Raw genomic sequence first — 72,089 nt, forward strand, 5'->3', positions numbered from 1 at the left:
TAACAGTAGTTGGATTGTGTGATAAGTTAGTTCTGCTGCTCAAGCCTGCCCCCCCTAGGGCAAATGGCAAAGTCTGCCTATGTTTGCCATGTGATGGGTTGGTCTTGCCTGGCGTTGCCAGCCTCTATCACACACTTCGTTTTGGGAAGAGAGTCTGGGATTTCAGTTAGAGTTTTCATTTCTGGGGTTTGCCCCAAACCACTTGCCCCAAGCCTACAGAAACCACGTGCCCCAAGCATACAACCCTGATTGGCCAACCCTTGAAGCTGGTTGAGGAAATAGAATCTCAACACCACTACTGCCAGGGGGAGTTGTTGTGTTCGGTCTGGTTTATTAACCAGGCAAGGGTTGGTCATCTTTAAAGATGTTTAAGTGATGAATTTGAAATGAGAATGGAATGTCTCTTTATGTCATTCTTCAGAATCTTGTACTTACTTCATTAGACTTACTTTTTGTGTGCCTCCAGTGTCTGCATTTGATGTTTTACATCCAGAAAAGCCTAAGACCAGACCCAGAAAAGTACTTTTCCCAATGTAAGTCCATGATGTTCAGTGGTGTAGTGGTGCATTAAAAAAGTTGTTATACTCTATATTCTAATATATAGGAAGAGGTTTATGCGTGTGTGTGTGTGTGTGTGTGTGTGTGTGTGTGTGTGTGTGTGTGTGTGTGTGTGTGTGTGTGTGTGTGTGTGTGTGTGTGTGTGTGTGTGTGTGTGTGTGTGTGTGTGTGTGTGTGTGTGTGTGTGTGTGAGACCATGTGTGCATATATAGCCTGAGTATCTTTGTGGGTGTATTTGTGAGTGTGTTTGTGAGTGTGTACATGTTTGTCTTAGCTGGTGTTGATCCAGAGACTTCAGGGAACAGTTCTTTAACTTCCTCTCAGGGACCAAATGAAGGTAAACATCCATTTGTTTCTATAGTAGGCCTATAGATTCAACACTCTGAGTACTTTACAGTACTGGGCATTAGATAACAATTACATGATGTTATTTATTTATTGTGTCTCCAGTCACAGGGTTGGCAATCAATGTTTTAAATCAGACCAGAACGGACATGTTACAATGTGAGTATAATGTCTGATCAGCCCAAGCAGTGCTGTCAAACTCATTTCAGGTTACCGGGGCAGACAGAGTAGGCAAATGTTTTGTTGTGCACGAAAGAAGCTTAGTTTAACACAAACTCTGCCATCAAAATACCCCTTTGTACCCCTTCTCTGCCATGCCCGTAGAACCCGTAAATGTAATAAAAATTAATTAAAAAACATTTTTTTATCGAAGCGCAACTAAAATAGGCCGGAACTAATGCTCCGTGATCGGTTTCTACACGGACACATTATTGAGCGGACAACTTTAACATTGGAGTCCCTGAACCGGAAGCGGAAGTCCGTCCTCTATTTTGGCCCGTTAGCTTACTGTCTGCACTCCGCGGCTTACAGATGGAGAACTTATTGATCAATTGAAAAAGTTTCAACGGATTTGAGAAGCTGATGGAATACGCGAACACACGAGCAGTGTCCGATCACGCACGATGGGAACTGGACGAGCGCCCACGTTAACAGGTAGGACTCGGAGAAGCCGGCAGTGAAAGACATAGAGAAATTAACGGGCTTTACGGCCGTAAACTACGAATGAGTTAACTGATAAATGTCCACTGGAATCTAGCATGTTGTATCAATGCCAGCTAGTATGTAGTTAGACAATCAAAAAACAGGCAGTCAGTAAGAGGCAAGACTTGCTCTGTGCATGCATGCATGTCCACTAGACTGAGTCTAGAAAAATCTTAAATGTATGCTTGGTATCGATAATGCTGCAACTTAATATTGAAACACCTTTCAATATTATATTATAGAGTATATAGCTACTATGTTATACTATGTGGGTATACAACATTTGTTCTGATAGTTTGTCATGTGTTCTTACAGACTCCTGTCCCCTGTCACTAGATCTGAACACAACAGCGCACAGGCTTGTCCTGTCAAAGGAGAACCGGAATGTGACTTTTCGCCTTGATAAACGACCCATTCGCTTTTACCCTGAACATCCGGAGAGATTTGTGTATGACTGTCAAGTGTTGTGTAGAGAGAGTGTGTCTGAGCGTTGCTACTGGGAAGTAGAATGGCATCATTGGGCAGCTATAGCAGTCTCTTATAAAGACATTGACAGAGAAGGTATTAAGTCAACTTTTGAAAACAGTGACAGGTCTTGGGCATTTGAAGCTTGGGCAAGATGGAGACCTTACCGGTTCAGTCACAATAACATTACTACTGAAGTGTCAGGGCCTCGTTCAACCAGAGTGGGCGTTTACTTAGATCACAAGGCAGGTATACTTTCATTCTACAGTGTTACTAACAACACATTGACCCTCCTCCATACAATTCAAACCACCTTCACACAACCGCTCTATCCTGGGATAGGGCTTCTTTGCTCACATCATGAATCTACAGCAGAGATCTGTAAGATATGGTAGACATGTTTAAAGACAGCGAGCATAAAGTTGTTATGTTGTGCACATGCAAATAGTTTGAATGACATTAAAGAATGTACTAATATTCCCTATAATTCTATTCCCAATATGTGTAATATTGAAATACTACAGCACATCAGATCTGTTGAAGAATGAAGGTCATTTGTCAGTATGCATCCAGATAGTAGCAAATGCAAAGTGTGTGAACATTAAAAATAGATTGTTAGTCTGCGAAGTGTCTATAGCAGTAGTAGTAACAACAGTGTAAGGTAAAAAATGGCTGTTTTGTTTGAACGATTGTCTTTGGATAATTAAAGGAGTTTGCTATAAACAATGTTGTCAGTAATGCCCTCGTCGCTGTGTAGAGTTGGCCATGAGCAAACACAGGTTGAGGCAAGTAGATGCCAACTTGTTCATTCTCTTTGCCCTGAATCTTATTGATTGTACCCAGGGGGCAAAGGAAGGTGTGCTGCATTTGCCCCGACATAAAAAGTTGTCCACCAGAAATATTATCCACCCAGTAGGATCACAACCTATATGGACAACCCGGTCAATTTGTACAACAAAGTCCAATATGGCCGCCTCAATATTAGCCCCTATTAGTTTTAATAATGGGGGGTGAATAGGGCAAATTTTTAAACTGAGGGATATTTCCACGAAACTTCACAGGTTGATCAATGGTATACATATGAACATTTTTTGTATTGCAAGTTTCCATGAAATCCAATATGGCCGCCACAATATGGCCGCCATAATGTAAGGACCCAGAAAATAGGTTTTGCCTCTAACTTCTGAACCAGATGAGCTAGAAACGCAAACTTGGTGTCTATTTCATGGTGTCTGACCATGGGAGACTCAATGGAATAGCTAATTTTATTATTGGGTGTGTCTGGACCTTTATTGTGCATATTTGCAAGATGGTGGATTCCCAAAATAGAGCTTTAACATAATTTCTACCATGATTGTTGACTGCTTTTGCAAATACAAGCAATATGAATCCATTTGCTAAGATTTATGGCACAGAAGGGACTATTCTTGAGTTTGCATGTTGTCAAAATGGCTGTAAACGAGATATTATATTTCCTGTCCGATTCTACTGTATGTAGTTGTAGCAATGACTTCAGATAAAATCAGAGACCAAAACAATGTATCTTAGAAATTATTTTTTTATTAAAAAATAAATAAAAAAAGAGAGAGATTATCTCAATGAAATGAATGCAACTGCCTTTTTGGGTCTTTCACACATAGACATGCACATGCTTTCCAACAACTTCAGCTTCAGGGAAATTATAATGAACACATGATTAAAACAGGCTGCATTATAATGCAAATATTTGCTAGTCACTATCACTGTCATGTGTACCTATCCTGCTGCATCTTCTCTCCAGTCCTTGGCAACGACACCCCAAGTAGCATGCAATTCCCTTCTTCGCACATCAACAGTTTTTCTGGCAGCCTTTGATACAGCTACATGATATTGCCTTGTCCATTGATATAGGCCAGGCTGGCTCTGTAGATGGACAGGGGACTGCCTTCCCATGGCGGCAGCATGATATAGGCATCTATATCATGCTGCCACCCACCTCCTAGACCTTCCAGAGCTGTGGGTGAGAACAGAGCAGGATGCATATCTTCCTATCCATCACATGGTCTCAGCCCTTGGACTCGCACAGTGTCGTGCCCTGCCCTTTATTCACAGAGTGGCAGAGATACCACCAGCTATCCCTTTTTCACTGGAAAGAAGGCATGGTTCAAGACCAGCATGGGTCTAGATCTCCCTGCACTTCAGGAGTTTGGTGAAAATTCCTCTTATTCCCTCTCAGAGGATGTCAAGAATCAGGCTAGAGACCTCACAATAGCTGTATATGCATCAAAAGCTGACCATTCGGAGGACTTTGACCTGGCAAAGCTGAGAGTGTACAAGTTCCTAAATAACCGATCAACCCTGTTGAAGCTGCTGCCACCTACAGAAAATGCCTTTGGCCTGCACCTGAAAAGAGCTGCTCTTGCAGCCATAATAGATAAAACTGCACACATCGCGAAGCCAGACATCCCTTGCTTCACTGAATATGGATGGTCTCTCAGTGATGGGAAGGCAGTCCCCTGTACATCTACAGAGCCAGCCTGGCCTATATCAATGGACAAGGCAATATCATGTAGCTGTATCAAAGGCTGCCAGAAAAACTGTTCATGTGCGAAGAAGGGAATTGCATGCTACTTGGGGTGTCGTTGCCAAGGACTGGAGACAAGATGCAGCCTGCCCTCTCCAGAGACTGGAAGGAGGATTAGTCAACCTCCATACAGCAGGCCAGGAGGCACTACTTGGCTTAAGGACTTTGCATTCGCCAAATAAAAATACTGAAAGAAAATACTATCGTGAAAATAAACAGGACATACTCAGATTACTTACTCTGATTAGTTTTTGCCAGCCCTTCAAAAGACACTAAAATGGCGGATTGCCATGCCCGGAAACCCTAAAACCCTAAAGGATCCTAACCCAAATCATCATCATCATCATGGCATTGCTGCAGCCATTTCAGCTTCTGAACGATGATGACATCACGCTACAGGACAATATACCACATGTCCTACTGATCTCTGATTGGACTTCATGATGACGTAAACATTTAAACCAATCAATATGTTTAAAAGGAAACTCGACCTAACCTGAGTTCATGTGAGGTCAGAAAGGGAGGTGGAAATTCTGTACATGTCATATTCAATACATCTATATTCAATAAATATACTCTGTCTAGTGATTTCGTATTAACGTTACAGCATTCAGAGTAAATGCCTCTAACCTGAATTAATATTCAGTATAACTACTGTGGGTAATATTGATATTGGTACATCTACTCTAATATTCAGTATACAGTTCTACTCCATCCCATTTAAGACATCTGGACTCAAGTTACCTATCTGGATGATTCATTACTGAAACTGCTCTGAGCTGGACCCAAGAGTCCACACTGTAGACTGGTGACTTTTAAGGACGATTTTAAGGAGATTGTTTCACTCTGTGTAAGCTCCATACTCACGTAAATTCCTCTCTGTGACGTTATCCAGCACATCTACTCTGTGTAATATTAATACCATATTCAGTAGACCTACTGCATCGCCATGTTCTACACGGACGCCAGGGCTCCGGACCTCCGGACCCTCGACCTGCAGATCCGCCGACTGGGGGACCAGGTGGACCACCTGGACCACCACCTGGGCCAGATGTGCAGGCTCTTCTCCGGCTACGTCCGCAAGACGCGCTCCGTCGGCAACAGGGGCGATGCGCTGGTGCACGAGATCAGCACGTACGCCGAATACCAGACGCCGCTGAGCCTCCAGCAACGCATCAAGCAGTTCAGTGCGCACCTGGCCAAGGTGCAGGACTGCCGCCACGCGTCCGTGGACCGGCTGGACACCTGCGTGGTGGAGCCGCTCAAGAGCTACGGCGTGTTAATGCAGCGCAACCGAGACGCCCTCCGGCACACGCGCTACGCCCGCGAGAGGGTGGCCAAGCAGGAGGCGCGGCTCCGCGTCAGGCACCTGGAGGCGAGGAGGGCGGAGCTACAGGCGGCCACCGTGGAGGTGGCCCGCGCCGCCCGGGAGCTGAAGGAGTCCATCGAGGAGGTGCGCATCAGGGACGTCAAGCAGATCCTGTGCGACTTCGCCACATCGGAGATGAGCTTCCACGCCAAGGCGCTGGAGCTGTACACGGTGGCCTACCGCAGGCTGCAGGGCCTGGACGAGGAGGAGAGCGACCTGGACGCGTTCCGCGCCTTCCTGAACCCCTACCTGATGAAGGCCGGCAGGCAGGACGAGAAAGGGAACATGAGCGACGAGGAGGACGGCGATTCGGGAACGGGCGAAGACGGCACCACCTCCTACCTGATGAGGTCAAGGAACTGGTTCTCCAGAAAACGTGAACGTGAGCAGCAGGAGGAGGAGGACGACGAGGAAGAAGAGGGGGAAGACAGACGTGTTAGGAACAAATACAGAGGCGTGGAAGAAGACATTGAAGATGAGGAGTAAGTTGTTAATGAGCCCCGGGAACCAACGTTTCCTGAGCCATGTGGCTCTGATGCTAGTATGTCAAATTATGTACAAAGTAAGCCCCCCCCCCCCCCCCCCCATCCTACCCTAGATGCTGAGTTCCAAGCAGGGGGCATTGGGTCCCATAATAATCCCATATAAACATAAAGCGCAATATTGTCACGCTATTATCAAAAGGGTAAGATCATAGAGTATTATTATATATATAATAGAGAACGGATAGCCCCGCCCCCAGCTATTCATTTCAATGCAAGTGCTCAGTGGCGTTTTGAAGCATGCGGAAGTAGCTAATCCAGGTGCATTGTGGGGAAATTGGTAACTGTGCAGTTGCCAGAATGTGTTACGTCACGAACGTCACTCTGCGTCCATTGAGCCCTATTGTAGACCCCAGCGGCGCGCTCTTATGCTCGTTTATGTGTAGTTCCCCCCCCGCCTGCTGTTCCAGCTTTGGCCAGTAGGGAGGCTGCTTCAATATTTACAAGACGTTCTGGGGGCTTGGGTAAGATGCAGGAAAGCCAGCGGCTTATTTCCATCGTGGTCCTTTCACATGTATTGTGTAGATTAGGTGGTTGTGTTTGTGTGTGTGTCGTGCACAAAATGTCCTTGTGGGGAAACGTGTGGGTGTGCCTTCCTATACCTGAAGAATACACGTGGGGTGGAGTGGGGGGCATGGGTAGGGGGATACCTAAGAGCTAAGACAATACCAATACAATGAATATTTAACAACTGTACAACTTGACTAAATGAAATAAAACATCAGGCTGTATCAAAGAAAATCAAAAAGGTATTTCAATTCATTAGACCCCTTGTAGCGCGGTCGTGAACATTACCGACATTAGTAAAATAATTATATTAGATACCTAGGAGTGACATTATCAATCTCTGTCCAAAATGTGCTGGGAGGAGGGGAGTTAATCTTGGGGTTGCTGGTGTACCGAGACGAACAGTCGTAGTCAAAATGGCAGTGAACCAGAGCCCCCGACAAAATCCCCAAAGCCTTTCTGTTCTGAAATGTGGACATTGTACAGAGGAATCTGACTCTCTTATTGAATGTAATATACAACAAAAGTAATTGTTGAATTTGATATTGAAGTTTTCTTTTAAAATGAACACATCTGTGGTACACCATTTACACCATTGATTACATTTTGCTATACATTATATCAAGTGCTATATGTGCTTGTTATTGCAAAACAGTTTCATTTAACTTTAATGACTTATGACTGTCTAATGTTGCTCTGATTATCAGTATTTCTTTGTTGTTTGCTATCTATGCATAGGCACGGACAAATGCCATTATCGTATCCATCTGTGCAGGTGTAAGACCTGTTGTGTTTGTATTGAGTGTTATAGGTATAACTGTGCCCAAATGCCGTTTTCTATGCATTTCGGGGGGTTTGGGGGTCTGAACCCCCATTTTTTCCTGCTGCGCGGCTTGGAGGTCTGCCTGAATTTCATCTCTGGGTGTTCCGGCAAGAACTCCCAGCCCACTTTCACCCCTGATAAGCAGTCAACAAATATACACAGCCCATGTAGGTCACCTACTCCTTGGCTGTGATCCACCACCACAACCCTGAAACCCCGGGGATCTTCTCGGTCTGATGCTTGAGCCGTGAAGCCATTGTCTTTTTAGTTTTTTTGTTGTTTTCTTTTTTTTTACCAAGGTTTAGGGATAACCTGCTGTAAATCAGCCATGAGCTGATCCTGTTAAGCTCTCAAAAGAGACCAGTAGATGAGACGAGAAGAGGCGGGACTAGAAGACACTAAAGCCCCTTTTGGACTGCAGCTTTAGCACCACACTACACAACACTACACCGAACCACACCGCACCACATAAAAATTTCTACATTACACAAAAGTTGACAACCCCTACCGGTAAGAAACAAATTGACCCTTTTAACTGTGATTATAATACAATATATACATTTGTATTAGAACAATCCTAACTAGAAAGATGCAATTGGAAATTACAAGTGTGGTTGCATATTTATTGCCTGGATAGCCAGAACGTCACCACTCCCCCATAGAACTCAACTACCCTAACTGCACCAATCAGGATCAGACTTACTCTATATAATGGTGACGTCACCGAGAATGCTGATGGATTGGTTGTTGATTGGTTGATGTTGACCGTTACTTTTGCTGCTTCCTGATTGGCTATGTTGACCGTAATAATTTTGCTGCTTCCTGATTGGCTATGTTTACGCTATGTTTGTTCCGGACTAGAACAATAGTCTGGTTGCCCTACTGGCAACCACACTAATTATAATACACTATACTAGTAAGACGCCTCAGGGCGACAAGTGACCTCACCCTAAAGGGTGGGGTCGCGCCACAGTGATGTGGACATCAGGGGTGTGGACATCAGGGATCTCCATATATGGGCATAAAAGGGATTTGTTCCCCTGGCATCACCGGGATCTCTCTAACAGGGCATCATTAATATTGATGACAGAGAGACAGCCGCTGATCGGACTGTCCGCTTCCGGACGAAGCAAGCGGACACGGACGGGGACTGAGCGGGAGCTGATGTGTGAGTGGGAGCTGATGTGTGAGGACGGGCTGTGAGCGTGAGCGGGTGCTGATGTTTGAGGATGGACAGACGCTCGCTCGGCGGACGGCTGAGCGTCCGTCCGTCTGTCCGTCCCGTCCGTTTGTCCATCTGAGCGTCCGTCCGGGTAACATGTCATTAGGTTAAACACCCTTTGGATCGACCACTAAAACTTAACCCTCACCCTAACCCTCACCCTAAACCTAAACCTAACCCTAACCCCAAACCTAACCCTAACTCTAAACCTAACCCTAAACCCTAACCCTAACCCTCACCCTCACCCTCACCCTAACCTCAGTAACCTCAGTTCCTGCCGAGTTCGACCTATGGGGCAGTCCCCGTCCATCCGTCCGTCCGTCCGTCCGTCCGTCCGTCCGAGTGTCCGTCCGAGCGTCCGTCCGTCCGTCTGAGCGTCCGTCCGTCCGTCCGTCTGAGCGAGCATCCGTCCATCCTCAAACATCAGCTCCCGCTCACGCTCACAGCCCGTCCTCACACATCAGCTCCCGCTCACACATCAGCTCCCGCTCAGTCCCCGTCCGTGTCCGCTTGCTCCGTCCCGACGCGGACAGTCCGATCAGCGGCTCTTACTGGGGAACTCCATATATGGGCATACAAGGGATTCTGTTAGTGTGACATCACAGTGAAGACAGTGATGTCAGAGCGGCAAACCCATTCTGGTAGAGTGGTTCCCCTGACATCACAGTGACATAAGAGCATGATGACATCATGATGAAACATTTTTACGGTTTATAGTTTTGCCACCTAAAGAATTGTACGCGGACAAGCTGTAAACTGCGACCTTCGCAGTCCTGTGAGCAGGTAGATCTGCTGATTTGAATAGCCAACACATAAATGGATAAAGTGGTTAAAACGATTGTGCCCTATGTTAAATATTTTTGCTGGAGACCCTCTGGAACCCCCTCAGGGACCCTCTGGAGACCCCTCAAGGACCCCACTCTGAAAACCCATGGTGTATGTCATTACAGAGGTTACACTCTAACCACTAGTCAGACGTCTAGTGGTTAGAGTGTATACCCAGACATATATACTGTACACACATACATGCAGAGGTTGTGATTTGCCATCCAATTTGCGTGATTTTAGGCCAAAATCTGTAGGAGCAGTATTCAAAAATGTTTTGCAAAAACCGGCCTGAAGGGGACGCCAGAAGAGGGGCATGTGAGAAATCATGCAGAGGTTGTGATTTGCCATCCAAGTTGCGTGATTTTAGGCCAAAATATGTAGGAGAGGAGTCTTGTGTGTGTGTGTGTGTGTGTGTGTGTGTGTGTGTGTGTGTGTGTGTGTGTGTGTGTGTGTGTGTGTGTGTGTGTGTGTGTGTGTGTGTGTGTGTGTGTGTGTGTGTGTGTGTGTGTGTGTGTGTGTGTGTGTGTGTGTGTGTGTGTGTGTGTGTGCGTGCGTGCGTGCGTGCGCACCGTGCGTGTCTGTATCTCTCTCTCTCTCTCTCTCTCTGTGTCCTCAGATGAACTCCCTCTTCACCCAGTCACAGCCTGTTGGAGTGTTGTTGCCTTTTTACAACCAGCTCTGATTGGTTCAAGGATCCACAATGTCACATCGGGACCGCCTCTCCCTCTGGCCTCATCCAATCGCATCGCACAGGAGTTGTGGTTATACGCCCTGATGCAGAAATGGCTGCGAAGGAGAAGCCAGCTGAGGGGACTGAAGGTGCAGTATTTACCTTGTTTCTGAATTCTCTACCTATGTCTGCTCTTATACAATGTTGTAGCATATACCGTTCATTTGTAATTGAACAAGTTATTAATTCAAACCTTTTTGGGAAATAGCAGATCTACAAATAGCTTGTCTGTCTGTCTGTCTGTCTGTCTGTCTGTCTGTCTGTCTGTCTGTCTGTCTCTCCCTCTCTCTCTCTCTTTGCTTTAGTATTTCCATTTCCCCCCGTCTGTACTTTATATCTTTAAATAGCATACCGGTAGGTAAAATAAAAGGCTTTAAAGGGATATTTCACATTCAAAACAAATGTTGCGTCATTTTATTGTCGACTCAGGCTCATGTGAACAGTCATGACAGTTTCAGAGTTGGTCAATTCAGTATTTCGACATCTGATATTAATTTTATCAAACATGCCCCTTTCTATACAAACTCATTGTAACATCAAACTACATTTTTAACCATGATAGATTCATCAAAAACACCCGTCCTTGGTTCTGGTGACTCATACTCATATTTTTGATTGGTACTTCTGGAAGGAGCTAAGCTCCAAAATCTGTCTTTTTCCGATCCCCAAAAAATCTCCGGTCCAATATCCAATATCCCCCTCTTCTCTGTTGCCTAGAACTGGAAGATTGATTTTGGGGTTTGTATTGTAAAGTACAATGTGTGATGTCATCAAACCAATTTTATCAACTGGCCCTTTGCCTACAGGTTCAGCTATTTTAGTAAATATACTTCAGTCAGGACAAATCATGAATGGATAGAATATTTTCTATTGAATTTAAAATTAGCAATATATTTATTATGTTTTGGCAATGAATTGGTTCTGCTTTTAGATAGGCCTACTCTGAAATGTTGCATCTCCCCAACCATAGGGACTCCAAATTCCCTGCACATAAACAGCAGATCCAAAAAAGGCCGGTGGTAGCTGGGGTGGTGGAGGGGTGAGCAGCAATTCTTTAGCAGACATTTACTAGTTTGAAAGAAATGTATGCTATGTTCCGTTTACATTAACGCAGCATTCAAGAGAATATTGCCTTTTCCAAACTCTCCTGAATGTGATTGCAGCATTTTATGTTGAAAGAATTGCATCTCCAGCATTGTCTTGAATCTTAGTTGAGTGCGGCATCACACATTGAAAAATACCCGATCTACAAGCTCCAAGCTCGATCGGCTATTTTCACCAAAATTGCCCTTTTAGAAATTTTAGCCCCTGACCCTGTAACATTCTCTGCACATCCCTAGTTACCAACGTGGGCTGAGGCGGCCCAATGAACGACCTTCAACAACTGCACAGAGTTTCCCGACAGAACTTGCTCTGTGCATGTCTGACAAGCACAACGCTCATTTGGTAACTGTGTCCATTGGTAGAGGTCTGAGCAGGAGCGGAGGGAGGAGAAAGCCAGCGGATCGATGGAGGAGGAGTAGGAGAGGAGGAGGAGATCTAGCGTGGAGATCTCCACCTCCTCAGATGGGGAGCCCCTGAGCCGTGTTGACTCTGAAGACAGGTTGGTTCCCACCCATCGGCCCAACCATCTCATCTCAGCCTTCGCAGCCCACCCAATCTGACCCCTTAATTTGGCAACCGTTGCGGGAGGTCCGGGTAGAATCGAATTGATTAAGACTTATCGATCAATTTTCCATTCTAAATACATTTCTGAATCCTCCAGACCACCTGCTTCAATAGACATACATGTTGCCACCCTCACCACATAACTGGCGCTCCATCCCTGTTCCAACTGTTCTTCAGTGTCGCATTGGTCATTGCATGCAGTCAGGGGTGTCGCACCAAATTCTGGATGCAAGGATTCACTGCGTTATTTTGTGCTTTAACTATTGAAAAATAGCAGATATACAAGCTCACAGCGTGGCACTGGGTGCCGCGCTGCGAGTTTGTAGATCTGCTATTTTTGAAAAATCGTGAAAATGTTTTGCAAGTCTTTGAATGATGTTTCTATGTCAGTGGTGCTCAAACTTTTTCAAGTGAAGGACCCCCAAAATGATATGTATTTGGCCACAGACGTCCGTCTCAAAATATTTAGTTCCAGGGACCCCCAGAAGCAAAATTTGAGTTACAAATGTTTGCTTAAAAAATACACAGGCCTATATTCAAAGATTTGCACACATTTTCACAACTTTTCAAAAATAGCACTGTGAGCTTGTAGATCTCACCCCTGCATGCAGTAAAACACTGTAGGCCCAGAGACTGTTTAGGAGCACGCACAGGCGCATCAATTAAAAACAACCCTTCATTTTAATTACATTCACCAATGCAACACTGCCGTTCTTCAACCTGCGAGCCAGCGCGACCCTGTCCACGTCCGGCAGAAAAAGGTCGACCGCCGACCTTCCCCCAAACGCAGACACAGAAATAAAAATTAATGGCTGATCCGCAAGCTCGCTACAAGCTCGCGGATCTGCCGTTTATTTCTGCGACGGAGCGGAAAACAGACGCGAAACGGGAGCACCTACTCGGCACTAAAGCTAAGCGGCTAACCGGCTAACCGGTCTAACAGTATAATATTAAATAATATGTCAAAAAATGTCACGTCTGTACTTTTGTGTTCATGCTGGGGTCTTCAGTAGGGGGTTCAGGACCCCACAGAACCCTAGCATCCCTATTCTGAGAGGAACATTAGCCCAAAATGGTAGATGGGCAATTTTCAGCAAAGAGCAGCCCAAGTATAAGTTTTCCAAATACTGAGGGTTTAAGTGGTTAACTGACACATACACATTAACGTGAAACCAACACAACGCTACACATTCACAGTGTAATGTCAAACAAACCTGCTATCTATGAAAAGAGACGAGTGATTAGACGTTATTTTCACTACTTATTAAACATTTGTGCTCTAATTTATGGCATTTCTTAGATATTTCTTAGATTTCTTCATGAAGTTACTGAAAAAGAAATCTTAATATTGTGTGTGTTAAAAACAAGAAAATGTTTCCTTTTTTGGGAATATATATATATATTTTTTTAAATAATATTTGTAATAATAATAATTAAAAAACAAAATGTAAGAAAGCAAAAACAAAGGGACCCATAAAAATGTGTCTGCGACCCCCAAATGGGTCCAGACCCACTGTTTGGGAACAAGTGCTCCGAATAGCATCTAGTTCTCAAACTTTGAAATTTGAAGGTCTCCCCTTAACTTTGACAGTGTACAAATCCAAGGGTCCATTTGGTTCCATTTGTACACTGTCAAAGTTACAGAATTGTAAGGGTCAATTTAGACCCCCATAAAGGAACCTAGAGAGTCCCTGAAATCCACTTTGAGAAACACTGATCTAAAATGTTCTATTTTGCTGGTTCCAGCTGGAGGGTCCCAAGCCGTGTGCGTACCCCTGCCTGTGGGAGCGGTGTCTGCAGTGCTTCAGCTCCAGCTCTGAGCTTGCCGCACACATCAGGAGTGCCCACGTTGACGGGCAGAGAGGCCGGGTCAGTTCACATCGCTGTCGTCCCCTGGCTCCCTCTAGGGGAGACGTCGGGAAACTGCATTCTACACATTAGTGATGTGCGGGTCAGGTCTTTTCATAACCCGCACCGCCCACAGCCTGAGCAACTTGCATTGAAATGAATAGCTGAGGGCGGGGCTATCCGCTCTCTACTCTATGATTAGAACAAACACAGGACAATTCTTTCCACATTTTGTACTTTTCCTCCTTTGTACTGTACATATACAGAATAGTGTTTGTGTGTGTTGGATGACATGTATTATGTAAATTTGTATGCTATGTGTATGCTATGTGTGCCTTACAAATGACCAGAGGTCGGCTAATACTGATTCTGTTTAAATGTGTGGCTTCAGTCCAAATCAATTCACAGCTGAACTGAATCATTTATCACAATCTGCCTCTGAACGTGCGTGCATGTGTGTTTGTGTTTGTGTGTGTGTGTGTGTGTTTGTGTGTTTGTTTGTTTGTGTGTGTGTGTGTGTGTGTGTGTGTGTGTGTGTGCGTGTGTGTGCGCGTGTGTGCGTGCGTGCGTGCGTGCACGCGTGACGTGCATGCGTGTGTGCGTGCGTGCGTGTGCAGGTTCATGTGTGTCTATGGAAGGGCTGTAAGGTGTACAACACTCCTTCCTCCTGTCACAGTTGGCTCCACAGGCACATGTTGATGCACAGCGGAGACAAACCCTTCAAGGTAACACGCACGTCATGACATAATAAAACAAATACTCTTTATTTGGCTATTAATACTTGCACCAGCAGAGTGCGCAAGTACTGTGTTCGGTGTTTGTGTATCTGTGTGTCTGCCCAGTGTAATCCCACTGACTGTCACATACGGGCCGTAGCCATGAAAATGTAGAATTATGAACTATGAAATGAACTAGTTCATTTTAGAAGTTTTGAACTTGAACTAGTTCATGTTGAAAGTGAACTTTACCAACACTGCTCCAGGTGTTAAATAATGATATAGTATGTAAAATGTTGTCATACGGTTTTATCCCTTATTGTAAGATTTGTACACTTACATATACATTTGATATGATTTTATATTTGATATGGTTTTAAATGGTTTTATTCCTTGAATGCATTGTATTTATTGTAAGATTTGTGCAACATTTTTAAACTCCTCAATAACCCTAAATGTCCATGGACCACACTTCGAGAACCAATGAAGTAACCAATGGGAGCTCTTCTTCCACCAGTAACCTATTGGATTTTTTTGTGGCTGACCTGCAGTGCATGGTGGGGAGCTGCAATTCCAGCTTTGCCAGCCAGATGGGGCTGGCGCGCCACGTTCCCGGCCACTTCAGCGCGAAGAGCACGTCCAAGCTGGCCAGTCAGAGCAAAGCGAAGGAGGACTCACCGAGAAAGGCAGGGCTTAAAAAGAGGACAAAGATGAAGAATAGAGAGGAACAGTCTTTACGTACGTATACTCTCTTACTGTCACATAAGGATGTCTTAAACGGCCATCAAAGTATCTCAAAAGTAGCTTACCTTTGCGATTGTATAGAAAAAATATCCATCAATTATTTCCAACCGCAATCTTTTGTAAAATACAGGCGTATCTGTCACAGAGTTGTGAAAAAAAAAAAAAAAACAGACGGCTGGGCGGATTGAACGAGGCTGAAGTCCGGCAGTCCAAAACTGCCGGACTTTTCTTACCTTTTAACATGGGCGTGTAGGGATCATGCACCACATGTTCACAGCTTTCAAACAAAAAAATACGCTTGGAAATCCGTGCATTCGTTCCCAAGTTAGCTTCAGCTGTGTTTACACAGTAAGCAAACGCAAACAGGATCAGGAAGTCGATGATCGGTTAGTCCTGCCTACAGCCGGAAACGGAAATGTGTCCGTTTCCAGTTTTGCACAAATGGGGAAACTTCGGTTTGGCAGGGAATGAGTATTTGAGTATTCATGTATTTGAGTATATCAATGCACTGCTGAGATTTTGCAAAAATGTTGCACACTGTCTTCAAATGCTGGAAAAAAATGTGAAATTCAACGTTTTTCTTTTTTAGGTTTGTCAGCCTTTAAAATATGGTCTCTCTCATTCTTGAACATAAATATAGCCTGATGAAGGTCTAGAAAAAAGTTGTAATTTCCCATTAAAAGATTTGTTTTATTTTATTTTTTATTTATTTTTATTCTTTTAATTCTTTTAGTTTTTGGTATTTTCCTCAACACACCTGTCGCCTTTGTAGGTGTGCAAGAGACTTCCTAGTTCCTAAAAACGTAGTAGAGTAAAAAGTACAATAATATATAGACATATATTATATGTTTTTGAATGTAATGTGAAAGTATCCAAAATAGGTGCAGTACAGATACAAAAAAGTCGCTATTTTCAGCCTTATCTATGGCACAATTTCTGTCTACTCAGTCTGTCTCAGAGGAGGGCTGTGGACAGTTCAGAAACCCTCCTACCAATGACATCATCATTGGGGATCCTCAGTAATTTACTTGAGTGTACATTTTTCAATACTTTTACATATCAGGGGCAAATATTGTACTTTTACTCCACTCCAATTATTTGAAAACTTTAGTTAAAAGTTTCTTATAGTAGATACTGTACTATGTTTTATTACTAAACATTTTATACATTGGCTGTTCAAAAAATAGAAGATCTACAAGCTCACAACGCATTGTGAGCTTAGCCCCCTACCTCTTCATCATAGTTCTAGATTATGCGCTCAGGAAAGCCATAGGTGGACGAGAACAAGAGCTTGGCTTCACGCTAACACCAAGGAGGTCAAGGCGGCATCCCGCAGTAGTTCTGACAGACCTGGACTATGCGGACGACATCAGCCTGCTCTCCGACAGCATGGAACAAGCACAAGAACTCCTGAACAGGGTGGAGATAGAGTGTGCCAAAGTTGGTCTCAGGCTAAATGCTAAGAAAACTGAGGTTATCACCTATAACCTACCTGATCACTCACCTCCGACAACAACAGAAGGAGCTGTGTTGAAGGAAGTCAAGGACTTCAAGTACCTGGGCGCATGGGTCGACTCAACTGAGAAAGACCTTAAAGTAAGGAAGGCACTCGCTTGGAGGGCCCTGAACGGCATGAACAGTGTATGGAACTCTAGCCTCCCCCGCCAAATCAAACTTAGCTTCTTCTTTGCAACAGTGGAGTCTGTTCTCCTCTATGGCAGTGAATGCTGGACCCTGAAGCCAACCCTGCAGAAGTCTCTAGATGGGTGCTACACTAGAATGTTGCGTGCAGTACTCAACATCAACAGGAGTGCACATGTTACCAACAGGAGCCTGTATGAGGGAATACCAAGGGTAAGCGAGAAAATTGCCACCAGAAGAATGAGACTAGCAGGACACTGCCAAAGACACCAGGAGCTTCCAGCCAGCAAATTGGTACTGTGGGAGCCAACACATGGGCACCGGTCGCGAGGACGTCCCACAAAAACATAAGTGGACGTACTCAAGGAAGACGTAGGGACACAGAACACCAATGAGCTGGCCAGATGTATGGAGAACCGAGATGACTGGAAACAACGATGGAGGGCTCGTCTGAGGACGACCTAGAGAGTGGGCTTGTAGACGACGTATGTGTGATGTGTATTCTGTGAACTTATAACTTCAGACTCAGCGTCCCTCCAGGCTATGGGATGAAGTCCCATACTTGGAAGGCCAGTCTGGAGACATGTGGAAACTCAATATATCAGCGGGACTGATGTCATCAAAATGTGGTAGGCCAACCCGGCCTGGCGGAGATAGGCGCCCCCACTGAGCGCCGCTCCGTCTAGTTTGGAGTTTTTGATTTAAGCTCCACCTTTAATTGTATCACACATACACACGCACGCACACACACCTTTGTGTTACTGTACTTCTGACGACATCAACAATTCTGGTCGGCATCGTAAATAACGGTAAATACCTAAAAATAAATAGCTCTACTATTTTCAGGTGGCATTAGCTCCTACTCCATAGTATGACTAAAAGGAGGCCAAAATAGACAATTTTTGGGGGGCTAAGTTACAGGGTCTTAGTAAGGTTTATCTTATTTAATCCTCTCATTAACTGACACACAGTGTTATTTTTATGTCAATAGTCATAAACCTTTTGGGTGAAATGATTAAGAAATATCATATTAGTTTTGTTTTGGATCAGTTTTTTTCCTTCCTCTTTTTTCTGTTTTCTAAAAACAAAACAAAGATCACACCTAGTGTGAAGTGCACAAAAAAAAAGAAAAAAAATCAACCATCCTAAAATGTTGATACAAGTCACAGGTATAGTAATAGAAATGTGTATCTCATCTCATCTCAGTCTGCCTGTCTGTCTGTCTGTCTGTCTGCCTGCCTGTCTGTCTGTCTGCCTGTCTGTCTGCCTGTTTGCCTGCCTGCGTGTCTCTCCAGCGATGAACACCCCTCACGACTTCTTCGACGCTCAGACGATGGACGTGATCGGCGACCGCATCGTGCGTCTCAACCTGGCCACGCACATCGACACCCTGGGACACGGACACCGACACCCTGGGACACGGACACAGCGTCGTCTTCCACAGCACCGTGAGTCTGACAGTGATTTAATTTCAGTTTCACTTTTCATGTAGGTGACAGGCAGGGGCCTTGCTCCAATCATAAGTGGGGGCGGGCCTTGTGCGTGTAAGGCCCGCCCGCCCACTTGACCATGATTGGAGGAAGGCCCCACTCTATCCCGATTGGAGGAAAACCTGTCTCCTCCGCCAAAACTGAAACTGCTTTTTCTCGCAGGGGACAAGGCTGAAGTCAAAATATGGGCCAAACGCTCTATAGTAACTAGTACTATCAGAACATAACACTCTATAGTAACTAGTGCTATCAGAACATAACACTCTATAGTAACTATCAGAACATAACACTCTATAGTAACTATCAGAACATAACACTCTATAGTAACTAGTGCTATCAGAACATAACACTCTATAGTAACTAGTACTATCAGAACATAACACTCTATAGTAACTAGTGCTATCAGAACATAACACTCTATAGTAACTATCAGAACATAACACTCTATAGTTGCGACCGTCAGGTCGCAGTTTAGTATCAAAACCTCCACCGGCCGTCCGTCCGTTGGTCGGTCACACGTCACACGTCACACCTTTGCCCTGCTCATATCTCCGCATCAGTATGACATCACACTGCTGACATCAGTATGACATCACACCGTACACAAATGACCCTTATATAAGACCGGCATTATCTACCGACAGATTAGTAACAAGATGTCAAAATCGTCTAGGAAGGATGGTGTGAGTCATGCTGGCACCCTTCGCGGCAGGAGGAAGCTGGTGTAATCGACCCCTTGGCTTGTCGGGACCCCTGCCTACTAACGGGGTTGCAGGCTATCACCTCAGACTAGAACCCGTACTGGGTGGACGACACCAGCCCATTGACAAGAGAGAGGCCTTGATGTCCCTTTACTCTTTGATGGGGTGGCCAGTTGACTAAGAGTTTCCGTTCGGGCCTTCTCAATATTGTACAGATTTCCACGGGAAATCTGGGGGTGGCTGTTACAAAGACCCTCACTCACCTTCACGTCATGTGGCTAGTCGTTAGGTAGCCATAGTTACACGTTGAAGGTTGAATCTCCAGATATGGAGATAACCAACACATCCCTCCATATATGGAGATAACCGACGGGTTCTCACTAAGTCTGACCTCACAAGCCCCATATTTGGACACGAACAACATATAACTCCATATATAGAGACATAGCTGCTGACATCAGTATGACATCACACTGCTGACATCAGTATGACCCTTATATAAGACCGGCATTATCTACCGACAGATTGTGGAGATAAGCGACCAACGGTCGCTTATCTCCCGATTAGGGAGTCTTACTGGTAACTAGTGCTATTCAGAACATAACACTATAGTAACTAGTGCTCTCAGAACATAGTTTTGTTATTGTTTTAATTAAATGAAATCTCTTACCCTACCTTTAAAGTTATACCATGTAACTTTTTTTATAAAACAAATCTTAAAATTGTCCTAACTCTTAAATCGCTAAAGTTTTAGAACACCCACTCCGTTATTTTCAGCTTCTGAAGCCTTCTCTTGTATATATTTTCTTCTAGCAGTGACAGGGGCGGGATTTCCCGGCAAAATGACGTCATCATACACTACCGGCCAATCACAGCGAGGGTTATACACTGCCGGCCAATCACAGCCAGAGATGGGCAGTATTTGAAATACATGTATTTGAAATACGTATTTGAAATACTTTTTTGTATTTTGTAATTTGTATTTGGCTGGGACGGAAAAAATTGGATGTAATTTGTATCAAAATACTTTCAGGTCTAGTATTTTCTGTATTTGAAATACAAAATACTTTTTATGTAATTTTATTCTCAAATGGACACATTTTAAACATTCACAAAGGTTTAAACTGTAGGGGGAAAGACACATTTTCTTTCAATCTAATTTGCTGTTGGTTTGTGTGTGATACAGCCATAGCACTTGACTTTGGTTTGCTTCAAATGTATTGTGCATTATGATTACAATTTCGAATTACTTGCGCGCAAGTACTGCGTTCATCTGCGTATGTATGTATGTAGGTTGGTAGGTAGCTGTGTGTGTTTAAGCATGTAGCACAATAAGGGACCAGCATTTCTGGCAATGTCATCATTAACAGCCAATGAGGGACCAGCATTCCTGGTGATGTCAGTGATGATATCACTGCCATCGCCAGTGGTGATGCCAGTGGTGAGCGCACCTCATGGCGTGCTCTGCTGGCGTGCAAGCAGGCCATACATGGCCTACTTGTGCACAAGGAGCAAGTTGGCACCTCAACAGAGTGCAGTTTTAGTAATTATAAGGCTGGCAGAGCGGGTTTTGCACTCTATGAAGTACTGGCGCAGAGGCAACTGTGCATTCAGTCTCATGCCATAGTTCCTTTAGAAGATAACGGTAAAGTGGGTTCCAGACGATACGCGGTCACCGCCTCCTAGTAATTCATTTTCAATGAGAGGCGGGCGGCTATTTCTGCCACGCAGCGAAGTTTTGAGGCGGCGAGGCGAGCGGGCGCAGTCCCGTGAAAATCCCCGCGAGCGTGCTCGTTTGTGCATGCGTACATGGGCAGTGAGAGATGGATTGTGTTCATCTTTGTGAAATAACTTGTGGCGTTTACTCACTGAGCAAGTGTGTTTGTGTCTCACCGCGGTGCGGTAACCCAAGCGGCAGCCGTAGCGTTGACCGCTTATCGTGTGGAAGGCACTTCTGGCCTGAGCTCTCACACACTGGCACACAGTGGTAAACATTTAGGCAGCCTGCTCAAGACTAACACCATAGTATGGTCAATTTAAGTGCCTTCCACACGATACGCGGTCACCGCTATGGCTGCCGATTGGGTCAGCGGTTACCGCACGCGGTATTTCACAAAGATGAACACAATCCATCTCTCACCGCCCACATATGCATGCACAAACTAGCACACTCGCGGGGAATTCACGGGACCGCGCCCGCTCGCCTCGCCAGTTAATTTAATACTTGGCAGTCAATCTATAAAAGTACTAATCATTGCATCAATTTTTATAAAAAGTATTTATGTATTTTCAAAATACAAAATACGTATTTGAATCTTAAATACATTTCTCTGGCCTGTATTTATATTTCGTATTTTGATACATTTTTTGACCCAGTATTTGTATTTTGTATCAAAATACTTTTCAATGTATTTTCGCCCATCTCTGATCACAGCGCATCTTGAAGTGGGGTCGCTAGCTATCACAATAGGGCGGCCATATTTGTAGGCGCCCGTGTGTCTCTATCTATACTCGGGTGAAACACTCCGTTTCTCCGGAATGCCTGAACGCACAGGAACCAGGGACCCCTCCAAAGATAGATCTCGGCAAGATGGAGGCAGACGCGGGGGTGACGCGGGGGTGTGAGGCCCTGTCCGCGGCGAAAAACGGCCGAAAGACGCGGACGCTACTGACCACTAGTTGAGCAACTTACACAGTATAGCTTTAAGTAAAAGTATCAAGTACAAACAAAAGTCTGGATTTAAAAAAAGCAAGTGTACTTATGCAGAATGTCCAAGTTTTCAAATGCTTACAGTCTTTTGAAAATAGCAGATCTACAAGCTCACAATGTGAGCTTGTAGATCAGCTATTTTCGGCAAAGAGCTTTGGTGTAGAGGTGAAAAAGAGCAGACTAAGTACAGAGTGAAAGGTCAAGTTTATTAAGTATTGACGGTTCAAGTGGTTTAATATCTGTAAAACAAATTGACATGAATCCAAAATACACTGATGACTGCGCTGTCAAACAATGAAACGAAATGGTATCTCTGATAAGGTTGTGGGGGTCCCTGCTTCATCTCTCTCTCTCAACTAAGGGGTCCTTGGCCTGACAACGTTGAAGACCCCTGTCCTAAATTAATAATAGTGTCACAAAGAAGTTGCGAAAACGGCAGTTCTAACAGAGGTCCAAAAACGTTTTGAGCTGGTAAATTATTTCAAGTAAAGGAATGTTTTAAGTTTGTCAAAGCTTTGCTATGGTACTTGCATCTGCGGGGGAAGTGGTCATGTTTACGCTGAAGTATTTTTATTTATTGCTCCGCCAAACTGCGTCATCCACATGTTGACCTCTGACCTCTGTGGTCGACCTCTCCCTCCTCTGCATTCTTCACTTCCTTGTTTTGGAAGAACCATAATATCCATCCATCACCCCCCCCCCCCCCCCCAACAGTGTTATTCTCTCTCTCCCCCTCTCTCTGTCTCTTTCTCTGTCGGTCTCTCTCTCTGTCTGTCTCTCTCTCTTTCTTGGTCTCTATTGTTAGAGGCACTAGACCAGTGGTTCTCAAACTTTTGACTAGGAAATACTGACATCAAATACTGACAGGTTGACTAGAAAATACTGACATCAAAAGTCCTGTTTTTATGTCAATATGTTAAAAGCAAGTAGCCTGTTTTCTATTCAGTAACAGTAAAACATATTACTTCACTTGGTTTAAAGCTTTACAGAGCAGCACGTTCACATACTGTACATGTGTCAATGTTTTATCATTAAAACATAACAGTAAGGTGAATGTTTCCATTTTCTCTCAAGCAACCCCTGTATAGTACCTCTGCGTACCCCTAGGGGTACACTTACCCCCATTTGAGAAACACTGCACTAGACAACATATGGCATTTGTCCACTAGGTGTCACACTTTTACAACATATAGACATGTTAACATTAAACTCTGTTTCACCTCCTCTCTGTCTGTCTGTCTGTCTGTCTGTCTGTCTGTCTGCTCCTGGGAGGAGAGGTCTCCTCACAGCAAGACACACAGTAATGAACATGAAAGACAGTAGTGTGTGTGTGTGTGTGCGCGCGCGTGTTGGGATCATTTGGGAATGGGAATTAGGCTAATGTTTAGACACATAAAAGTTCAAACAAAGACCTCCGCGGAAATGTACGTAAAAACCAGGACGAGAGCAGTGTTTTGATTGGACAAGGCGGCTACTGTACATCCAGCTGTGTTGACAGCTGTTGACCGCTGTGTCCCTCCCCCTCCCCATTGAACTGAAAAAGAGGTGGGCACTATTTGAGTACTACTTGAATAGAGTAGTACTGCCTGAATACCAGCGTCCACAGTTCCTCTCCTCTCCTCTCCTCTCCTCTCCTCTCCTCTCCTCTCCTCTCCTCTCCGGCCGCTCAGGAATCATCAGAGATAATTTATTTTTGTGTGCGTAAGAACAGAGTTCTTCACGTGTGAGCTCATCCCCCCGGAACCTAAAAATAGAACGAGTTGAACCGAAACCGGAGCATTGACGCAGGAGATGGTATCTGTCCCCTAGTGCTATGCAAAAAAAAAAAAAAAAACACAGGCCGGCTTCTAGTTCCAGACTGTGTGGTACAATTGTATTTTATAGTGTTTAAAAGGATCCCTGGCTAATAAGCCAAATATTCCTTGATGCAGTGGTTTTCAAGCTTTTTCATATCAAGCTCCACGTGCTTCACTGCACATACGTCTGTGGCCCCGGAGGAATGTCAGCTATGTGATGATAACTAATTTATATTAATTGCTGAGGTAGGGGTCATCAATGTGTCCGCACACGGACACGTGTCCGTAGCCAAACTTGTCTTGTCCGTGGCAAGTTTTAGATGTTCTGCTTTACGGCAAAATCTCGATAGTCCAACGTCAGATAGTCCAACGTCCCATTAGTCTGACGGTGGATTAGGTTTAGAGTTAGGGTTAGGTCTAAAGTTAGGGTTAGGGTTAGGCATAGTTTTACTGAGGTTACGGTTAGGATGTTCTTATTTTGATCATAAGACCCAATTACTGAATGTCAGGTTTCCAGGATTTCTATGTTTACTACACTTATTTACTACGACACTATGGCATATTAGTCCAACTAGTACTAGTGGTTCTCAAATGTTTTATTTACAAGGACCCCCTTAACTCTGAGAGTGTACCAATGGAACCGAATGGTCCATTCGGTTCCATTTGAACACTCTCAGAGTTACAGACCCGTTACAAATGGAACCAAATGGACCCGCAAGCCAGCATGGCGATGACCCCTGGACGTAACCTCGCTACACAAGCCTTTCCCACGTGGAAGAAAGCCTGGTATTCGTTCTAAACTGGTGTGATCCGGTTTAGAAAAAAGTAATAATCATGTTCCGGTGGTTGGTTCTGTCGTCGCATTGTCATTTCTCTTCCCCACATAATGCGTTCTCGGTAGTCACGCTACGAGTCCGAACGGATCGGAAACCCGAAAATAGTATTGATCCCAGACTAGGTGAGACATAGGTTTATGTTGTAGATCTGACCCCACTTTGACAACCACTGCTCCAGGCTACCATTCAGTCATTATTGACCTATAGGGACTACAGTAGCTGCCTCGTCCAATCAAAACACTGCCCCTGTCCCTCGTCCAATCAAAACACTGCACTTGTCTGTCATCTCATCAAAACACTTCTCTTGTCCAGGTTTATGTACATTTCCACTGAAGACATTGAGACTTTCCTTTGAACCTTCATGTTTCCAAACGTTTCTACCCAAATAATCCCACAGACGCACACGCACGCACGCACACACGCACGCACGCACAGACGCACGCACGCACGCACAGCACTGCATCTTTCAGCCAGGTGGCACAGTTTGTTCTACAGAGAATAAGGGTCAGTTTGCCTGTCTGTCCGAAGGTCAAAGTCAAGTTTATTATGTCCCATGCAGTCCCAAATTGTTCTACAGCAGATCAATAAATTAAATTAAAAATCACACCTAGTGTGAAGTGAGGGAAGAGGCAGAGGCTAATTTCTACAAGGGCCTTTTGGTGGAAATATCGAGAATAGACGACCTCCAAGCTCACAAGCGGTGTGAGCTTTGGAGGTCGACTATTTTCGGTGCGTGACATCACATTGAACTAAGCATAATCAAGTTAATACTGGAGATGTGGCATACGGCATTGATTTCTACACAGAAAGGGCAATTCTTTCAACATAAGAGAATGCATTCAAGTTCAGGAGAGTTTGGCCAAGGCAATTTTCTTGAATGCTGCCTATATGGCATGGAAAGGGGGGCATTTGCATTTCTTTCACCATAGTAAAAACATTCAGGGTCTGGAGAGGACACTTTTTACAGATAAAAGGGCAGGGGCTCAAGCCCCCTGATGTCTATTTGTGCACGTGCCTGTCTGGCTCCACTGAGTGAAGACCTCTCACCTCCATGCTCGTTTCTAATGTTAATGTACTGTAAATGTAATGTGCTGTGTTCAGAGAAAGGTGTTAATGAGAACTGCCTGTCTGTCTGAGTGTCTGTCTGTCTCTATGCCTGTCTTGCAGTCTTCCAGATGTGTGGGTGTGCGAGACAGAGAAGTCGCAGCTGAAGACCAAAGTGGTCCATCTGTCTCAACTCCCACAAGACACAGGATTCATCCTGGACCCCAACATATACAGGTATGTACGCACGCACGCACAAACGCGTACGCACGCACGCGCACGCACGCACGCACGCACGCACGCACGCACGCACACACACACACACACACACACACACACACACACACACACACACACACGCATGAATGGGTGAATAATGTGCATTGTGACAACCCTTTAGATCAAGGTGATATATAAATGCACTCCCCTTCCTCGAAATCTAGTGGAGTCCAAAGTGTATTTGTCTCTGAGATGTAGTGGAATGGGAAGTACACATACCAAGCAAATACAAATACTTAGTAAAGTACTGCTACAGATACTCAAAGAAATGTACTTAAGTAAATGTGTTTGGTTACTAGTGTCCACCACTGGTTAGGGATGGAGCCCTAAACAAGGGAAGCTCGATAACCCAATAACATATTTATCGAGTACCCGGTATCAATAAGCTTTGGGTTTATCAAGCTTGTTATTGAGCATAGCGGCCCATGATGTCATGTTTAAACAATCAACACAGGAGGCGATTAAGAAAGTATTACAGTACTATTCACAATATAAAGCCATTTAACACTTATTGCAGACTGATGAATGATTGTTTTAATGATATTTAATGATATTTGTTACTTTTGTCAATTGTAATCTTCATAGATTGTGGTCAGCAACAAACTCACAGTCGCAACAACTGGCCAATAAAAAAAAAAGATACCAGTTATGTTCTGAATTTGTTGACATACAGTATCTTTCCACACAATATTAGAAAAGGCTCAATAGTGGGCTTGATAAAAGCCCGGCTCAATAAGCAGGATCGATAAGGTGCTCATTATCAATAAAAATTAACAAGCTCCATCCCTACCACTGGTGCCATGCTGCTGTAGCCTGGCGTTGCTCATACTAATTCCTCACTGCATATCGGATATTAGTCTGGAATCACGAGCAGAATTTTCATTTCCAAGGGGTGGGTTAAAAAAATGGCTCTGGACACGATTGGTTAGACCAGACCAATGCTGGGCCCTGATTGGTCCCCCATATTTTGGGGGAGAGGAAATGGATTCACAATTGAGCGGGGCCAGACCCACATTCGCCAAGGGCAAGTTTTTTTCCCCAGGCGGATTGGTCTGTTTCCAGGCTAATGCTGCTGCACGTCATGGAAAACTAACGTAAAAAAAAGAAGAGAAAACATTGCCGGCTTTATGAGCGGATTGACCGTAAAAGATGAAAACACAATAAATCTTGAAAGCAGAACAAAGTGTGTAAAATAAATAACACACAGTGGCTGTCATCCTGGAGATATAACACTCTCACACGCATGCACACACACACACATAATATAAACAGTCAAAACCCACGTCCGAAGCTGGGCGCCATGCATGGGCGACCGGGCAGGGGCGTCACAATGCGGAGGGGCCTTATGTTATACTTTAGCTATTGAAAAATAGCAGATACAAGCTCACAGCACGGCACAGAGTGCCGCGCTGCAAGCTTGTAGATCTGCTATTTTTGAAAAGTCGTGAAAACGTGTGCAAATCTTTGAATATATGTATTTTTTTAAGCGAACGTTTAACTCAAATGTTGCTTCTGGGGGGTCCCTGCAACTAAAGATTTTGAGATGGGGGTCCGTGGCCAAATACATAGAAACATATGTTTTTCAAAAGAGCTTAGAAAGATTTGGAATGTTCAAGACTTGCACAAATTTTCACAATTAAAAAAAAATAGCAGATCTACAAGCTCGCGGTGCCGCGCTGTGAGCTTGTATCTGTTATTTTTTCAGTACACAGGGCCCAGAATTTGGTGCGACACCCCTGCTCACTCCCTGTCCACCTGAGAGCTCCACAGTCTGTTGATGCTTAAAAATAATAATAATAATAATAATCATTTACTGCCATGAAAAAGAACGATTTTCAAATTCTAGAATCGGAATATAATCTGATTCTGAACCTCCATGATGTTCAACTTCAGCAGCAGTGCAGCACTTGAGATTGGCTGCGCTGAACGGGACTCATTCCATATGCGAAAACAGACGATAATATGGATTTGGGAGCGTAATTACAACGCATGTTTCATTAAAAACAATATACACTGTATATATTAAAGTTGAAGGGTTTAAATATATATGAATACACACAGTATATTTGTTAAAGCAGGGGTCCACTCGGACCATTGCGGGTAATGCATTTCAGACCGCCCCGAATGAGACCCACGGCAGTTGGACGCTACCCGACCCTGTCCCGAAGGACAAGTCAATATTTTGGAACTGAACTGAACCGGTTCAGTTCTCGGTTCGGCTCTCAAGGTAATCAAGTCCTGGCAGTCCCGTGCTACCCTCTACCGCGATTGTAATTTCTCTGTCGAAAAAGCAGAATTTACATTACATTTGCTCGGATTACTTTTACTCAGAGCCTCGGAAAAAAGGAAAAAAATACATTAAAAAACCCTGTCACTTAAAATTAAATCATTGTTTAATCAACGGCATCCAATGTGTTAACGTGTGTTTCATGTTCTCTCTCCTCAGAGCTCCGCCTCATAAGTATATGAAAAGACGGTGAGTTGTAGCCTACATGAAAATATGAAATGAAAATATCAGTGGAGCTAAACTGTCACAATAACACATAATACACATTGAGCCAACAAGGCACAATATAAGCACCCTGACTCTGTTTGACGAGAATGGCACAGAGCTTTTATTTATATATATTATTTATATATATATATATATATATATATATATATATATATATATATATATATATATATTAGGGCTGGGACTTTAACTGATTAATTGCGATTAATTAATTACAGAAACTTCACGCGATTAAAAAAATGTACGCATTTTAATCGCACTTAGTTTTTGCACCACAGAACCTTCAGTTTCGGGCATACCGATCATAGCGATGCACCAACCAAGAAGAGACAACAAACGCAAAGGGAGAAGTAGCCGATCAGAGCGCTTTGCTTGGCCCAGTGGATGATTCACTCGTACAACAAAATGTGTTTTACTTGAAAAAAATGCTTCTCAGGTCAAATATCGATGTGCGATTAAAATGCGATTAATTGCGATTAATTAATCACAGAGCCTGTAATTAATTAGATTAAAAATTGTAATTGCATCCCAGCCCTAATATATATATATATATATATATATATATATATATATATATATATATATACCGGTATTATATATATATATATATATATATATATATATATATATATATATATATATATAGTTTAAAACAAAATGTAGGAGACAAAAAATATGTTTACCATAGAAATGTGTCCGCGAACCACAAATGAGTCCCGACCCTCTGTTTGGGAACAATAACAGTCTATGACATGTCTGCTGTGTGTCCACTTCTGCTTCATGTCTCCCGTCTGTCCCTCAGTCTCTTCTCTCTGGACTTAAAGGTGGTTCTCGTTCGTAGGGGGCACATCTAGACCGGCCGTCCATCCGTCCGTCTGTTAGAAGGAGTGAATACCGGAAGAGGAAAGACTCACAGCCAAGCAGCTCCCTTCTCTCGCCCCTCTCCCTGGCACATTTAGTTTTTGTTTGTTTGTTTGTTTTCCGCAGCTGGGAATACGCACAAAGCTACGGGGTCCTTGCCATGAAAATGTTTAAGAACCACTGGTTTAACAACAATAGGAATGGGACAGTGCGCCTCACAGGTCTGCATGTTATCTATGTATCTATGAAATAAAGTATATTTTAATCATGTCTATTCATGTGCAAATGCATGTATGAAACTATATGTATATTATAAATGATGTATTTTTTTATACCGCGTGTACTTTGTATTCTGACGTGTTATGTTACAATCCAAGGACACAGTACTTTAGTGACAAAAGTATAATTTAAAGAAATTGTGTGTAAGAATCATTTTAGTAGGTGACACCTAGTGGTAGATTTGTGTCCTTACAGGGTTTAATGATATTACAACGCGTCATCAGAAACCGTATTTATGAATGTCAAAATACATGCGTTTCCAGGTGCCATTTTGACAGGAGTGTCGGGGGTAGACTCACAAATAAGAAGAATAATGTTTGAAAATGTTTAGACAGAAATCAATGTTTGATTATGTTTAGAGAGAAATGAATAAATGTATATCGTCATATGCAGATAGATTGGCATATTATGTGTTGTTGTGATTATGTTACCTGTCAAAATAGTTCTCTAGAGTGACTGATACCCATGGGCACAGCACCAAAGGGAGATCAGTGGTGGAAAAAATATACTTTTTTGTTTTTACTCAAGTAAAAGGATCAATACTGAAATGAAGAAATACTCTGTTACGAGCAAAAGCCTGCAATTCATCAAAACATACCTATACAATACTATACACAAAATCATCAATACTAATAGGAGCAGTGACAGTATACCGTATACATGATGACTCAGGGTAGATAAATAAATATCTGTATAATTTTACACATCAGTGTCATCCCAAAAGTTCCATGTGGATGCCTCCCTAAATTTTCCTGTGATAAAGAGTTGATGTTAATTAATTAATGGATTGCACTGGTTCACAATGCCAATGAAGGTATTTGAAGCAGTCTGTTGAATGGTTATAATTACATCTAAACATATGCTTCTCCTTCATTCACGTTTGGTGAATGTAGCCTTTTATGCCCAATGTAGACGTCTATGCCCAATAGTGTGTATGTTCGCGTGCGTGTGCGTGTGCGTGCGTGCGTGCGTGCGTGTGTGTGCGTGCGTGCGTGCGTGTGAGCTGAGGTTTTAGCTGAGTTCAGCATTTTTACATTCCAGTCCCTAATGGTTCCCAGATGTCTCCTTAAAACACATTCTCTCTCTCTCTCTCTCTCTCTCTCTCTCTCTCTCTCTCTCTCTCTCTCTCTCTCTCATATTATTCTCTGTCTGTCTGTCTGTCTGTCTGTCTCTCTCCCTCTCTCTTTCGCTATCTCTCTCTCTTTGCTACAGAGGGCCATGGTGTCCCCCCAGGGACACCATAGCCCATGGGAACATGAATTGCAGTTCCAGAAAATAGTGGAACATTTCGGTCTCAGGCAGTGTTTGTCTTTGTTGTGTCTCAGCTCAGCTGATGGTAGTATGGGGGTGAAGGTGGAGGGGCACGGGTGGTGCTAGGCATCACCAGGTGTACTAATTGTGCAGAGGGACACAGGTTAATTCTGGAAGCTGCAGTAGCATCGAAACATCAGTCATTATTATTATTGAGCTCACATTTCATTTTGTGTGTATTACAGTTTTCCCACGCAAATATAAAAAATTCCGCACAATGTTCACAACCTTAACTTCATGTACAGCTTGACCCGATTTGGCACTTCTTCACACTCCCTTTTCTGCATTAGACTCGTATTTTCCTTCTTTACACTCTGATGTCAATTACACATCACCTTATTGTCTACTTCTATACAATACACTACACACAATGTTCGGTTGTTGAACACACTTCTCACGTAAAATCTCAAATCATCAACCTACAACACACTCGGATGTCAATTACAAATCACCTTGTTGTCGAAACACTACACACACAATGTTCAGTTGTTGCACACACTTCTCACGTAAAATCTCAAAATACCGACCTACAACACACAACTATTCGAAACTCTACACATTCAAGTCTGATGTCAATTATACATCACCTTGTTGTCTAAACACTACACACAAGCTTCAATTGTTGCAGACACTTCAGTAAAATCATCCTACGCACAACTGTTCAAATCTTTACACATTCAAGCCTGGTGAGCAATTTGCATTCAGGACTGCAACATAAAAGTGCCTTGAGCCTCTGTTTTGTTTGGTGAGCAATGGAGAACCTCGAAGAAGAGATGAACCACCAGAGAAGGAGGGGGTAAGAGGAGGAGGACAGGGAGGTGGAGGGAGAGGAAGAGGAGGAGAAAGAGGTGGTGGAGGAGAGAGATAGAGGAGGACGAGGAGGGAAAGGAAGAGGAGCACAAGGAGGAGGAGGAGGGTAAAAAGAAAAATAACTGTCATATCTAATGAGATTCGGGCAACTGCGATAGACCATGTCCTGAACCATGGTTTGACCATGAAGGAGGCTGGCCAGAGGGTCCAGCCATGCTGCCATCATTCGAACCTTCAGGATGAAGAACAGGTACAGTACAGGTAAATCTATTTGCCTTAATACAATACTGCATTTCAATAGAATACAGTGTGCTCACAGTATTTGTATTTTGCAGGACTGAAAGACAACCACGTCGTGGAGGAAAAGGAAAATTTTTAACACCCCAACAGGAAACCCTTGTAAATATGGGTTGTGAGAACAACACCATAACCCTCAAACAAATACAAACTAGGATCCTGGCTGACCAACTTGCATTCAACAACATCCACACCGTCAGCATGTCTACACTGGACCGTGTCCTCCCATTAGAACGGAACTCATACCACGATACGGCGAGAGTTTGTGCTTGTAAGTCCCAGTAATATTACTGAATAATATTAACATTACAGTATCTACTGTGTTGAGTCCATACTGTAACTTACATCCTCTCGTCTATTTTAGTGGATCCAGGAGCATGATACAGCAAATGAACTGTATGAATATATATACAGGGATGAGGCCGGCTTCAACTTGGTCAAGAGGAAGCGCCGTGGAAGAAACATCATTGGCCAGGGGGCCATTGTTGGGGTCCCTGGCCAGCAGGGAGGAAACATCACAAAGTGAGCTGCGATGAACCACCATGGCATCCTGCATCGGCATGTGCACCTAGGGGCCTACAATACTACCTCCTCCTTGCCTTCTTGGATACCTTACATGACCAGTTAGTGGCACCAGATCACATTGACAACCCACAATTATGTTGTAATATGGGACAATTTAAGTTTCCACCTAACAGTTCGAGTCAGTGAGTGGTTCCAGGACCACCTCCATTTTTCCATTCTGTACCTTCCACCTTATTCTCCTTTCCTCAATCCAATTGAGGAGTTTTTGTTCAGCTTGGAGGTGGAAGGTAAATGGTAAATGGTGCATTTATATAGCGCTTTTATCCAAGGCGCTTTACATAGATTGTGCATTACATTCACCCATTCACACACCGGTGGCGGAGGAAACCATGCAAGGCACCAACCTACTCACCGGGAGCAATTAGGGGTTCAGAGTCTTGCTCAAGGACTCTTCGACATTAACTCAGGGGGAGCCCGGATTCGAACTGGGAACCCTTCGGGAACCCTTCGTGCTCTAATAACGGTTTCTCTACCCCTGAGCTATGCCGGTATACGAACAGAACCCACAAACCCAGGTCCCACTGCTCCAGGCCATGGAAGAGGCATGTAGTTATGTCACTGTTGAGGCCTGTCATGGCTTCATCCGCCACTGAAGGCGTTTCTTCCAGCGATGCCTGGACAGGGAGAACATCACCTTTCATGTAGATGAGGCCAGACAGGAACCGGAGGCATGATGACTAAATCTGATATTGTAAATCATGTACAGAAATAAAATATACTGGCTGCATATTTGTGTGCTGTTTTATGTTTGAGTGTTATTTTCTCAGTGACTGAGTCATTTTACAAAAGGACAAATAGCTCATAAGAGTCATTGTCAATCATATGGTGTGTTCCATTTCGACAATTGTGTTTTCAATTTTGCACTTCAGTGTGCTGTAAATGATTGGTAGTGTGCAGCAAATGCTTAGTTGTGTGTACTCAATGAATGGTATGTGTCATTTGAAAATATGGCTTTGTGTACCAAATGAAAACATGACTTCCATTTTGTGAACACATTTAAGTGATTTGATGGCTAAGCGTCATCTTGGGAAGGGAGTGTGAGTTTTACCATTTTGTGTGTGAGGTTTTCAGTTTTGTTTGTGCAGTTTTGAGAAAGCCGTTATTGTATTGAGAAACATGTGTTAACAATTGTGGAAAAACTGTAGTACTCATACACATAAAGTAATTAGCATCAGGGAGAGAACGACCCATACAAGGAGATGTGCATGTGTGTCGTGTTTGCACCACTCACTTAGCACAGGTGCGTTTTTTGTTCTCCGGGTCCATTTGGTTCCATTTGTTCACTCTCAGAGTTACATAATATGTCTGTCTCTTTTAGTGTGGTTGCTTAACCCTGGATTTTAACATTATCGAAACGAAGCGGATAAACGCGCCAAACTTTTTTTGAGGCTTCTTTAGGACCTAACGGTGGATTTTAGCCTCGGGTACCAAACTTTATTTTGAAGTTTACCCATAGAATTATCCTTATCAAGTTGGGCTCGACTTTCTATACAGGAGGAAAATACCCAGGAAAAAAATCTGCTTTAAGTAGGATGTGAGGGGTCTAACTAGGGGTTTGTCATGATTCTGAATCCATTGCAAGCATTGTTGTTCTGTGAGCTGCAGGCACACTTAAAATTTTGTAGGAATTTCTTTATTTTTTTACACTTCAGCTAAGCTTCTCCTGCAGATTTTTTATTTGTATTAATTTTATTATTTTACTTTAGTTTATCTTGTATTATTCTATCTCCTGCTGATAGCTGATGTTTTTACTGCTGCTTTTATTTACTTGTGTGTGCAGCACTTTGGAAACCCTGTGTTTGTAAAATGTACTATATAAATACATTGGATTGGATTGGATATTATGAATAGTACTGTAATAATTTCTTGGTCACCTCTTGATTGTTTAAACATGACGCCATGGGCCGCTATATATGCTCGATAACAAGCTTGATAAGCCCAAAGCTTATTGATACCAGATAGTCGGATACTGTGATATTTGTTATCGAGTTTCGAGCTCCATCCCTAGTGGTGATGTCACTGGCATTGCCAGTGGTGATGCCAGTCGTGAGCGCACCTCATGGCACACTGCTGGCGCACAAGTAGGCCATAAAGGACCTACTTGTGCACAAGACGCAATTTGGCACCTTAACAGAGTGCAGTTCTAGTTAAATATTTGCAACAGGAAATAACTAAGCTCAGAGCTAGAGAACACCAAGTGTTTTCTCCAGCTGAGCCACAGCTGTCCTCTCAGTCCCCACATATGAAGACGGATGGTCTGTGACCATTGTCCAGTCTGTGATGGGTGGAGGGGTGTTGACGCATGTCAAGTTCCAGAGGAAGTGGAGGTGGTCTTCAATGTGTGAGCTGACGCAGCTTTTATACACTGAAGACCACCTATATCCAGAAAAGACCACCATCTTCAGACTCTGGCTCAGCCCCTAGCCCTAGCACTCACCATTTCAGACTTTACCACACCCCCTAGCACTTCACTCTCCTTGTATCCCTTCTTGATGCTAGGTTACTATGCATATGAATCTTGGTTATTTGTTCTTACAGTTTTTGAGCGGTGCTCCTGGAACAGGACATCTGGCTTTGTCCGGTCAAATACCAATGAGAAAACGAGTAAAAAAAGAATGTCGAGGCTTAAGTAAACTGAAGCGTGGCTACAACGTCCGGCCCACATCCTGGCATAAATTTATTGTTCGGTCCGGAAGGAGTGTTAAAAGATGTCCAGGCTCAAAGTTTGTCATATGCCAGGGTCCCATTGGCCAAGCTTTGCAATAGCAATATATAATGTCCAATCAGACAGGAGAGACACCATGATATGTAATATAAATGGCAAGACAGAATTAATCAAGAACAGAACTTTCTAGTATAAACCCATGAATGTGCAAATGGCTTCCCACATGAAGAAGAACACATTTCTGGTGGCTTGTGTCAGTGCAACCACACTTTCAATTTCCCAGAATTGCACCTTTTTAGTTAGTGTGGTTGCCAGTAGGGAAACCAGACAATTGTTCTAGTCCGGAACAAACATAGTGTATAGCCAATCAGGAAGCAGCATAATTATTACGGTCAACATAGCCAATCAGGAATCAGCAAAATTATTACAGTCAACATAGCCAATGAGGAAGCAGCAGCATTCTCGGTGACGTCACTGATTGGTGTAGTTGAGTTCTATGGGGGTTCTAAGGGGGAAGTACTGGCTATCCAGGCAATAAATATGCAACCACACTTGCAATTTCCAATTGCATCTTTTCTAGTTGCATTGTACCATGTTGTTGATATCATGTTGACATGGGTCCACTGATGGGTGCTAGTTTGGAGTCACACTGAACTCCACATTTGGGCAAGTCTGATGTCGTATTTGATTACGTGAGATTTGAGAAACCCCCTTTCAAAAGTAACTGCACTGATTGTGAGGACATTAGTGAAACAATTTCACACATCCTCCAACAACGAGTCTATAGAACGGATAGGAAGGCGGAACATTTACAACCTCATCTCATTGAGTTTAAGAAGTGTAGCCACAACAGCTTCACATCCATCAGAACCTCTCCACCCACCAAAACTGGACAACTCTTGTCACTGTCCAAATTATGTGGGGTCTGTGAGGACAGCTGTGGCTCAACTGGAGAAGACTCAGTCAAGAGATGAAGAAGCTGTGTGATGTTGAGCTGAGGAGGATCCAGCAATATGTAGTGGACGTTACTTTGGACCCTGATACAGCAAATCCCTGGCTCATCCTGTCTAAGGATTGTAAACAAGTGAGATGTGGGAATGAGAAGAGGAATCTCCCAGACAACAAAGAGAGATTCTCTGATTGTGTTTGTGTCTTAGGAAAACAAACATTCTCCTCAGGAAGGTTTTACTATGAGGTTCAAGTTAGAGGGAAGACTTCCTGGGATTTAGGAGTGGCCAGAGAATCTATAAACAGGAAGGGACAAATCACACTAAAACCCAACAACGGTTTCTGGACTATAGTGTTGAGGAATGGAAACGAGTACAAGGCTGCTGCTGACCCTCGTGTCCTCCTCCCAGCAACAGAGAAGCTCCAGAAAGTGGGAGTGTTTGTGGATTATGAGGAGGGTCTGGTCTCCTTTTATGATGTGGAGGCAAGAGTTCATCTCTACTCTTTCACTGGCTGTACCTTCACTGAGAAACTGTATATATTCTTCAATCCAGATAACAACCGTAACGGTACAAACTCTGCTCCTCTCATCATCTCTCCTGTCAATCGCACCGAAAAAGGACAAGGACTCTCAACCAAGTCTGATTCGATCACACCAATCAAAGATCCGAACACACCAAGAGATTCAATCACACCAATCAAAGATCCGAACACACCAAGAGATTCAATCACACCAATCAGAGATCCGATCACACAAATCAAAGATCCAATCAGAACAGAGTCGAATGAGGTGATACTCATCAAGTCTGTACAACAGTTAGGTCAAGGGTTATGGCAAGATGTAAGAATCGTGGATATAACTATGGATTCTGAAACAGCAAATCCCTGGCTCATCCTGTCCAAAGATGGAAAACAAGTGAGATGCGGAAACGGGAAGAAGGATCTCCAGGACAATAAAGAGAGATTCTCTGATTGTGTTTGTGTCCTAGGAAAACAAAGCTTCTCCTCAGGAAGGTTTTACTATGAGGTTCAAGTTAGAGGAAAGACTTCCTGGGATGTAGGAGTGGCCAGAGAGTCCATCAAGAGGAAGGGACAAATCATACTAGACCCTGACAATGGTTACTGGGCTATAATGTTGAGGAATGGAAATAAGTACACAGCTCTTACTGACCCCCGTGTCCTACTCCCTGTAAGAGGGAAGGTCCAGAAAGTGGGAGTGTTTGTGGATTATGAGGAGGGTCTGGTCTCCTTTTATGATGTGGAGGCCAAAGTTCATCTCTACGCTTTCAGTGGATGCACCTTCACTGAGAGGCTCTACCCATTCTTCAGTCCAGATGTCAACCGTAATGGTACAAACTCTGCTCCTCTCATCATCACTCCTGTCAATCTCACCAATGAAGGACACAGACTCTCAACGGAGTCCATGCAAGAAGGAGGTAAAACATTACAGCAACATATCAAACATCAACCAATCAAAGATTTGATCACAACTGAGTCCAGCGAGCCGACACGCATCAAGTCTGTACAAATGTTAGGCCAAAGGTTATGGCAGAAGATGAAACATCAACCAGTCAGAGATCCGATCACACCAATCAAAGATCCGTTCAATACCGAGTACAATGAGCCAACGCTCGAGTCTGTACAACAGTTAGGTCAAGGATTGTGGCAAAATGTAAGAATCGTGGATATAACTCTGGATTCTGAAACAGCGAATCCCTGGCTCATCTTGTCCAAAGATGGAAAACAAGTGATAAGTGGAAACGTGAAGAAGGATCTCCCGGACAATAAAGAGAGATTCTCTGATTGTGTTTGTGTATTAGGAAAACAAGGCTTCTCCTCAGGAAGGTTTTACTATGAGGTTCAAGTTAGAGGGAAGACTTCCTGGGATTTAGGAGTGGCCAGAGAGTCCATCAACAGGAAAGGACAAATCACACTAGACCCTGACAATGGTTACTGGGCTATAATGTTGAGGAATGGAAATAGGTACAAGGCTCTTACTGACCCTTGTGTCCTCCTCCCAGTAAGAGGGAAGGTCCAGAAAGTGGGAGTGTTTGTGGATTATGAGGAGGGTCTGGTCTCCTTTTATGATGTGGAGGCCAAAGTTCATCTCTACTCTTTCACTGGCTGCAACTTCACTGAGAAACTCTACCCATACTTCAGTCCAGATGTCAACCGTAATGGTACAAACTGTGCTCCTCTCATCATCTCTCCTGTCAATCCCACCAAGGAAGGACACGGACTCTCAAATGAGTCCATGCAAAAAGGAGATAAAACGTTACAGCAAAAGATGAAAGATCAACCAATCAGAGATTCGATCAGAACCGAGTCCAATGAGCCAACGCGCATCGAGTCTGTACAACAACAAGCAGGTCAAAGGTTATGGCAAATGTTAAGGACTGTGGATATTACTCTGGACTCTGATACAGCAAATCCCTATCTCATCCTGTCCGAGGATGGAAAACAAGTGAGCTGTGGAAACGTGAAGAAGGATCTCCCGGACAATAAAGAGAGATTCTCTGATTGTGTTTGTGTATTAGGAAAACAAGGCTTCTCCTCAGGAAAGTTTTACTATGAGGTTCAGGTTGGAGGGAAGACATCCTGGGATGTAGGAGTGGCCAGCGAGTCCATCGACAGGAAGGGACAAATTACACTAAACCCCAACAATGGTTTCTGGGCTATAGTGTTGAGGAATGGAAATGAGTACAAGGCTCTTGCTGACCCTTGTGTCCCCCTCCGTGTAAGAGGGGAGGTCCAGAAAGTGGGAGTGTTTGTGGATTATGAGGAGAGTCTGGTCTCCTTTTATGATGTGGAAGCCAGAGTTCATCTCTACTCTTTCATTGGCTGGACCTTCACTGAGAAACTCTACCCATACTTCAGTCCAGACGTCAACCATAATGGTACAAACTCTGCACCTCTCATTATCTCTCCTGTCAATCCTACAAATGAAGGGCGCAGATGCTCAACAGATTCCTTGCAAGAAGCACATCAAATCTTACCGCAAAAGATCTCAGTGCAAGAAGCACATCAAATCTTACCAAAAAAGATCAAACATAGATCAAACAGAGATTGGATCAGAACCAAGATCAATGAGGGGACTTTCATCAAGCATGTAAGACAAGAAGTTCTAAGGTTATGGCAAAAGATGAAACATCGACCAATCAGACATCCGATCAGACCAATCAGAGATCCGATCAGAACCGAGTCCAATGAGGCGACGCTCATCGAGTCTGTACAACAAACAGATCAAAAAGAGATGAAACATCGATCAGTCAGAGATCCGATCAGAACCAAGATCAATGAGTGGACTTTCAACAAGTATGTACAAGTTTTAAGATTATGGCAACAGATGAAACATCGACCAGTCAGAGATCCGACCAGAACCGAGTCCAATGAGGCGACGCGAATCAAGTCGGTACAACAACCATTTAAAAGGTTATGGCAAAAGATGAAACGTCGAGCAATGAGAGATCCGATCAGACCAATCAGAGATCCGATCAGACCAATCAGAGATACGATCAGACCAATCAGAGATACGATCACACCAATCAGAGATACGATCACACCAATCAGAGATACGATCACACCAATCAGGTCTCCGATCACACCAAGAGATACGATCACACCAATCAGAGATACGATCACACCAATCAGATCTCCGATCACACCAATCAGATCTCCGATCACACCAATCAGATCTCCGATCACACCAATCAGATCTCCGATCACACCAATCAGATCTCCGATCACACCAATCAGATCTCCGATCACACCAAGAGATACGATCACACCAATCAGATCTCCGATCACACCAATCAGATCTCCGATCACACCAAGAGATACGATCACACCAATCAGATCTCCGATCACACCAATCAGATCTCCGATCACACCAATCAGATCTCCGATTATCACACCAATCAGATCTCCGATTATCACACCAATCAGATCTCCGATCACACGAATCAGATCTCCGATCACACCAATCAGATCTCCGATCACACCAAGAGTTCCAATCACACCAATCAGAGATACCATCACACCAATCAGATCTCCGATCACACCAATCAGATCTCCGATCACACCAATCAGATCTCCGATCACACCAATCAGATCTCCGATCACACCAAGAGATACGATATCACCAATCAGAGATACGATCACACCAATCAGATCTCCGATCACACCAATCAGATCTCCGATCACACCAAGAGATACGATCACACCAATCAGAGATACGATCACACCAATCAGATCTCCGATCACACCAATCAGATCTCCGATCACACCAATCAGATCTCCGGTCACACCAAGAGATACGATCACACCAATCAGATCTCCGATCACACCAATCAGATCTCCGATCACACCAATCAGATCTCCGATCACACCAATCAGATCTCCGATCACACCAATCAGATCTCCGATCACACCAATCAGATCTCCGATCACACCAAGAGATCCAATCACACCAAGAGATCCAATCACACCAAGAGATCCAATCACACCAATCAGAGAAACGATCACACCAATCAGAGATCCGATCACACCAATCAGAGATACGATCACACCAATCAGAGATACGATCACACCAATCAGATCTCCGATCACACCAATCAGATCTCCGATCACACCAAGAGATCCAATCACACCAATCAGAGATACAATCACACCAATCAGAGATACAATAACACCAATAAGAGATCAGATCAGAACAGAGTCCATTGAGGCGACACTCATCAAGTCTGTACAACAAGCAGGTCAAATGTTACGGCAAAAGGTAAGAACTGTGGATATAACTCTGGACTCTGATACAGCAAATCCCTGGCTCATCCTGTCCGAGGATGGAAGACAAGTGAGTTGTGGAAACGTGAAGAAGGATCTCCCAGACAACAAAGAGAGATTCTCTGATTGTGTTTGTGTATTAGGAAAACAAAGCTTCTTAGGAAGGTTTTACTATGAGGTTCAGGTTGGAGGGAAGACTTCCTGGGATTTAGGAGTGGCCAGAGAGTCCATCAACAGGAAGGGACAAATCACACTTAAACCTAACAATGGATACTGGGCTATAGTGTTGAGGAATGGAAATGAGTACAAGGCTCTTGCTGACCCTCGTGTCCTCCTACCCGTAAGAGGGAAGGTCCAGAAAGTGGGAGTGTTTGTGGATTATGAGGAGGGTCTGGTCTCCTTTTATGATGTGGAGGCAAGAGTTCATCTCTACTCTTTCACTGACTGTGCCTTCAATGAGAAACTCTACCCATACTTCAGTCCAGATATCAATCGTACAGGTAAAAATTCTGCTCCTCTGATAATCTGTCCTGTTAATCCCACCAATGAAGGACACAGACTCTCAACTGAGTCCGTGCAAGAAGCAGGTAAAACGTTACAGGAAAAGATCGAACATCGATCACACAGCAATTTGATCAGACCAATCGGAGATTCAATCAGAACTGAGTCCAATGAGGCGATGCTCATAGAGCCTTTACAACATCCAGGTCAAAGGTTATGGCAAAAGGTGAGAACCGTGAATATTACTCTGGACTCTAATACAGCAAATCCCTATCTCATCTTGTCCGAGGATGGAAAACAAGTGATATGTGGAAATGTGAAGAGAAATCTCCCAGACAACAAAGAGAGATTCTCTGATTGTGTTTGTGTCTTAGGAAAACAAAGTTTCTCCTCAGGAAGCTTTTACTATGAGGTTCAGGTTGGAGGGAAGACATCCTGGGATTTAGGAGTGGCCAGGGAGTCCATCAACAGGAAGGGACTAATCAAACTAAACCCCTACAATGGTTACTGGGCTATAGTGTTGAGGAATGGAAATGAGTACAAGGCTCTTGCTGACCCTCGTGTCCTCCTACCCGTAAGAGGGAAGGTCCAGAAAGTGGGAGTGTTTGTGGATTATGAGGAGGGTCTGGTCTCCTTTTATGATGTGGAGGCCAGAGCTCATATCTACTCTTTCACTGACTGCGCCTTCAATGAGAAACTCTACCCATACTTCAGTCCAGATGTCAACCGCAATGATAGAAACTCAGCTCCTCTCATCCTCACCAGTGTCAATCACACCATCCTCTCTCCTGTCAATCACCCCTGTGAAGGACAAGGGCTCCCAACCAAGTCCATGCAGAATGAACGTAAAACGTTATGGCAAAAGATCAAGCATCGACCAATCAGCAATCCGATCAGAGCAGAGGTGACACTCATCGAGTTATTAGGACAAGTACGTCAAAGGTTATGGCGAATGATAACGTTGAAATGATGACCCTCCAGAAAAGAGGTGGAGCAAAGTAACACCAATGATAAGATAACGATGTAATTTAGATAGGACGTTATTCAGACTTTTGCTAGGTTGACCATTTACCTGGAATCCTATAGTTTCAATGTGCAGATTATTTTTTGATAGTATATTGTTAGACCGATGTTAGTTTACCTATGATCCTAGATTACTGAGGCCCTACCCTGTCGATCTGAATTTTATGTAAGTGTTTACCTTGGTTATTGTCACTCTTGATAAGAGCAAGATAGAAAGGCATCGCATTCAATCATTCAATCACAACACCATCATTAATTGGCAAAACAAAAACAATAATACTACATAGACTATACAATACTTAAACCCTCAACAGTGCCTGCATAGTTCCATTCTGCATACCCATCGGCAAAACAAAATGAAAAACAGCGAACTCTGCTGTTTGTGTCCAGCTCTGAAGCTGTCTTGAGAGATTAGCATAGTGCAAGACAAGATGCAAGAGAACGCAAATTATGAACACCAAATCCGGGTTGTGGATTACTGATGATTTAAATCGAAATCTAATTGTCTAATCTAATCTAATTGTGACCTTGTAGATTTGCTATTTTCAAATGGCTGAAAAGTATCTATGAATGTATTCATTAGTCAGGAACACTCACTTCAAAGTAGATTTAACCATTTATTGCAACAAATGGAATACAGTTAGACTTGGCGTTAAAGGGCTCCGCGTTCGGAGATGTTCCCTGAATTTTGTACACGCATGCTTGCTAAGCAAAATCATTGAACTTTAAGAAAAACCCCCATAGGGATACAATAGTAGTACAATAGCAATACATTGACAAATCAGCTTGAATCAGCAGACATAAGCATAGCCAGACTAGTAGTTAAGCAGCAGCAGATCCGAAGCTTCGGATGAAAGACAAGCAGAGCTATAGTGAATGAAAACCATATTTAAAGGAGACTCCCTTACTGAGCGAGAACTTTGATTGGATTAGAAAGAGTGATGTAATAATCAGCAGATCTGTGATTGAGGTGTTGGGAATGATCTGACTGACAGCTGAGGCGGGCGAGACTCACGTGTCCTGCATAAACTAATGCTATCCTTCGTGTGTGTGTGTGTGTGTGTGTGTGTGTGTGTGTGTGTGTGTGTGTGTGTGTGTGTGTGTGTGTGTGTGTGTGTGTGTGTGTGTGTGTGTGTGTGTGTGTGTGTGTGTGTGTGAGTGAGTGAGTGAGTATTTATGTATAGCAGAGTAACTCACTGCCTCAGCCTGATGGCCTCAAAAGTCTAGTATCTCCCCATGTCCACTGGCATGTCCCTTTGGTCTGGTGTTTAAAATGTTGCACTGTTTCAGGGTTGTTTGGCACTCGGCTTCGCCTCATACCACAACCCTGAAACAGTGGTAAATCAGCCAACAACCCACTCCCTCTCATGGTAAATGGTTTACATTTCCCTGGTCCACAGGGATGTCCCTTTGGTCTGTGTGGTCTGAGATTTCCCATACACTGGGCCGCGGTCTGATCGGCAGCTTCTCCCATTTCGGGCACTGGGGTTTGTTGTCTGTTGGTTGGTGCACCGGTATGATCCGTATGCCTGAAACTTCCAGAGAGATAGGTTCTATGGTGCAAAAACTAAGCAAGATTAAAATGTGGTTAAACTGTAAAATGGCTGAAGTTGTTAGTGTGTTTTGTAATAATAATCACAATCTACGAAGTAACTAAAAACTACAGGTATCATATTATCATCATGGAGTAAAGGTACAATACAGTTTGAGTACGCACTTGCTTTTAGTCCGAGCATTTCAGGCAAAAATCATGCACTTTATGAAAGAAGCATGAAATTTGGCACACAGTTAGAACATGCCATATGGAACATTTTTGGCTATAGGGGCATCGCAGATTTGTCTTGGGAAACTTGTGGGAGCCAATCAAAGTTGCTCTCATAGACTTTACTATACAGTAAAATAATACAAAAAATAAATATGCTTTAAGTAGCATGTGAGGGGTCAAACTAGGGGTTTTTCGGGATTCTGAATCCAATGTAAACATTTGTTTTGCACGAAAAACATTCCTTTCCGAGAAACGGCCACCACAAAACTTTGAAAAGTGATGACTCATCACTAAACCATAGTTTTATGGGGTCCGTTTTTAGCCCAAGGAAGGATTTTCCTGCAAAACAAATGTTTGCATTGGATTCAGAATCCCGAAAACCCCCTAGTTTGACCCCTCACATGCTACTTAAAGCATATTTATTTTTTGTATTATTTCACTGTATAGTAAAGTCTATGAGAGCCCAACTTTGATTGGCTCCCACAAGTTTCCCAAGACAAATCTGCGATGCCCCTATAGCTAAAAATGTTCCACATGGCCTGTTCTAACTGTGTGCCAAATTTCATGCTTCTTTCATAAAGTGCACGATTCCATCAAAATACTGCCCGAAACGCCTGGACTATTTGCACCAGTGTTTCCAGAAAGAGACGCGTTGCAGCCGAGCACCAAAGCACGCTGCTCCCAATCTGCCACACGCATTACTGTCTGCATGTGCATTTAAACACGCTAGCCTACAATGCACTGCTTTCATTAATGTGTGCCATGGATGCTGTGCTGTTCAATCACGCTGTCCCATAAGGCAAGAGGTGCGACCTCCGCGCACTTCGCATGTGTGTGTGTGTGTGTGCATGTGCATGTGTGTGTGCGTGCGTGCGTGTGTCTGTCTGTCTGTCTGTCTGTCTGTGTGTGTGTGTGTGTGTTCTATAATTAATTCAGGGTTCCGTAAAGAGGTCAACCCACCTGAGAACACACACAGTCTCTCTGATTACATCCAAAAGCTCTCATCTTTTTAAATGTACTTGTGCAATTATTCATTGAATCTACTGTGATCCAGTGGTTCTCAAAGTGGGGCATGAAGTGGATGTCTCGGTGGCGTGCATCCTGACTCGACGCAGTTTTCCACTCGGGGCGATTCGACGGCGTGAGAAATACGAATAATACAATGTATGGCGTGAGTGCATGTGAAGACTCAAGAGCGTTATTTGCGCCTTGAGCAGTGGAAAAAGTACAAAAATGTTTTGCTTAAGTAAAAGTAACAATACTGCAATGTAGAAATTACAAGTAAAAGTCTGGCAATCAAGAAAATATACTGAAAGTACAAAAGTTAAAGCACTCTTTATGCAGAATGTCCCATTTCACAAGTTTCCCTATGTACTAAAATCTTTTGAAAATAGCAAATGGTGGAAATCTATACAGAGTTAAGTTTTCTTTTCTTCTTTTTTTTTATACAAATCTACAAAGTAACTATTAACTTAACTAAGTTTTCAAATAATTGTAGTGGAGTAAAAGTAAAATGATGTGCCTCTGAGACTTAGTTGAGTAGAAGTAAAAGTAATGAAAATTGGAAATGTTCAAACAAAGTACAAATACCTCAATATTGTACATACTGTAAGTGCAGTACTTACTGTAAGTAAATGTACTCGGTTACTTTACTGGTCTTGAGGCAATACATCATCTGTATTCTATTTCTATGCATGCGATTATTTACTTGCTCCTTTCAAGTCTCTCTGGATGAATGTGTGCGTTTGTGTGTTTGTGTGCGTGTGTGTGCTGTGTGTGTGCTGCTTGTTACTATGGAGCGCTGGGTGACACAACATGCTTGTTGTATCGTGAGGGCATTACTGTATGCCTCGACTCTGTGGATGTAACCTTGCTGCACCGTAATTGTTGTGTCCTAATTATACGATTCTCTTTTTGTGTGGACATAGAGGGCTCTATTTTGATTGCTGTGCCTTAACTTAAAGGCCTGTCCATAATGTCTACGACCACCAACTTTTGGTCAGAACTTCCCGGCGAAATGTTCGTGGTTGGAGAGAGTAGCCTATGGACAGGCCTTTAACCCTTTCCAAGCCACGGGGAGCCCCTTAATATTAAAACCGGAATATACCGGACATCTGAGCAAGGAGTCTCAGCCGCACCGTCTTTTCCCGTACTGGGTCATTAAAACCGAAGTAAATGATTTTTATCCGAAAATCGGCGATCGTCTAACCTTCCCTAGTCACCGCTCGTCCATCGATAGCTCATGGCTGCTCTGAGATGAAGCAGAAGCTCCTCTCCTTCTTCGGCCTTCCTTGATGCCGTCCGTTTGCTGTTTAGACGATTACATTAGCATAGCAGGAGTACTAAGGGCTAAGCTAGCCAAAATGCTCACATCGACCGTTCAGTCATACCTGGACCCAGAGCCCTAGAATGGAGAGTTGCGTCACTCCCGTTCACTTCATGGGGCCAGGTCTTCTACGCACACATCTATTGGCGTATAGTGACAAACGGCGAACCGGAAGTTTACAAAATGCATTGAAGTCTACGAGGTGTAAAGTGACAATGAACCACGTGACCAGCGCTGTTTCTGACCCCGCGGTGACACCACTCTCTGATTATACTGCTCTGCCTGGACCATATGCTGGGATTATATGCACACGGATCGCGCAGGCGATACGCACAGGGAGACGCTGCCTTGGCCAAAACCTCCACTTTATGTCAATGGAGATCCAGATATTCAAGGTGAGCAAACCCCGTGGGATTGAAAAAAAAAAAAAAAAAAAAAACAACGCTGCGGTCCAAAAAGGTGGGGTGGCGGGCTCATGTTTATAAACATAATATTATGTCTCAGATCATAATACAATAATAGAAATGTCACAGCTAATCTACCAACAACCATTCTATTTTGGCTGGCAAACTGTTAAGTTAAGGCATAAGAGCTGGTACTTAAGACAATCAAAATAGAGCCCAGACTGTTAAAATGTGTGTGCAAAATTTACAGTGACAAAAAAAGCCACCACCTACAACAAGGGGACTAAATAGTCCGTTATTATTTATCATATGTGACCGTTCTCATCCTAATAATCATATTTCTGGTTGGGTTGGTCTGGAGTGGAGTCGGCGTCACATTCCCGTGGTCCAGGAACTGTCAGCCAAAAAATGCACATTTGTTTTCCTTGGTGGGAAATTATGTGTGTACCCTGCAAGCAAGCCTCGGGTGGGCCTCTGCAGGCTATGTGTGGGCAGTGAGGGCAATGCCAGCCCTCACTTTACCTGCAAAGGCCCATAGAGGGATTGCCCAAATGAAGCCCACAGCTGTTGATTCATCGTGGGCCAACCATGGGCGTACTGTGGGCAGCCCGTACGTGTGAAAAGAGCGGCAAATGATGTGGGCTGCCCACACAAAAACTGCATTGGGCCCAAAGGTAGAACTATGCTATGAGCCTAAACGGGCGTACTGAGGGCAGCCCTCAAAATTTGCCGCTCTTTTCACCTTTCTTTATGTATTCATTTATTGTTCCCGCCTTTTCATTCACTACCACTGGACAGCAGCTAATGACAGGAGGAGATGAACCAGTGATTTGGACATGGCTGCTATTTAATGGTGAAATGGTACAGTAAGGACCTGCTTTTGACATTAATATAAGACAATAGCCAATAAGATAAATAATTTTCTGTTCTTTCATTTCTCTTAGCATTGTTCACACAAACCACAAAGGGTGGATATTGGCATTCGCTAACTTAGCTAACTCAACTTGCTAACTTTGGCCATAGCTGGCCAGCTGTTGACCCAGTGTTACACCAAGTTATTATTGTAAACTTTGTGAGCTTGTAGATCTGCTATTTTCGGGTACCAAATACATTGTGCAATGGAGCATAAATAAAGCTTAACCTTGGTGTGTCAAATACATATCCAGCTAAATTAGCAAGTTATAAAACAGTGTGGCAACAAGTGAATTATTTGTTACCTAGCTATAGTTTGGTTTGTGTCAAAACTAGTGAGAAATGGCTAACAATCTGTGCACACTCACACACCATCATATGTTGCCCTAAATATTTTTCTGTTCCTTACTTCTTTTCCTAAAGTTGGATGAGTTTGTCAAAGATAACCATATAGCATACATGGAATCTGACTGAGTGGGTCACGTGTTTTGAAGGTACTGTAATAGGCATTTTACTGAATGCATTTTACTGAATGTACAATAGTACACATGACTGTTGTTGGCATTTATCTCATATTAGATAACCACATTATCGCTTTGAAACAGACAGCCTTTAAAAACAGCTTGTAAAAACAGTTTGTGTCTCTGTTAAAACAATATTCTGCAGAACAATGGATTGACACAGAGTGCTTCTTTCTCCTGGAATGGAGAACGCTTGGCATCCCTCATACTGTATATCTCCTTGGGCCACGGCTGAAATTTCAACGACACCTGCTTGAGGTACACCAGAGTAGGTCTAAAGAGACAAAATGTGTTATGTGTGTTTCAAAATGTAGTTATTAGTTAAGGTATTTGGGGATAAAGGATATTTTTCATTTTTTTCATCAAAACTGGGAATTGCTCCTTTCATTACTTATCAGGAAGCTGGGGCCTGTAGTTAACTTCTGGTCTAAGCCATGTGACATGCATTTTAAACATGGATCACAGCAGTGGTTCTCAACCTTTTCAGGCAACTGTGACCCCACTTTGAACTGGGGACCCCAACAAAATAATCACATTTGAATTGATGACCCCCTAAAAATATTATATTTGAATTGGGGACCCCCAAACCCTGACAAGCACATGGACTGTTTGATTCGGTTCCATTGGTAATTATTGTGAAAGTGGCAGATCTACAAGCTCAGAAGTTCAACCGCAAACTGGTGTTGTGAGCTTGTAGATCCCCTGAAGGGTCCTGACCCACACATTGAGAACCACTGGATTACAGGGTGAACTATACTGTATAGTAAGTGTATGCAGTGTTTTGTGTAAATGTTTTTTATTTTTTATTTTTTATTATCATTTTAACAATGTAGCTCTGACCCTGGTGCTAATAATTTTCTTTTCATACTTTTATACTTTTCTATTATTCTAGCCCCACACCAGAGCCTACTATTTTGCTGCAGCCCATATCAGCACCAGAACCACAACCAGTATTGCCTACAGACTAGCAAAGAGCTTTGGTGGAAGATGGAGCAACATTTGTAAGTTCACTTTGTCTGTGCGAGCAGCTTTGCAGCCTTGCTTCATTGACTGTAGGGAGGGGAGGGTGGTCTAGTCTACATTTTGAAATTAATGTTCTGTAGTTTTAATTTATTTTGCCTTCTCTTTTTTATTAAAAATATCTGTTAGATCTTCAGCAAAATAGATGATCGGAAATGTTTGTTTTGTGGTCTTCAGAAGAAGCTCTCCTGATCAATCTCTATATCAATGGTCCATACTGTATGCCCACCTGATGGAAGAGCGCTTTGGAGAGAAGTGAGTATCAATCAAGATTAAGCAATTTTTTAACTAGTGGTAGATACATTTCCACTTATGTGAACCACATACTGTAGGGGTCCATCCAAGCAATCCATTTCAAAAAGCTTTTACATAAAATATTTTGTAAGGACTGTATTCAATTAATAGTTTAGGTTGCTTAGTAGCATTTATATATCTATTGTCTACAGTAAGTCCAACTTCAGCTATGAAGGCAACCCTGGCATTATCGATAGTGGATCAATTTCCATGCCTGAGGGACTGCCAGGGCACATGCTATGTAAGTAAAGCTACTACTATATAGCCTGACTTAGCCAGATTATATACTAATGCCGCTAACTGCAGTATATATCACCTTGTTTTAACATGGGTGGATTGTCTAGACTAACTACTATACACTATATCCTAACGTGTGTGTGTTCCTTTCTGCTTATTTCCTTTACTTTAAGATGAATGGTTCACCCCGGGGAGGAGTCATAAACCAGCATCAGGGTATCCGGAGGAGCACCTCCACAATGTCTGGAAAAGGTGCCGACAGCGCTAGGGCAGGCAGTTGAATTCACCACAAAAGGGAAGAGACCCGAGACATCCTGCCAGGTACAGCAAGATCAAGGTGTCAATACAACGTAGTATATTCAACTCACTTGCATTTCGAAGTGGATGACTGTATGCTCTTTGCAACAAAGAACTTTACATTGTAAACTCGGATGATCTAAGTGAGAATGTATTCTTTTCTCTGCTCATTACAGAATCAGATGTAACTGCAGAGCAAGTCCTGCAAATGTCAGAGTGGCTGAAAAACAACATACTAAGTTCGGCCGATACATTTTGCAGACCTCCATCTATAGGGTACAGTGGATACAAGAAAATGGGACAAAGCCATTCCAAGCCATAGTTGAAGAGTTCCTGCGTCACAGTTCCAAGGACACTCCAGGCACGGTGAGCTGTTGAATTAAATTGATTATTGTTTGTTCCTTAGGGCATGGTCAACCAAAGTTTAATTCTACCTGTGGATTCTGTCAAAGCTTTTCAATGGGAATGAAGTATAAACATGTTAGCACTATGTGTGTGTCTCACACTCTCACACACACACGCACGCACGCACGCACGCACACACGTGACGCACACACACACACACACACACACACACACAAACGCAGATAATATAATAATTCAAATGCAGATATAATAATTATGTTTTATATATTTCCAGATGAATTCAGCCATGAGAAAGGACAAGCCTGGGTAATGGTTGTGAGCAGTACGAGAAGAAACATCCTGGAAAATGTACTCATGGCTCAAGTTACAAGGTGGGCTGGTGGTATAGGGGACTCGCCGTTGACGGCTGACTGGAGGTTGGTTGTTTTGTTGTTGTTTATAGTTTGTTTAAAAAAAAACGATTTGTTAAAAATGTGTGTGCTTTTGTTGTTGTTTGAAATCAATCACACAATCTTAATATTCTGGGTCCTTCGTTCCAGTTTATTGTTTGACCTTAATCACAATCCACCCCACCCAGATCAACACTTGACAATAAGCTGCAAAGTTAGACTGTGCTATTCAGTTCCTGACATTGTATTTTCTCTTTTTTTTGTATTACCCACAGTTGCATGGTAGTGCTGAGGTCGGGGTATAAGGAGTAGTTATAAGGGATTTAATTAAGAGATGATGAATGTAAATAATGTTATCCTAATCCCTGAATACTCTAAAACAAACAAAGTAAAAGTACAAAAGTATTGGTATCAACATTTACTTAAAGTACCAGAAGTAGAAAGTACTCATTATGCTGGATGTCCCATTTCACAAGTTTTCAAATGTAAGATCTTGAAAATTGCAGATCTATTAGCTCACTATGCGTCACATCACAGGCTTGTAGAGCTCTTTTTTCAAATGGCCGGAATGTATATAGGGCTGTGGTGATCAATGTATGTTTTTAATAATAATCAAAATCTAAAAAGTAACTAGTAACTACATTTTTTAAATGATTGTAGTGGAATAAAAGCATAATGTCTGCCTTTTAAGATAGTGAAGTAAAAGTATTGAAAATTGGAAACCCCAATGTTGTTCTACTGAATGTATATGTTGTGTTGTTTTATATTTGTTTTGCATTTAATAAATACATTGATTTTAATCCCTTTGACTGGTGTTATTTATTTTTTATACATTTTAGATGAATAGAATAATAGTTATTTTTTTTTCCTAAAGTGAATTTAAGTTACAGTATTTGAAATGGTTTAAACATAATTATTGATGCAATAGAGGAAATAGACTACAAAACCATTGTGGGCATAGTGAGGGCCTAGTTAGGGCAGTAAATAGGGCTTCCTGAGGGCCAAGTGAGGGCTGCCTATTCAGGGCCCCAAGTGGGCCTATGCCGGCCCAGTGTAGGCTTGTGAGGGCAGCCCATACTTAGCCCTCACAATGTGAGGGCTAAGTAAGGGCTGCCCACGCAGGCCCAGCACTTTGGGGCCAACACTTTGCCGATGTTCAAACCCTCTGGGGCCCAGTGTGGGCCGCCTACAGGGGGCCGTTTGGCCAGCCCTAAGTGGGCCTGGACAGGGCCAGTGCAGGCTTGCTTGCAGGGTAGTCACTGATGGAGGAAGAACTCACCTCTGATTTTTATTGAAGTAAAGTATAAATACCACAATGTAGAAATACTCTGTTACAGAGTAAATGTCCTGTATTCAAAATGTACTTGAGTAAAAGTGCAATAGTACTGGCAAAATGTGCTTAAAGTACCAAAAGGTAAAGGACTCATCCCATTTCACAAGTTTATAGACAATAGCAGATAAGCTCACTACATGTCACAGTTTTAGCCAAATTATATTTAGGGGCTGAAGTGGCTAATGAATGCTTTGTAAAAAATGCAATACATGTCACAGTTTTAGCCAAATTATATTTAGGGGCTGAAGTGGCTAATGAATGCTTTGTAAAAAATGCAATATTTGCCTCTGATATGTTGTGGATTCATGATTAATTTATGTATGTATGTATAACTTAAGTAAGTAATACAACAATGTTGTAATAATACTCTTGCTGCAAGAAAATCAAATATTCAAAATGTACTTAAAGTACTTACAGTTTTTCACGATTGTTAACACACAAACATCTAATATTCGGCACAATTTTCCCAACCTTCACTTCATGTACCTATAGCTTGACCTGATTTGGCACTACTTCACACTTGCTTTTCATGCATTAGACTCGGATTTTCTTTCTTTACACTCCAATTTTTGGTTGTTGCACACACTTCTCACGTAAAATCTCAAAGCATCAACCTATAACACACGGATGTCAATTTCAATTCACCTTGTTGTCAAAACACTGTACACAATGTTCAGTTGTTGCACACACTTCTCAGGTAAAATCTCAAAGTATCAACACACAACACACAACTATTCAAAACTCTACATATTCAAGTCTGATGTCAATTACACAAGCACCTTGTTGTCTAAACACTACACGGTTGTTGCACAACTGAACATTGAAACAGGAACCGGCTATTATGGGCACAAAATACAAAAATGATTTGAAATACAAGATACAAATACCAGGATATTGTCACCAGGATAGTATCTTGGTGGCACTATCCTGGTCAATATTAGACCAAGTACTGACCAAGTATTTAGATTTTTTTCAAAATACTTTTTTATATTTTGTGCCCATCTCTGACCGGAGGCATGATGCCTAAATCTACTGTAAATCATGTACCCAAATAAAACTTTTTGGTTGCATATTTGTGTGCTGTTTTATGTTTGACTATATAAAAAAAGTAGGCCAACATTGAGTAATTTTACAAAAGGAGAAATAGCTCATTCTCCAGTCCAGAGTCAATGTCATTCATATGGTGTGTTCCAATTCAATGGTGTGTTTTCAATTTTGCACTCCAGTGTGCTGTAAATGCTTGGTAGTGTGCAGCAAATGCTTAGTTGTGTGTACTGAATGAATGGTATGTGTCATTTGAAAATATGGCATGTGCAAATGAAAACACAAGTCCATTTTGTGAACACAGTTAACCCTTTTAGTGCCTATCCCGAACTAGTTCGGGATATTCGGGATCAAAAACAATTTTTTATTTGCTATTTTACTTACCCCAAGCTGCTTGGAGCAACGTGGGTGGTCCCGGCTCGCCCAGCGCTCACCAACGAGAGACGCTAGATGCTCCGACGATTTATTCCATTGAAAATGGTTTAAAATAAAGTTTAGACCCCCCCCAATGTTCACCAAATGTTCATTGTAGGCGGCGCGACGTATTCCAGGGTGCCTATCCCGAACATGTCCGGGATATTTAATAAAATGAATTATTTTATCGGAGGCCTCAACGAAGCCCCGGTCTAGACGTCCATCCTTGGCCGGGACTTAGACTCGGCCATCCACGGGCCGTATTCGCGCTAACGGCCGAATCGCGCCGCCCACTCCAATAATAAATCACATCTTTAGACAGGATTTTCTCCGGATTGTGTCCCCAGACCCAAAGAGAAAGTTTTTTGCGGCTGAAATAGCTTTAGATCGGGCTTCTAAATGGGTTAGCATTTTGGCTACGTGTCAGCTAGCTTCCTCCTCTGGACACCCATAGGATTGACCGGAGTGAAAACACAGGCCAGTTGGGAGAGGGTCGACGAAAGCTATAAAGAAGGTCAATGGAGAAATATCTGGCACTCTAGCACCCCTTGTGGCCGGATGGCACTGTATGAGTTAAGTGATTTGATGGCAAAGTGATCATCTTGGGAAGGGAGTGTGAGGTTTAGCATTTTGTTTGTGAGGTTTTCAGTTTTGTGTGTGCAGTTTTGAAAAAGCTGTAATGTCCAAGAATGTACAACGGGGACATGCAGAGAATGTTAGAGAGGCAGGGGCTGACATTTCTAGAAGGGCCTTTTGGTGGAAATATCAAAAATAGCAGACCTCCAAGCTCACAACGTGTTGCGCTGCGACGAGTTGTGAGCTTGGAGGTTGGCTATTTTTGGTGCTTGATACCACACTAAACTAAGCATTATGAAGTCAATACTGAATTTCTATACAGGAGATTTTGGACAAGGCACATTTCTTAAATGCTGCCTTCAGAAATGGCATGGACAGAGGGCATTTTACTTTTCTTTCACTTTAGTAAAAACTGCGTTCATGGTCTGTAGAGGGCACTTTTTACAGATGGGTAAAAGGGCAGGGGCTCAAGCCCCCTTTGGTGTCTATGCGTGCAAGTGCCTGATGTCCAATTTCACCTTTGTTCAGGGTTGACTGCAGGTGACCTCAAAAACATAAAGAGAAAAAGACTTGCTCTCGCTGCATAAACTATGAAGGAAGACAGAGATAAGAACATTGTATTTATTTTATTGTGCATGCTTATAAAGTGCTCTGTGCTCCAAGTATGAATATAATATAAATAGCACCGACGAAGGTCCAAGGACCGAAACGTTTGCTACATGTTTTGCATCCCTCTCCATGAGTGCCGCGCTGCAAGCTTGTAGTACAGCTTTTTATTTTATTTTTTATTGTAAGATTTTGGGCAAATCTTTGAATATATGTTTTTAAAAGCTAACATTTGTAACTCACATATTGGGGGGTCCCTGAAACAACATATTTTGAGATGGGTGTCCTTGGCCAAATACATGCAATTTTGGGGGTCCTTGACATGAAAAAGTTTGAGAACCACTGATTTAGAAAAAGGATTTAGACATTTATAGAATTGGGTCAAAAATATTCAAAGACTTTCAGACAAATGTTCACGATTTTTCAAAAATAGCAGATCTACAAGCTCATAGTTAAAGCATAGAATAATGGTTAAAGTAATAATGCGTTCCTGGCTTTAATGGATTAATAGTTTATCCAGCGAGCGAGTCTTTTTCTGACAGTTTATCCCTATACGATCCACATCTCACGGAAGTCGATGCCGACACCCGCGTTTATTTGCACCTACAAGACAATGGCCGCCAAAAAATCCATGTGTGTCTGAAAGAATCCTAAAGTGAATCCAACACACATGCCTTTCAGTTCCAGCAGCAGAGCGATTAGAATCTTCCAGCCAGCGAGACGCCCAGCTCACCACCGCCGCTGTGGAGCGCTCCAAGACCCAGATCCAGTGCTGTACTCAAGTAGGCCTACTTACTGTATAGTAAGTACTAGGGCATTCACAAATATAGATTTTTATTATTCAAATTATTCGACCTCAAAGTATTCGAATAGTCGAATATTCGACAGGACTGGCCAAACTGTCAAATATTAATTAAGCAAGAGGCGAAGATTGTGAAAATAGCCGATCTACATGCACAACGCCTCGTGTTGCGAGGCGTTGTGAGCATGTAGATCGGCTATTTTCACAATATTTATCTGTGGAACCGAGTCACATTAAATGTAATACCTACAATTCCAAGTGCATGTCAGGGTGGGGGTCCACAGTTCAAATCTTTATTTTGGGGGTCATGGCCTAAAAAGGTTTGAGAACCCCTGGTATAGAGCATTAACAAATGCATCCACCAGGGGCACTGACAACTCATTCTTCCTTCCTATCTATCTAGCCAAGCTTTATAAAAAATATTTTTTTTTAAAGAGAAAACAATAAAAAAAAAAAGAAAAAAAAGCGAATATTCAACTTCGGTGAACAACGTCGAACAGTGACTTTGCTATTCGAGTATTCGAATATTTGAATATTTGGTGAATGCCCTAATGTTAAGATGCTCCAGTAAAGTAAAAACTACCTAAATATTTTTTACTTAATTACAGTACTTGAGTACATGTATTTATTTAATTTACACCACGGTTGAGATGCACTCAGCACCAATCTAAAAACTGATTAGTCTGCAAAAAAGAAGGCTGAGAAAATATGAATAAAACAAGTGGGAATTTGAGGTTGAATGTGAACACTAGGGGGCAGCAATAGCATCCCCGAGACCCCAGAATGACATCCAGCTGTGACTAAATAATAACTATGCTAAATCCATTGGAACACAGGTTCTTAGTTTTTTATATTTCCTTAAATGTAATAGTCGTGGACATACAAGGGTTTCACCTGACAGTGATTTGACAAAGTACATCCATCCATTTCATCCTCTTTTTTTCACACCAAAGCAAGGAATAGTAAAAAAAAAAACTCAAAAAAGGAAAGTGTGTGCGCATGTGTGTGTGTGTGTGTGTGTGTGTGCACGCACGCACGCACGCACGCACGCACCCACGCACGCACGCGTGTGTGTGACACACGCCACTCCCTTAATGGATCTTTATCTGAGGATTCCTGAGTGCTTATAGCCTCTGTCTGTGTGTGTGTGTGTGTGTGTGTGTGTGTGTGTGTGTGTGTGTGTGTGTGTGTGTGTGTGTGTGTGTGTGTGTGTGCGCGCGTGCGTGCGTGCGTGCGTGCGTGCGCGTGTGTCTGTGTGTGTACAGGAAGCGGTTCTTTCCTATTACAGCCGTAGGAATAACAAATGTGTTTCCTGAGCTCTCTAAGGCCTCTCCATAGGTCTGCTTTTCATGTTTTTCTTTTCTTTTCATTAATTTCTCTGTTTTGTCATACATTGGCCACAATAGTATAGTGGAAATAGCCGATCTACAAGCTCACAACGTGTCGCTGTGAGCTTCTAGATGGAACAAAAGTACTGGCATCAAAAGGGTTAGTTCTACTAAGGATTAGTAGTAAAACAATATAGGAAATGACCTCGTCGGGACAGGAAATGACCCGGGTGCTCCTGGAAGTCATTAAACAGCCCTCATCATTGTGATGGTGATGATGTCACTTCCTGTTCTCTGTCTGGCAGAGAGAGAGAGAGAGAGAGAGAGACAGACAGACAGACAGACAGACAGACAGACAGACAGACAGACAGACAGACAGACAGACACATAATTGTATTAAAAAGACTATGACTACATTAAAATGTGCTGTCAAAATTAACATGGCATACAACAGTGCAATAGTAGCACAAAATAACACCAAAAACCTAAAGATTTCTGTATGGCCTACGCCTACTTACCTGCCTCTCCACACACAGCTCCAGTGAATGTTTAAAAATGTAACGTTTTCTTTCCATTCTCACGCGTTAATTATTGAAGGCTTTTCGCGGAGGCGTGAAAACATCCGGTGCATAATGCACACGTCAGCGATGAACTGAAGTGTATGTTTTCAACTCTTCCAGCCTGTATTCTAACCCTTATATCTATCAAATATGATTTTTTATAAAGCCAATCAAAGCCCAGAGCTTTGAGAATCGGCAAACGTCCACTTTGGAGCACTGGTGAGCTTGTAGATCGGCTATTTTCAAATAGCCAAAGTGTAAATATTTACAGATTCTTAATCTTACCATTTGTTTGTTTTCAGTTTAGTTATAATCCACAGTAACCTGACTGCGCCAGATGGTGGCAGCAGTGCGCATGCCTGGCCTCTGCTTTTACCATCTGAGACCGCTCGGGGAGAGTTGATAACGCTCGTAAAGTCCCGGGCCGGACGAATCAGCGGCAGCTACGGGCGGGCTCTGAGCGGCTCTGAGCCAATAGTGTCTGATTGCAGACCACGTGAAAACCCAGGAGGCGAGTTGAATTGAGTGATAAATAATGTAGCCGAATTGTGATTACAAATTTACTGTAACCTACAATATTGTTGGGTCAAATCTCAGGAGAGGAGCTCTCCCAGAATGCATCAGCTAAGATGGCTGCTCATTTGGGCATTGGCTGATTTCATTGAAGGCACCTGAAAAGGAATGGTGGTTCTCAGTCAGTCAGAGAGCAACAACATCAGAGTGGAGAAGCTCCAGGAGAACAGCAGAATCCAAGTTCCTCTCCAAATGAATTTGGTTCCAAGACACCAAAGGTTTTCAACCTGATTACTGATGAAGTGACTCTACAGCTAAGAAGCCAACACACTTAAAAAGTTGGAAAATAAAAACATTGAGAGTTGAAATCCTGAGTTGTCCTCTGTCCTTTGGAACTGACATCTGTGGGGATCTTGACAGTTGTAAACCATATAGACTGTAGAGAAATATGGACGATGCGAAGCCATTGGTTTCTATGCAGCGCAAACGGCCCTTTTCTACCCCTTGGAATGGGTGTCGCCATCATAGAATTGTAAAGGCATCAGAGATGCTATTGGCTGCCAACGGTCACGTGCAACCAGGGGCGGGAACATAGGGGGCGCGTGAGTGCTTGAGCGTACTGTTATGAGAGCCCATTGATTTTTCGCCGACAATTCCTAGCACTCAGTCGTTCGTCCCAAACTGGCCAAACTGCATTCCTGGCACTCGGCCGATATCACACGTCGGCTTTGTCCCTTTCAATGTTAGCAGGGCGTCACCCAGCGTCATAGCCCGCCTCCACATCCTGGCTGTATGTCTACTCTGTGTGATGTAGGCTATGTAGCTCTACTGTAGCCTACAGTATTCTACCCCCACCTCCAAAATAATAAAAAAACATCTCAACTGAACTGTTCTTATAGTATTTTATCATGCCAGTAAAGCTCCTTTGAATTAAATATAATTGATGTAGCCTAAAGCCTATTTGATTGATTGAAGGCTTTATTAGAAGTTTGCATAGGAAAATGTACAGTTTCATGACGGTACAGTTCACTGGTACAAGGTCTACTAAAAGGAGATCCTGAAAAGACTAAGCTTATTTCAACAGGAAACCATTAAAGTATCTCATATAACATTGAATGACAGACGAATAGAACACAGTACTATGCAGTAGATATGTAAAGAAAAGAAAATGAGAGAGAGAAAAAATATATAATAAAAGAGAAAACAGTAAGTCTAAACAAACAGTAAGTATATACAAAGAAGGGGAAGGGGAAATTAAGTCACCCAGTTAAGGTTACAGGACAGTAAGAAAAATAAAAAGGACTGTTGTGTAGCCTACAGCCGAGTGTCGAGAACAGTTTGAAAAAAAAAAACACAACACAACAAAGAATAGTAGTGCTTAACGTTTCTATAATGGATTGCAATTTTAAGTGACTTTTCTAAGCATATTGCAAACTCAAAGAACTTACAATGGTCCATTCATCCAAACATTAGGAACTACTTATCAACACAGTGCCAAAAAATATATATATACACAAATATACAGTAGGTCTATACATAGGCGTCTGCACCAAGACAATAATGATAATGCCTTTCCTTTTTGTAGGCTACCTCTTCTCAACTGTTGTTATGCCTCATTCACATAGGGAGCAGCAAAGCTAAAGTTTTGCTTGCTTGGTCAATGTTATCTCAATGGAAACCAGCTTTAAAGATACAGGAGATACACAGAACAAAGCTTTGGAAGCTTTAAAGCTGGTTTCCATTGAGATAACATAACATTGACCAAGAAAGCTAAACTTTAGCTTTGCTGCTCCCTATGTGAATGAGGCATTATAGTATTTTATCATGCCAGTAAAGCTCCTTTGAATTAAATATAATTGATGTAGCCTAAAGCCTAGCTTTTCCTTTTTGTAGGCTTTTTATGTTATACCAATACTTTTGGACTTTTACTCAAGTAAGCATGCCAGCATTTTTAATTCAGGACTTATATTTGTAACAGAGTATTTCTATATTGTAGTGATACTAACTAAAGTGATACTAAATAAAACTTTTGTACATTTACAGTTACTCAAGTATAGGCCTGTCTGCATTTTGAATTCAGGCTGCTCTGTTTCATTGGTTTTCAATTAAATTCAAAGGAGCTTTATTGGCATGATACCAAAGTGTCACAAAACTGCTGAAAATGGGGAACATATTAGCGTTGTGGGTTTTCAGTGCCCTCTAGTGGCCAAACATAGCAATGGTCATTATTATCATTTTGTCTAAGCGGCTGGCCGAGAGAGGGGGGGGGGGGGGGAGCGGGGGGAGCGGTGGTGGGGGGGGGGGGGGGGGGGGAAGCGGTGGGGGGGGGGGGGGGCGGGGGGGTCAAAAACGAGCACCCAGCTTAATATTGAAAGTGCAACGCCCCTGCGTGCAACCGCAACCCGAAATACAGCACACGAAGAAGAACACAGCCGGCTGGTATCAGTTTAGTTGGCATTCCCCCCCGCAACTTTATCATTTATTTTAAAATAAATTGGACCACATTTTGACAAAACGAATATGATGGTGATTGAAAGGCAATTTTTAACTAGCGATAGGAACCTTACAGTATTCATGAAAATGTTAATTAAGGTTAGAAAACGAAAGGGGAAAATGAATGGGATCCAATGGAGAACAATTCTTTTTGCGATCGGCCGGGGGGGGGGGGGGGGAACAGCGCAACTAGCGGCCAATCATAGGAAGTTTTACTTCCGTAATGGAGTCATTTTAAATCGGCAGAACTATGCCCCTGTTGGAAACCACCTGCGAGCAGCTTGGACCTGGAAAATAAGCTGTGGACGCAGAGGAAACACAAAGCGGAGAAGATCCTGGGGAGGTCGGTCAAGGAACTGAAGAATGAGAGGACCACTCACCTGACAAGCCAACTTCATCTCAAGAGGAGGAAACAACATGCTCTAATATTAATTAAAGGAGGAATTCCCAAAACTTGCCGAGCGCTTCAGGAAATTGCTGGATACAAATGAAGATTATAGCATCGGACTGGAAGCTGACATAAAGGATGGGGATCCAGAAAGAGGCCTTGATGAGCAGCCGACATTGATAATTCAGTAAAAGAAGCTGAAACAAGGATGAAAGAATTATCTAATCTAATCTGTGGACTAGGTACGGCCAGAGTGAACTCGAAATGGAAAATCTTGAAGGAAAAAGAACAAATGAACAAGCAAACAATGTACCTGTGGAAAGTGCCAATTTGGAGGGCTTTGCAGAGCTCCTCACAATACTGGACAAGAGGGTGAATGAGGCCATGGCAGTCCACATGGGACAAATGGATCCCTCTGAACTCAAATGAATGGAAGGATCAAAGCCCTGAGAACATCTAACAGCAGGCTCGAAAGAAGAAAGTTTGAATTTGCGCGGCACGCTGATCAAGGCACAGGAGTGAGACCTCTACACCAACCGGTAACTTCTCCAACAGTGGAAACTAGAAAAGAACATTTCTAAGAAATTTTAAGTGTGCCTGCAGCTCGCTAAGTGTGTGCAACCTTGTATAACAGTTGGTGTTAACATTAGCATTTTTGCACTAACATTAACATCATTATTAAAATTTTTAGCATTAGCATTTTTATCATTAGCTTTAACATTAGCATTTTTATTAGCATTTGCTTTAGCATTTTAAACATTAGCTAGCATTAACATTTTAACATTAACATTAGCTAGCATTAGCAATTTTAACATTGGCATTTGTTAGCATTGGCATGTGTTAGCATTAGCATGTGTTAGCATTGGCATTTGTTAGCATTATCATTAGATTTTTTTAGCATTATCATGTGTTAATATTAGCATTAGCATTTGTTAACATTAGCATTTGTTAACATTCGAATGTGTTAGCATTAGCATTTGTTTAGCATTTGTTAGCATTAACATTATCATGTGTTAGCATTAGCATTTGTTAGCATTTGCATTAGTTAGCATTAGCATTTGTTAGCATTAGCAATAGCATTTGTTAGCATTATCATTAGCATGTGTTAGCATTAGCATGTGTCAGCATTAGCATGTGTTAGTATTATCATTTGTTAGCATTAGCATTAACATTTATTAGCATTAGCATTTGTTAGCATTAGCATTTGTTAACATTAGCATGTGTAAGCATCAGCATTCTTATTTGTTAGCATTAGCATTTGTTAAAATTAGCATTTTTCTTTGCATTAGCATTTGTTGGCATTGGTATTAGCGGTTAGCCGTTGGGACTGTGGGACCACCCACCGAGTTTGAGACCAGTAAGGTGTTGGGAAGTGGGAAGACTATGGTTTAGTGATGAAAAGTGATGAGTCATCACTTTTCACACTTTTGTGGGGGCCGTTTTTATCCCATGGAATGTTTTTTGTGCAAAAACAATGCTTGCAATGGATTCAGAATCATGAAAAACCCCTAGTTAGACCCCTCATAAGCTACTTAAAGCAGATTAATCTTTAGTTTTTTATCGCTGTAATGTAAACTTAGTGGGACACCAACTCTAGCAGCTGATAACACCAATTTAGCTGGGTCTCAGAAAGGGTTATCATACCAAAATATAATCTACAGATATAGAGCTTTTCAAAAATGCTTGGTAACCTTTGCCACTTTTCGGATACCGACATCTCGTATGGCCCAATGGACTAACTGTACAGTTGTGCTGCTCTAGGAATTCTGTGACCAACCGCTTTGCTGCAGAGCCTCTTCCTGTATTTTTTGTTTGTATTGTAGTTTATAAAATCCAATACAGATGTATCATTGTATTGTATGCTGTAATCCCAAAACGGATTCCTCAAGACTCCGACTACACTTTTTTTCCCCCCAGAATTGTGCCTTTCTAATTTTACTATTGTACTGTTTAAACTGCTATTTCTTATTGTAGTGCCTCGGTAAACAGGAATCACTGGTAAACCGTCTCTTTGCATTTGATACTAAAGTCAACTCTGTATAAATGGTGTCTGATAAATGCATACTGTACAATCTGAAGTGACTTTACCGAAATGTTTGATTTTCAACCTGATGTGAGAGAAAAAAATAAATAAATAAATAAACAAAAGGCACTGGTATGGAACGCCTGGTTTACCGGGACGGGGTTCAATTCGGTGCCCTACTTTTTTTTTTGCTCATTATGTGGCATCTTGGGTTTTTTATGATCACAAATCCAAGCCTGTATTGCATACAGGTAGTATTGTCTACTCTTACATCTATTTTACATTAACATTAGTTTATTCTACATAACATTAAGGTTAACAGCCATTTAATTTGTCAAACACTGAAATGATTCTTCTGGTACATATGTTATTGCTCAGGTGATAATAGGTAAAAAAGTGGAAGAGTTCAGTATCATAAAAGTAGAAGTCTTGTTAAGTGTGTCTTCAACCTGTTCATGTCAAGAAGCAAACGACGCTGGTGTGGCACTCCTGGTTTTACTAGGACGGGGTTCAATTCCCTGTGGCGTCCTGCTGATTGCACTTACAGGAATGTTGATTTGGGGGTTTGATTGTACTTAAGTGTAGTTAGTAATTTAGACTTGTAGAGGTTAAATATGCAATGTGTCTAAATATGTAATGTGTATTAGTTTAGTAGTGTCTTCATCTATGTATCCGATGAAACTATGGTTATTGAATTTCTTAATGAATTTTCCATGTGGGCATGGGTGACAGTGACAGACACTCTGAACAAAGATTTAGCTATGAAAGTCATGTGACCAAAAGGTTATTACATTTCTTAGATTTAGGAAATTCATGAAAAAATATAGTTTGTCAATCTTAACAAAACATAAATGTAAAACTATAACTTCGATTTTAACTTCTTGTAACTTGTAAATTGAAACAAAAATGACCCAAAAAATATCTGTTAATTGACGAGTTACAGAAATATGAATTTAACTAACTTCCTCAACACTGATTGTTTTGTGGTGGGGTCGCACAGCAATGTGTCACACATCCACGCGTTAGTCTCGACGAACTATAAAACATACTAAAAGACGGGCGCTTATAACCTATTGGTTTCCGAGTTATCGCACTTTGATTTAGATTTAAGGAGAACATTTCTAAGACATTTTAAGTGTGCCTGCAGCTCGCTAAGTGTGTGCAACCTTGTACAGTGGTTGGTGTTAGACATTTGTTAGCATTAGCATTTGTTAGCATTAGCATTTTTCGAAAAAAGTAGGGTTCCAGGGGTCGCACAGCAATGTGTCACCATCCACACGTTCGTCTCGACGAGCTATACAATATACCAAAAGATAGGCACTATCGGAAATTTAAGACTTAAAATCTATGTTTTGACGCCATACTATAGTCTTATGTAATTTTGGGGGTTTTGAAGACAATCTAAAAAAATGAATTAATTTAATATCCACGCGTTCATCTCGAAGAGCTATACAACATACTAAGAGACATGCGCTTAAAACATTGGTTTCCAAGTTATCGCACTTTGAAAAATCTAGGATTGCATTTGTCGAAAAAAGAAATTGGGTTCCAGGGGTCGCACAGCAATGTGTCACACATCCACACGTTCGTCTCGACGAGCTATACAACATACCAAAAGATAGGCAAATCTATGTTTTGACGCCTTACTATAGTCTTATGTAATTTTGGGGGAAGAGCTATACAACATACTAAGAGACAGGCGGTTAAAACATATTGGTTTCAGAGGCTATCGCACTTTGAAAAATCTAGGATTGCATTTGTCGAAAAAAAGTAGGGTTCCAGGGGTCGCAAAGCAATGTGTCACACATCCACACGTTCGTCTCGACGAGCTATAGAACATACCAAAAGATAGGTACTATCGGAAATTTAAGACTTAAAATCTGTTTTGACGCCTTACTATAGTCTTATGTAATTTTGGGGGTTTTGAAGACAATCTGAAAAAAAAAAGAATTAATTTCATATCCACGTGTTCGTCTCGTTGAGCTATACAACATACTAAGAGACAGGCGCTTAAAACCTATTGGTTTCCGAGTTATCGCACTTTGAAAAATCTAGGATTGCATTTGTGTAAAGAAATGTAGGGTTCCAGGGGTCGCACAGCAAAGTGTCACACATCCACACGTTCGTCTCGACGAGCTATACAGCATACCAAAAGATAGGCACTATCGGAAATTTAAGACTTAAAATCTATGTTTGACGCCTTACTATAGTCTTATGTAATTTTGGGGGTTTTGAAGACAATCTGAAAAGAATGAATTAATTTCATATCCACGCGTTCGTCTCGAAGAGCTATACAACATACTAAGAGACAGGCGCTTAAAACCTATTGGTTTCAAATTTATCGCACTTTAGAAAATCTAGGATTGCATTTGTCGACAAAAAGTAGGGTTCCAGAACTTCCAGGGGTCGCACAGCAATGTGTCACACATCCACACGTTCGTCTCGATGAGCTATACAACATACCAAAAGATAGGCACTATCGGAAATTTAACCCTTAACATCTATGTTTTGACGCCTTACTATAGTCTTATGTAATTTTGGGGGTTTTGAAGACAATCTGAAAAAAATGAATTAATTTCATATCCACGTGTTCGTCTCGTTGAGCTATACAACATACTAAGAGACAGGCGCTTAAAACCTATTGGTTTCCGAGTTATCACACTTTGAAAAATCTAGGATTGCATTTGTGGAAAAAAATGTAGGGTTCCAGGGGTCGCACAGCAATGTGTCACACATCCACACGTTCGTCTCGACGAGCTATACAACATACCAAAAGATAGGCACTATCGGAAATTTAAACTTAAAATCTATTTTTTGACGCCTTACTATTATAGTCTTATGTAATTTTGGGGGTTTTGAAGACAATCTGAAAAAAAAAAGAAGAATTAATTTCATATCCACGCGTTCGTCTGGAAGAGCTATACAACATACTAAGAGACAGGCGCTTAAAACCTATTGGTTTCCAATTTATCGCACTTTGAAAAATCTAGGATTGCATTTGTCGACAAAAAGTAGGGTTCCAGGGGTCGCACAGCAATGTGTCACACATCCACACGTTCCTCTCAGTGAGCTATACAACATAAAAAAAGATAGGCACTATCGGAAATCTAAGACTTAAAATCTATGTTTTGACGCCTTACTATAGACTTAAAATCTATGTTTTGACGCCTTACTATATATAGTCTTATGTAATTTTGGGGGTTTTGAGAAAATCTGAAAAAAAGTAATTAATTTCGTATCCACATGTTCGTCTCGAAGAGCTATACAACATACTAAGAGACAGGCGCTTAAAACCTATTGGTTTCCGAGTTATTGCACTTTGAAAATCTAGGATTGCATTTGTCGAAAAAAAGTAGGGTTCCAGGGGTCGCACAGCAATGTGTCACACATCCACACGTTCGTCTCGACGAGCTATACAACATACGAAAAGATAGGCACTATCGGAAATGTAAGACTTAACATATTTTTTTTGACGCCTTACTATATTCTTATGTAATTTGGGGGGTTTTGAAGACAATCTGAAAAAAAAAAAAAAGAATTAATTTCATATCCACACGTTCGTCTCGAAGAGCTATACAACATACTAAGAGATAGGCGCTTAAAAATATTGTTTCCGAGTTATCGCACTTAAATCTAGTTAAAATCTAGGATTGCATTTGTCGACAAAAAGTAGGGTTCCAGGGGTCGCACAGCAATGTGTCACACATCCACACGTTCGTCTTGACGAGCTATACAACATATCAAAAGATAGGCACTATCGGAAATCTAAGATTTAAAATCTATGTTTTGACACCTTACTATAGTCTTATGTAATTTTGGGGGTTTTAATTTCATATCCACGTGTTCGTCTCGAAGAGCTATACAACATACTAAGAAACAGGCGCTTAAAACCTATTGGTTTCCGAGTTATCGCACTTTGAAAAATCTAGGATTGCATTAGTATCAACCCTGTTACATTAGTGTCAACCCTGTTACATTAGAGTCAACCCTGTTAGATCAACCCTGTTACATTAGTGTCAACCCTGTTACATTAGTGTCAACCCTGTTACATTAGTGTTAACCCTGTTACATTAGTATCAACCCTGTTACATTAGTGTCAACCCTGTTAGATCAACCCTGTTACATTAGTGTCAACCATGTTACATCAACCCTGTTACATTAGAGTCAACCCTGTTACATCAAACCTGTTACATTAGTGTCAACCCTGATACATCAACCCTGTTACATTAGTATCAACCCCAGTGTTTCCCCTATATGCATTAAGGAGTGGCGGGCCGCCGCCCCTTAAAATCTGGCCGCCGCTCTATGATTTTTTTTTTTTTTTGCAGATGAATTATTTTCACAACAACGTGACTCATGTTTAGAATACGGTTGTTCTCTCGGTTAGCTACGGCTGGAAGGAGATTATAGCGCTCCTCTGCTATTGATTGGATGGAGAAACAACAGCTGCAGCAGTGCGCACTGAGTACAATGGTACAAACCCACTCGTCGCGTCGCATAGGCACTTAGGCAGTGCACTGTTGGAGAAGTTTACTTGTTGTCCCATTCATCATTACAGCTTGGCTGTATATTCCCAAGATTCATTTAAAAACGTATTGATAATGATTTTAGAGTGGTGTAGTTTGTGGTTGTCTGTGGCTAAATGTGCAGTTTGTGTCAGACTGTTAGCAAGCGACCTAGCCTACAGTGTGTGGAGAAAATAACAACATGCAGTTGCCAGGTCTGATAATATAAGCCATGTTGGGCTAGGTTGGATGAAATACCATGCAGTGTTGTCAAATCTGACTATTATAAGCCATTTTGGGCTCTTATTTCTGTAAAGTTGCTTGTAAATAATGGTGGTTGCCAGGGCACCAAATTCTGGGCCCTGGGTACAAGGATTCATTATGGGCCCCCCATTAATGTTCTTCATAGGGGGAGTGTCAGTGGTGCTCAAACCTTTTCATGTGAAGGAGTACCCCCAAAATTATATGAATTTGGCCATGGACACCCATCTCAAAATAGTTCCAGGGACCCCCCAGAAGCAAAATATGAGTTACAAATGTTAAGAAATACATATTTTCAAAGATTTGCACCCATTTTCATGAAAAATAGCAGATCTACAAGCTCGCAGCGTGATCTACAAGCTTGCAGCGCGGCACTCTGTGAGCTTGTATAGGCCTATCTGATAAATTTCGATTTACTAAAGTATAAAATAATTAAGGCCCCTCCACCTTGGGCCTTAGTAACTCAGTCCCACTTTCCCCCCCTTGTGATGCCCCTGGTGGTTGCTTGTGAGCTTGTAGATCGGCTATTTTCAAATAGCGGAAGTATTTAGGTTTAAAGTCTCATGTGGTCTATATTCACTTATTTTGGGCTTGTTTTCATAGACCTGGTTGTTTATTCCTCCTGACAAATCTGACAATAGAACTTACTTAGGTTATTTACTTAAGTTTGAAAAGCCAAATAGTATTTATTTGTGTGTAAATAAAGCACTTTGAAACTGAAGATGATGGCAAATGTTGATGATAATAAAATAAAGATCAGAAGATGATGGCCAATGTTGTTATAAAATACAAATCTATATATTTATTTTTTAACTGAGATAGAATCGCGCAAACACACCCAACCCGAAAAACACCGAATATTTTCGGCCTGCATGCCGCGTTGTGCGAGAACGCTATGCAACGCCCCGCAACTCTCCCCCACTCCTTCAGCTTCTGCCTAGGGGAAACACTGAACCCTGTTACATTAGTGTCAACCCTGTTACATTAAAGTCAACCCTGTTAGATCAACCCCGTTACATTAGAGTCAACCCTCTTACATTAGTGTCAACCCTGTTACATTAGTGTCAACCCTGTTACATTAGTGTCAACCCTGTTACATTAGAGTCAACCCTGTTAGATCAACCCTGTTACATTAAAGTCAACCCTGTTACATTAAAGTCAACCCTGTTACATTAGAGTCAACCCTGTTACATTAGTGTCAACCCTGTTACATCAACCCTGTTACATTAGTGTCAACCCTGTTACATTAGAGTCAACCCTGTTACATTAGTGTCAACCCTGTTACATTAGTATCAACCCTGTTACATTAGAGTCAACCCTGTTAGATCAACCCTGTTACATTAGAGTCAACCCTGTTACATCAACCCTGTTACATTAGAGTCAACCCTGTTACATTAGTGTCAACCCTGTTACATTAGTGTCAACCCTGTTACATTAGAGTCAACCCTGTTAGATCAACCCTGTTACATTAGTGTCAACCCTGTTACATTAGTGTCAACCCTGTTACATTAGTATCAACCCTGTGTCAACCCTGTTACATTAGGGTCAACCCTGTTAGATCAAACCTGTTACATTAGTGTCAACCCTGTTACATCAACCCTGTTATATGAGTGTCAACCCTGTTAGATCAACCCTGTTACATTAGAGTCAACCCTGTTACATCAACCCTGTTACATTAGTGTCAACCCTGTTACATCAACCCTGTTACATTAGTATCAACCCTGTTACATTAGTGTCAACCCTGTTACATTAGAGTCAACCCTGTTAGATCAACCCTGTTACATTAGTGTCAACCCTGTTACATTAGAGTCAACCCTGTTACATTAGTGTCAACCCTGTTACATCAACCCTGTTACATTAGTGTCATTCCTGTTACATTAGTGTCAACCCTGTTACATTAGTGTAAACCCTGTTACATTAGAGTCAACCCTGTTAGATCAACCCTGTTACATTAGAGTCAACCCTGTTACATTAGTGTCAACCCTGTTACATTAGAGTCAACCCTGTTACATTAGTGTCAACCCTGTTACATTAGAGTCAACCCTATTACATTAGTGTCAACCCTGTTACATCAACCCTGTTACATTAGTGTCAACCCTGTTACATTTGTGTCAACCCTGTCATATAAGTATCAACCCTGTTACATTAGTGTCAACCCTGTTACATCAACCCTGTTACATTAGTGTCAACCCTGTTACATTAGTGTCAACCCTGTTACATTAGTGTCAACCCTGTTACATAAGTATCAACCCTGTTCCATTAGTGTCAACCCTGTTACATTAGTGTCAACCCTGTTACATTAGTATCAACCCTGTTACATTATTACATTAGTATCAACCCTGTTACATTAGTGTCAACCCTGTTAATTATTGTCAACCCTGTTACATTAGTATCAACCCTGTTACATTAGTGTCAACCCTGTTACATTAGAGTCAACCCTGTTAGATCAACCCTGTTACATTAAAGTCAATCCTGTTACATTAGAGTCAACCCTGTTACATTAGTGTCAACCCTGTTACATTAGTGTCAACCCTGTTACATTAAAGTCAACCCTGTTAGATGAACCCTGTTACATTAGTGTCAACCCTGTTACATTAGAGTCAACCCTGTTACATTAGTGTCAACCCTGTTACATTAGTGTCAACCCTGTTACATTAGTGTCAACCCTGTTACATTAGAGTCAACCCTGTTAGATCAACCCTGTTACATTCAAGTCAACCCTGTTACATTAGAGTCAACCCTGTTACATTAGTGTCAACCCTGTTACATCAACCCTGTTACATTAGTGTCAACCCTGTTACATTAGAGTCAACCCTGTTACATTAGTGTCAACCCTGTTACATTAGTATCAACCCTGTTACATTATTGTCAACCCTGTTACATTAGTATCAACCCTGTTACATTAGTGTCAACCCAGTTACATTATTGTCAACCCTGTTACATTAGTATCAACCCTGTTACATTAGTGTCAACCCTGTTACATTAGAGTCAACCCTGTTAGATCAACCCTGTTACATTAAAGTCAACCCTGTTACATTAGAGTCAACCCTGTTACATTAGTGTCAACCATGTTACATTAGTGTCAACCCTGTTACATTAGTGTCAACCCTGTTAGATCAACCCTGTTACATTAGAGTCAACCCTGTTACATCAACCCTGTTACATTAGATTCAACCCTGTTACATGAGTGTCAACCCTGTTACATCAACCCTGTTACATTAGAGTCAACCCTGTTACATTAGTGTCCCTGTACATTCATTGTAGTTTCTGGATTCATATAAATAACTAGAAAAGAAAATTTCTAAAAATATTTAAGTGTGCCTGCAGCTCGCCAAGTGTGTGCAACCTTGTGTAGCGGTTGGTGTTAGCATTAGCGGTAGATATTTGGTGTTAGCATTAGCGTTAGATTAGCCTTAGATTTTTCAACATTAGCATTTTTTGCATTAGCTTTAACATTATCGTCGATACGACAAACGGTTCATGAGATATAGAGGCACTTCCTGTTTGGCGAAGAAAGCACCAATTAACCACATTTATTCAAAAATTCAATCAGCGATTCGACTGGTCGATGGTCGACTTTGCTTTGATTAGCAGGCCCTTTACCATATGCAGGTCTTTCTCTCACCATAGCAGCTTTTGCCCGAGATCAGCTTCTAAGTCAGGAGTGAAGGTCGAATCTGGGGAGAAGGTGAATAGGATAAATCATGTATCCTCAAAGCCGCTATGATGTATTACCTTTCCGTTGAAAATGTGTGTCGTTATTCTAATCGCAAATTCTTGCATACTTGCAATTTTTGCGGAGACAGCCACCAAAAGTTTGTCTGTCCTCGCCGAAAGACGCAGAAAACATTTATAAACCATCCACTCCAGTGAACGTTCCAGAGCTGAGAAAAGCTTTGGCCAAGCATCCAGATTGTTGCTTTGTGTTTTATTTATTAGGTTTAATACATGGATCATTTTGGCTGATTTGTGTAGTCTTCCCTCCAAAATGTTAGTGTGCATGAATCT

At 42.3% G+C, this 72,089-nt stretch overlaps 1 protein-coding gene and 1 long non-coding RNA gene across 4 annotated transcripts; both read left to right on the forward strand.

Moving 5' to 3' along the window:
• The first annotated feature begins 465 nt into the window (after positions 1 to 465).
• On the forward strand, positions 466 to 2,578 carry LOC308294748. The gene is made up of 4 exons (XR_013962536.1): positions 466 to 533; positions 771 to 895; positions 1,009 to 1,062; positions 1,921 to 2,578. It is a non-coding gene; the product is annotated as an uncharacterized lncRNA (long non-coding RNA).
• An 8,122-nt stretch (positions 2,579 to 10,700) lies between these two features.
• On the forward strand, positions 10,701 to 30,162 carry LOC308294740 (zinc finger protein AEBP2-like). Of its 3 annotated transcripts, XM_080737557.1 has the most exons (10): positions 10,701 to 10,743; positions 11,625 to 11,693; positions 11,995 to 12,257; positions 14,069 to 14,191; positions 14,788 to 14,895; positions 15,438 to 15,624; positions 18,567 to 18,719; positions 25,972 to 26,085; positions 28,574 to 28,603; positions 29,445 to 30,162. In XM_080737557.1, the coding sequence occupies exons 5-8, from the start codon at positions 14,863 to 14,865 to the stop codon at positions 26,013 to 26,015; spliced, it is 417 nt and encodes a 138-aa protein (XP_080593683.1). In that variant the 5' UTR covers positions 10,701 to 10,743; positions 11,625 to 11,693; positions 11,995 to 12,257; positions 14,069 to 14,191; positions 14,788 to 14,862; the 3' UTR covers positions 26,016 to 26,085; positions 28,574 to 28,603; positions 29,445 to 30,162. The 3 variants fall into 3 exon arrangements, with proteins under 3 accessions (XP_080593683.1, XP_080593682.1, XP_080593684.1); XM_080737556.1 differs by lacking the exon at positions 11,625 to 11,693 and having other exon boundaries at positions 10,702 to 10,743; XM_080737558.1 differs by lacking the exon at positions 10,701 to 10,743 and having other exon boundaries at positions 11,533 to 11,693.
• Positions 30,163 to 72,089: the final 41,927 nt, after the last annotated feature.

This window comes from Nannobrachium achirus, assembly GCF_963921795.1.
Source record: "Nannobrachium achirus genome assembly, chromosome: 11".
Classification (NCBI taxonomy): Eukaryota; Metazoa; Chordata; class Actinopteri; order Myctophiformes; family Myctophidae; genus Nannobrachium; species Nannobrachium achirus.

What these genes read in the sequence shown, in the direction of transcription:
- LOC308294740 (XM_080737557.1), top strand. Translation starts at nt 14,863, where the DNA reads ATGTTGATGCACAGCGGAGACAAACCCTTCAAG. An exon ending in GCGGAGACAAACCCTTCAAG is followed by an intron (nt 14,896 to 15,437) that starts GTAACACGCACG and finishes GCTGACCTGCAG; the next exon opens with TGCATGGTGGGGAGCTGCAA. An exon ending in GCGTCGTCTTCCACAGCACC is followed by an intron (nt 18,720 to 25,971) that starts GTGAGTCTGACA and finishes CCTGTCTTGCAG; the next exon opens with TCTTCCAGATGTGTGGGTGT.